This window comes from Canis aureus, chromosome 30 (genome assembly GCF_053574225.1).
Source record: "Canis aureus isolate CA01 chromosome 30, VMU_Caureus_v.1.0, whole genome shotgun sequence".
Classification (NCBI taxonomy): Eukaryota; Metazoa; Chordata; class Mammalia; order Carnivora; family Canidae; genus Canis; species Canis aureus.
The window spans coordinates 40577255-40647062 of record NC_135640.1 but is presented as its reverse complement, the minus strand read 5'-3'; the positions used below and the strand labels follow the sequence as shown (position 1 = coordinate 40647062).

The 69808-nt window shown below is 58.7% G+C and overlaps 1 protein-coding gene and 1 long non-coding RNA gene across 2 annotated transcripts; one reads left to right on the top strand and one right to left on the bottom strand.

Moving 5' to 3' along the window:
- Nucleotides 1-9634: 9634 nt before the first annotated feature.
- On the bottom strand, nucleotides 9635-68639 carry UMODL1 (uromodulin like 1). Its single transcript, XM_077878734.1, has 22 exons — nucleotides 68554-68639; nucleotides 67081-67427; nucleotides 61121-61282; nucleotides 59951-60072; nucleotides 56991-57177; nucleotides 54872-55012; nucleotides 45935-46189; nucleotides 43731-43843; nucleotides 42459-42678; nucleotides 38981-39118; nucleotides 37920-38492; nucleotides 36566-36823; nucleotides 34730-34842; nucleotides 32303-32516; nucleotides 30067-30204; nucleotides 28345-28667; nucleotides 23082-23227; nucleotides 22338-22574; nucleotides 21939-22098; nucleotides 20120-20204; nucleotides 12999-13201; nucleotides 9635-10960 (listed from the first exon to the last, which is right to left on the bottom strand). The coding sequence occupies exons 1-21, from the start codon at nucleotides 68637-68639 to the stop codon at nucleotides 13020-13022; spliced, it is 4200 nt and encodes a 1399-aa protein (XP_077734860.1). The 3' UTR covers nucleotides 9635-10960; nucleotides 12999-13019.
- On the top strand, nucleotides 48081-52681 carry LOC144301677 (uncharacterized). Its single transcript, XR_013368416.1, has 4 exons — nucleotides 48081-49010; nucleotides 49102-49253; nucleotides 50016-50140; nucleotides 50918-52681. It is a non-coding gene; the product is annotated as an uncharacterized LOC144301677 (long non-coding RNA).
- Nucleotides 68640-69808: the final 1169 nt, after the last annotated feature.

Genomic DNA, 69808 nt, shown 5'->3' with positions numbered 1-69808 from the left:
CGCCCTAGGTCCTGGGCACCCTGTCGCCCGCAGAGCCGCATAATGAAACCCCATGTCAGGGACGGCAGGCACTGAAGGAGGTGGCCGGCGTCGTCCCTCCAGACGCCCCCAGCCCCCGCCAGGCCCCCAGAAGACCCGCCTGCTGGGAGCCCAGGCTGTCTTCAGAACTGTGTCTACAGCCTGGTCTTCCCTCCTGTTCCTTCTGTCCCGGGCGAGACAGGACGGCCTCCTGAGCTGGGAACAGGCCCAGCTCCCCACGTGAGGATCTACCGGTTCTGCGCAGTGACTTCTCCTGAGCACCTGCGTGTAGGGCTTGCCCCGGGCTCTGTGCCTAGCAGTGAGGACACGCAACCCCCCGAGGCCAGGACAGCCTCCCGGGGAGCATGGCTCCTGGGCTACGCCCAAGGGACCAGCAGGATCTGCTGGGCGATGCTCTGGCGGGGTGGGGTGGGTCACGCACATGGAACAAACAGCACGTGTTCAAGCAAGGAAGCTTCTGGAAAGCATGAGTGGTTGAGAGGGTGAGCCCACAGCACACAGGTGCTGGGAGGGGAGGCCGAGGGAGGGGAGCAGCAGTGTGCTGGTGAGGGTTTCACAACCAGCCCTCTGCAAAAACAAACAAAAAACCCAACCATCTGTTGGTGTGAAGCGAGGGTAGCACGCGGTTTGCACATAATAATAACATAGACGGTACTTTTTACTGTAAATTCCATGGAGCCAATGAGTTGACATGGAACGCGTTTGATCATTTTGCCAAGTCCTTGCACTGGTAGCCAACCTACGGTTGCGGTTCAATTGCGATTTGGCGATCTTTTGTGCTTTTCGCCCCGCAGCCGCTACACAAGCAAGTCCATCTGCACGATTCATAATTCCTCCGTCGCTTTCTTAAGACTAAAATAGTCAACACAAAACGTCAGGCCGGCCCCGACAGGACGTGTCTCCTCATGTCCGTGGTCCTCATCGTCCAGGTGTGGCCAGCTGCAGGCTGCCGCCGTGACGTCACTAAACACATGATGGGGACAAGACGGGCGGTGAGGCCCGTGTCAGGATTTCTGCCACTGGGGTCCAAGAGTCGCAAATAACCACAGGACGCAGGTGACGGTAACTAGTAATAAAATAATCACAGAGCGATGAGTTCCGAGCATTGGTTATCTTTGCTTTAATATATTTGATGGGCGGCCCCGGTGGCTCCGCGGTTTAGCGCCGCCTTCAGCCCAGGGCGTGACCCTGAGTCCTGGGATCGAGTCCCACGTCCGGCTCCCTGCATGGAGCCTGCTTCTCCCTCGGCCTGTGTCTCTGCTTCTCTCTCTCTCTCTCTGTCTCATGAATAAATAAACAAAATCTTAAAATATATATATATATATTTGATTGTACATTTGACTAATACCGGCTGACCCTGGGCTCCCAAAGCCAGAATGAGCCAGTGCCGGCGCAGCCCGCAGGGGGACGTGGACCTCGCGGGGCAGGGATGGCCAGGCCAAGGTACATGCAAAGGGCATGCAGAGAGGGCATGGACGCGAATGTGCTCCCCCAACCCGCCGAACGCATTCCCAGGCCCCAATCCCAGACCCTGTGAATGAACGTATCATCCTATATGGCAAAGGGATTGAGGCAACAGATGGAACTGAGCTGTTAATCGGCTGGCCTTAAAATAGGGAGATTATTCCAGATTATCCAGGGAGGGCCCATCGGAGTCACCAGGACCCTTCGGGGTGGCAGAGGGAGGGAGCTCGGAGCGATGGGAGCACGGAGACGGCCCCGCCGATCTGCCTTTGGGGTGGAGGAAGGGCCAGGAGCCAGGAAGCGGGGTGGCCTCCGGAAGCTGGAGGTCTCCCCTAGAGCCTCCGGGGGAGCCGGCCCCCCGCACTGCCGCCGACGCCTCCATTCAGCCCCGTGAGCCCTGTGTCAGCCTTCCAGCCTCCAGAAGCCGAGGTGGTCAGTTCGTGTTGTTGCACAAAGTTCACGGGGAAGCGTCACAGCTGCCGCAGGAGCCGAGTGCACACACCTGCTGTGTTTCCACGCCCTCTCCTTGCACCACCGTGAACGGGCCGTGGGGGGCGACCAGCGGGGGCGGGGGGGAGTTTGGGGGGGCCTTGGGCAATCACCGAGCTTCACTCAAGAGGAAGGAGGGCAGCAGTATTGATCTCATCGGGTCTCTATGAGGATTAATTCGGATCCTGAATGCGAAGGGCTTAGGCCGGTGTCCCCCGCGTGACCACCCCTGACCACGGCAGCGACGGGAAGCCGAGGAGGGCCGGGTCCTCATCCGAGCAGCTTCTCTGGGGGGTCCGGGGTTCTCTTTTCCCAGAAGCAGCCACGGGCGGAACGTGAACCCACGTGCTCAGGACAAGGACCGCTGTGCATTGTCCCCCCCAGATGCAGCTGCAGCACATGCTGATTCCCGACGCCGCGTGGCCCTGGGCCAGCACGGCCAGTGGTGCTTTTGTTTGCCTTTGTCCCTTGGTGCCTTGGGAAAGAGCCATCTTCGCGCTGTGTCCTTCAGGCAGATCAGAATATGCCTCTTTTCTCGGGCGCAGCTGGGTTGGGGGAGCGGGCCCCTGGCTCCCCTCTCCAGAGTGCAGGGTGTCTCACCTGAGGACAGGGAGGCAGGGAGGCGGGCAGGTGCCGCCAGAAGCCGGGACATGGACGAGCGGGTGGCTTTTTTCCCAAAGCAGCTGCTGGCAGGAGGGGAACGGGTCAGGCTCCGGGACCGCTCCCTGTCGCAGAGGTTTCCCTGGCGCCCCAGGGCTCAGCAGAACTAGGCCTCCACTGTCTCATCCTGGACGAGCCACAGGTCCCTGAACCCTTCCAGATTTAAGGGTGTTGGTCCCCAAGTCTGGAAAAATCCATAAGATGGACTCGTTGCCTGGGGAGCAGAGCAAGAGCACAGTGAGGAGCAAGGGTGCCATTGGGGTGCCAGCCCCCCCTTTCTGTTGGGGCCCCCAGCCGTCCTCCTCCCTCCGTGGCCTGGGTTCCCCTGCTGCTATCTCTCCCTGTCCCCTCAGCATCCCCGATCGGGGCGAGGGAGGAAAAACCTTGAGACCTGAGGGCCTGAAAAACTTTGAGGGGCTGAGGGCCTGCGCCCAGGGAGGGTTGGGCTGTGTGATGGCTCCCATGGAAGCCAGGCCCTGGTGGCCAAGGACCTGGTGGCGCCACCAGAGGGCCGCACTGTGTGCCACTGAGGTCAGGGTGTGAGGTGCACTCACGGGACCCCACGCAGCGCCCAAGTCCTCCAGGATCACGGCGACACCAGCGGCTGCTCATGTCTCCAGCCCTGCCGAGGGCACAGGAGCTCAGTGCCAGAGAGAAGAGATGGGGTCCCCGTCGCCCCTCCACAGAGAAGGTGGCGTCCACTGCTGCGGGACCGGAGTCACGGGCAGTGGGGGAGGCCTGAAGCTGCTGCCTCTCAGGGGGCCTTGCGTGCGTGGGGGCCGTGGGGGGAGGCAGTCCAGGGGCTCGAGGGCTCCAGGGTCAGGTGGCCGGGGACGGTCTGGCCAAGCAGAGGGGCGGCTGTCAGGGGAGCCCGGCCTACGGCAGGAGGAGGGCGAGCTGAAGCTTTGTGAAAACAGGCACGAGAGATGAGGCTACCTCCGGGTTACTGAGTCAGAGCCCCTGCCGCGGGGCCTGGGAACCCACAGGACGGACCCCCACTCCCAGGTGCTGGCGCTTGCAGGACTGTGGGAAAGCCTTCTGGGGTCAGGGTGTGCTCTGAGAGCTCGGAAGTGTGATGGCACATTGCAGCCGCCTTTCAGGGGACCAAGGCTGGCCCCAAGGGGCCCCTGGACACCCGCCCAGACCCAGACCCAGACCCAGACCCTGCAAAGTCTTCCTGCCCAGGGCCTGCTGGGCACTGAGGAGCCTGTGAGCAGGCTTCACAGTGGCAGGGGACACCACTGCCCTGGGATTTCTCTCCAGGCCTGTAGCCCTCAGGCCCGCCCTCGTCCCAGCCCCCCGTGACCAGCACAGGGCTGGTCCACCACCAGGAGCACCCACCAGTCTGGCCCCAGTGCATTTGCATCCAGCCTCCGGATGCCTTCACCTCCCATCTCGGTCTCATGTGTCCATCAGAGGCCACAGAACCTTCTGGATTCCAGTGAACGAGGAGGGAAGAGCCACAGGAAGGAAGCTACAGGGTCTTTTCTGGATTTTCTAAATATTCTATTATGGTTTTCACCAAACACTTCCAATGCTACCCACCCCAGCGGAGCCCACAGCAGCAACGCGTGCACGCAGGGCCCGGAACCCTGGGACCAGCCCCTGGCCGCCCTGACCACCTCTCCTCCCAGGATGCGGGATACGAGGTCTCTGGACCGCTAGGGGTCAGGAGGCTCCTCCCAGCCCCCGTCGGGGGGCCTGTCCCATGGCTTCTCTGCAGCCCCTTCCCCCCAAGTTGGAAAACTCCAACTTGCCTCTTTTTCCCTCACATCTGATTATAGATACGGCCCCACACTTGGAGTAGCTCCACGGGAGGGTCTCTTGCCCGAACTCTCGTGGATGCCACGAGGCAGGATCTATTCATAACACTCACAGGTGGTTGTAAACACAGCTCCAAACCTGAGATGTGTGTTGTTGGTGGTTTGAGGATCATTTTCTTCTTTTTTAAAAGAATATTTTATTCATTTATTCATGAGAGACACAGAGAGAGAGAGAGGCAGAGACACAGGCAGCGGGAGAAGCAGGCCCCACGCAGGGAGCCCGACGCGGGACTGGATCCCGGGACTCCAGGATCACGCCCTGGGCCGAAGGCAGGTGCTAAACCGCTGAGCCACCCAGGGATCCCGAGGATCATTTTCCACTAAAAACTCCACAAGCTCATTATGTTTTGTCTCACGTTTGGTTCCTCGGGGTTTTGCTTGGGGTTTTGTTTCTCTCTCTCTCTCTCTCTCTGTCCTTTAATCACAAAATCCACAGAGATAAGCCTGGAGTTCACCGGTGAATTTCGCAATACTCGTGCTTCTTGGCACCAGCTTCGTGAGAAACCCAACCCCGGGTGGGTCCAGGCCACGGGGCGGGGAGCCGGGAGCACTATTTGTGGGGCCCCGGCCCCGTGCCCCGGGTGCGGTGAAAGCCCGCAAGCCCAGGGCGCCACATGGGGCATCAGGAGCCAGGCCTGGCCTCCGGCAGCTCCGATGAGCTCCGAAGGCTCCGAAAAGGAGACGGACACCCACAGGAAGGGGGGAAACACTGGGCCCCGGAGACCGAAGGTTTTCAGTGGGGTCGATGCTGCCCTGAATCAAATCACACCGCGCGTGCGGCCGCCCCGCGTCCTTTCTGCCGCTGCGGGAGTCCTCCCATCGCCGTGGTTACCCGCAGGTTTATTTTGCTGAGCTGATGGCAACTTGTGCTACTGCCCAGAGAGGATCCATAGACACTTCCGGGGACGTGTAAAGCACGAGGCAGCCAAAACGCCCGAGGGAAGCTCTTCCCGACTCCTCAGCCGGCGCCGGCTGTCTTCCGCGGCTGGGCAGGGGCCCTGGGGCCGAGCCCCACACTCACCCCCGTGGTCCAGCTCTACCCGGGTTTGGGGCGATCCCCCCCCCCGACTCTGGTCTCTCCGGGACGCCTCCCTGGGCCTCCTCTTTGCCGATTGCCCTCTGCATCCTTGTGTTATGAGATGTTAAACCTCTTTAGTCTTTCTAATAGCTCACTGAGCCTAAAGATGGTCTTGGGGGCCCCTGGCACATCCTCCTCCCCCCAGAAATGTCCCCGACTGGAGCTTCCACTGAAACAGGATTGAGACAATTCCTGCCCTTTATGGGAGAAAGGGATTTGCCTTTCAGCCTTCCCACAACAGGGCCGGGATGGGTGGGAGGGGAATGACCCACAGGGTCCCGTCTCCCTGACCTCCCTGTTGCGGTGCACAGGAGCCCCCCGATGGGGACTGGTCCCTGCAGGCAGGCGCAGACTGGAAAGCCCTGGGAGCTGAGGGCCAAGACGCTGCACAGAGCAGGACAGTGGACATGTCCCGGGACAGTGACCTTCAGCATCACCTCCTTCCAGGCGTGGGGCAGCAAGTGGGGGAGCTCTGTGCAAACCTGAAAAGCTGGGCCACCCCAGCACCCGGGGCTGCCCAGAGAAAGTCCTGGTCCTGCTGCCCCGAGGAGGACACAGAGGGACCAGCTTATGGATCAGCAGCCTCTGTGAAGGGACAGGCTGCTGAGAAGGCTCCTGCGGGGTGTGGGTCCTGCCCTTGAGAGGCTGAGGAATCACACCAGGCTCCCCAGGAAGGACAAAGGGTGCCGGGGGGCTGTCCCCCTGTAAAGAGCAGCCAGGCCCCTGGAGAGGCCAGTTTATGTGGGTCTGAGCGTGGGCAGTGGGCGTGGGCGCGGGGACCTACTGGGGACATCAGGTCACCGTGGCCCTGCTCAAGTGCAGGTGGGAGCGTGAGGGAGGCCGCCTTGGGCAAGGAGCTGACGGCTCCGAGTGAGGCCCTCACGCTCATGGGTGTTGGGTGAGCCAATTCCTCCCCAAGGAGAGGCCGAGCCGGCCAGTCCATGGGGGTGGGAGGCCACACGGGCCACGGGACACAGCTTCCTGCACGGCGTGAGCAGCGAGGTGCCCCCTTCACCTGTCCCCAGGGCTCCACGGCCAGGTTCCTCGCCGGGTGCCCCCTTCCCAGACCAGGGCTCCCCACCGTGGCCAGGTGACGGGGCGAGGGGGCCAGAAGGACGAAGTCTCATGGGCCCCGCTCAGAGGGAGACTGGGGATTGTTGTTTTGTGGGTCCTGCCCCCCAGTCCCAGCCCCTGTGGGTTATGCCAGGTGGTGAGCCTCCCACTCTCCCCAGGTGCCCCTAAGGGAGGAAGGTTCTGGAACAAAGGGAGGTGTGGGGTGGGGCTGATGTTTATACCCAACCCCTCCTGGGGGGACAGGCTCTTGTGCTCACCCCTGCATCATCTTAAATATTCTCCTCTGCTGGACGGAGAGTGAAGGTCAAGGTCAGGGCCTGGCCAGGGCTGATGGAGACCGCGGCCCCCATGCGCTCAGGCAGCTAAGAGATCCTGCCCCAAACCGGCAGCGTGGCCTCGTGCAGCCAGGCTTCCCGATGTTTATTGGAACATAAACCCTCCTCCCTCCTTCCGAGGGTGCTCCTGGGCGCTGACCCTGGGACCCTGGGTCCTGGGTGGGACCCATGTGTGGCGGCCCACGCTCTGGGAGGTCTGGCCCAGCTCCTGCACCTGCTGCTTGATCGGGGGCAAGTCACCGATGCCTTGGGGCCGCCTCTGTTCTCTTCCTACAGCTTCGGGGTGCCAGCGCTGGCCTCCCAAGTTAGCAGCAGCAAGAAACGGGCCGTGTGTGTGTCCAGCGCCAGCCATCGGTGCCTCTCGGTGAGTGTTCTGGAGTCATCATTGCCCAGAGCCCCTCTTGGCCTGAGTGACTGGCTCAGGGTTGGGGACACGATCCAGGATGTTTCAACCAAGACATAACTTCAGCCCCTTCGATCAGTAGTTGGGGGAGACACCGTCTTTCTTTGGCCACCCGTGAACGAAGGCGCACCTAGTCCTGATCACTTCTCATAGTTATCAGGGGCCTAAGAGGGAACCATTGGTTGAGGCTGAAGCCATGGAAGGAGAGCAAAAAAGGTCCGTCCTTGAGGGCTGCAGGAGCGAGCCTCACCTGAAGCCCACCCTGCCCTGGACTTTTAATCTGCAGGAGGCCCTGGATCATCTTTATCATTAAAGCCTGTTGGGTAGAGGTCTCCACTGCCTGTAGCCCAAAGCTCCCTGACCCTTGCTACCACCATCCCCAGTTCTCAGGTGAAGAAGCAGGCTCAGAGAGGTTAGGTGACATGTGGGAGAGTCAGTGCCCGTAGCCCCCACGCCACCCTGACTCCCACAATTCCACGCTACCCTGTGGGGTGCCAACTCTCAGGAACTCCCCCGCTAAATCCTTACCATCAATTTCTTTCCATCAGAATCACTGTGGCTCCCGGGCCTCAACAAGCAAGACTGTCCAGTCCCTGGTGCCGGGAAAGATCCCTCCCCACGCGGCTGAGACGCAGTGTCCTGAGCGCTGGGACCAGCCCGGGATGCCCTGGTTTCCCTCCACGCTGGGCACCCCCCTGCCCTGCCTGACCATAACCCACACCCCCCCCCCCCCAGGGAACTTAAACCCAGAAAGATGCCCACGCAGCGTCCAGGCTGGAAGCACTTCTACCCTGTGGCACACACGCTGTCCTCCTCCAGCCCGCCGGCTCTCAGGCTTTGCTGGAGGCCCCAGGTCCCCGGGGCAAGCGGGCATCGGAGGTCCCCCCTGGGGGGTCCCCCTTCAGGGACGCAGGACGCTGGCTCATCCCCAGCGGCACATAGAGACTGTCTCCCGGTGGGGCTGCCCTTCCCGCCCCAGACACGGGGTGAGAGGAAGGGGTGAGGAGGCATCCCCCTCCCTTGGGCAGTCCTGGCGGGAAGGCAGGGTCCACTCGGGTCACCGCATGGAAATAACTCACTTCTCCAGGCGCCACAGCCACCCTGGAAGACGGGCATCCTTTCCTGAGCGGTTTCCAGGACCCCTAGGGCCGCACCCCAGCAGACTCGTGCCCTAGGACCGCAAAGCCCTGAGGGACGATTCCAGATTCCCCTCGTTTGCAGGCAAATGGCTCAAAGGGAGCAAAAAAAGAACCAACCGGAGAAGCAGGGCTGTGGCTGCGGCGGGAGCGAGGACCTCCAGCCCTGGTCTGCATCGCCATCTACTGGCCGAGCGACCCAGTGCAGTCCGGGGGGAGGGCGCACCCGGAGCGGGGACGACTCTCGCCTCCTCCTTCACCTCCACCGGACCCTCCAGCTCAGAGGGAATCAGCCCGAAAAATCCTGGGCCAGGAAGGACGCTGGGCTCCCGGTGGCGTCTGGACGTGAGAACCGCTAGCGACCCAGAGCCTCAACCAATCGAAGCCCACCACCTGGCAGAGACCTCCTGGGTGGCCTCTCCACAGCTCCGGGGGACTCTGGGTTCTCCTTAGAGCCCTGGAAGGCTCCCATTCCTCACCAGTGAGCCAATCAGGTCTTCTCCGGAATCGCAGGAAGAGCCTGCACTAGGAGGGACAAGATCAGGGTGTCCGTGGTGAGCTGCCGACTGCAGTAACTTAGAGTTTTAGCCTCAAGTTTGCTCATCTGTGAAATGGGACCAGTGACTTCTAACTCATAGGGCTGTTGTAACAGTTAGATGAGCACCGGGAGGACGTTTGCGGTCGTGCTCACGTCCCACCCCAGCCTGCCGCGGGAGCACGGACCTTACAACCAGCCAGGCTTGGGTCTAAGTCCAGCTCTGTCCACTGATTCGTTGTCCCCCTGTGGGAACGTTGCACGGTGTCTCCATTCCTGCGGCGGTAAAGTGAGAATAATCATGTGGGACCCACACGGTCATGGGTCTTGAAACCTGGATTTACTGAACATGTTGCCTTCTTTCAAGAAAGGTGAGTGACAGGTACTGAGCCAATTATCAGAACAGATGGATGCAAAACACACACACACACAAAACAAACAAACAAAAAAACAAAACAAATGGATGCAGCTCATGAAGAGCCAGAAACATGTTACCCGCCCTCCGTGGACGCAGGTAAGCATGGGATGTGCCTGAACCAAACAGAGCAGCCAGCCCAGTCACATTTCAGCATCACATGAGATTTATTCTACTTGCCCAAAACCAGTTTAACCACACGCGTTACATATTGTAATTCCTTACTGACTCTGAGAATATCCGCTAAATCAAAATAGTCACATTCTCCAACTGTCCTGTATTCAAGGCAGTTAGTTACATTCAACAAAATTAATCTCATTAATTAAAAGCTATGACCGCGTTCCAATTCTAAGTTCGTCAAGGAAAAACACTATACTTTCAGGCGTTTGCTATCAGATACAATTCAACTTACTTTAAATAAAGTAAAAAGCACTACTTGTCAGTAGGGTGTCATGGAAAACATTTTAAAATAGAAGTTTAGATTCTATACCCGATCCCTCTTTAATTCATTTTGTGACCTTATGTAAGTGACTCACCTATTTCTTCTCTGGTTTCCCATTGTGTAATGGGTAAACAGTACCTTCCCTGGGGTAAAATTGTATTTTTAAATGGCTTTGAAAATACTTGGAAAAATATTAAAATAATGAGTATATATATATATGTTGTTTCTACTTTTTTCATATTAATAGAGTATCTTTTGAGTCACTGTTGTGTAAAAATGATATCCTGGTAATGCAGGAGAAAAGGTAAAGAGCATATATGCCTGCTAGAAATAATATTAGCAATATATTTATGATGGATCTATTATTAAAAGAACTTCAAGGATATAGTCAAATATATTTATAAATGTGAAATATTAAATATTTAACAGTGTTGGATGAGTGGATAGAAAGATGGATGGATTGGTAGGTAAATGTATGGATGAATAGAAAGGTGAAGGATGGATGGATGGATGAGTGGACAGTTGGATGGAATGGATGAATTATGGATGGATGGATGGATGGATGGATGGACAAGTGAGTGGATGGTTGGTTGGATGGATGGATGGATGGGTAACAGGATGGATGGATGGATGGATGGATGGATGGATGGATGGATGGTTGGATGGACAAGTGAGTGGATGGTTGGTTGGATGGGTGGATGGGTAACAGGTGACAGATGTCAGGTGAGCAAAACCAAAAAGGGCCACTTGGACCAGTTAGGATGGTAAAAAAGAGTCTGGGAACTGGGGGCCTGTGGGAGTGATCTATGTGATGGCAGAGCTGCATTCATGCTTGGTTTGAATATCCCCGTGTCTGGGCATCCCCCTCACCCTGCCTCCCTCTCCGACAGCTCCCCTCAGCCTCCTGGAGGGCACTGCTTATCTGGGACCTATACAGATGACGGGTCTCCTGGGTCAGTCAGAGGCTGTGTTTTCACCTCTGGGACTCATCCAAGCTCTGGACGTGGGACAGAGCAGGCTTCCATCAATGCTCGATGAATTAAGAACTGAGTTGGAATCACAGCTACCTGCATGGAGAAGGAGGAGGTCACCAGGGTCAGTGTGTATGCAGGAAAGGAGAGGTTCGTGCAGGAATACTCCCAGAGCGTGGGTAGTGAAGGGGTCCCATCACCCCAAGGACAGGACTTCTATGCTTCCTGGACAGAGAGAGACTGGGCCCAAACAAAAGGGCTCCCAGGAGGCACAGAGGAATAGGAACCACGGTGGCTGAGGCCCGGTCTCCAGTGAATGAAGCTCTAGCTTCTCACCAGCATACAGGTGTGTCTGGCTCGGACACCTGAGCCAGGTGACCACACCCTGGGGGCCTTGGCCTTTGTACTATCTGTAGAGAACAGACCAAGACACGGGGCTTGCAGGGCAGCAGGGCTGAGCCGAGTGCCACCCTGGTGGGGATGGTGTGGTGTTTGCCAAAGAACAGATTGTTGCAGGAACTTGAGAACCAGTTGCAGATGTTTTTCACTTTGGAAATGGAAGCCACTGGAGAAGATGAAAAAGATGAGAGGCCAATTTTGCCCCCCCCCCCCCGGTGTTTTCATTTTCAGGAGGGAGGACACTCAGGGTGACCTTGGCACCAACATACCAGATTTCCTCAGAAAGTTAGCAGGACATGCATTGACATCATCGTTGGGGTTCATGTTGCAAGTATTAAGTAAAATTCACTAAATTCCTCCTTGTAACTCTGTCCAGGGCGGTGACTGGCCTTCAGTGCTGGCCCTCTCCTAGTCTTTTCCATCTGAACTGTGACAGTTCTAAGAACCCAGGGAATGGGTACCTAAGCTATCAGGTGTCCCCGGAGCCAAGGGGGCTGAGACAAAGCAAAGGCATGGCCCCCCGGTGTCTGCAGAACCAGCTCCTGGAGCTTCTCTAATGACGAGAAGTCACGGGGAAAAGGACATCGCCTTGAGGACAAGTGTGCTGATCTGGCCTCTGCTGTGTGACTCGGAGGATTCACTTGAGCTCTCTGGGCCCCATTTCCTCATTTAAGGATGGGACTTATATCGACCACACTTTGCTGGGTTGTTTCGAAGCTCTGTTATCTCAAGAAAATAAAGAGCTGAATGTGGGGAAGGCAGCCTTGACTAGGGGAAGACCCTGAGACGGAGGCCTGTCTACAGGACAGTGTCCCCTCCTGGGCAATAGGATGCAACAGGTCGGTAAATAGGAAGGCCTCCATGACTCAGACCTCATGGGCCCCAAACCAGAGACCAGAAGGCACCACGCTCAGGAGTCTTATTTATAGTTAGTGTTAAGGTGAAGGGGAACTTACTGCCAGTCCCCCACCTGTCTGGGGCCCTCAGGCTGGCAGAGAACCCTGAGCAGTGGGAACAGCACCTGCCTCCCCAGGGGCTTCAGGGTCCCAGGAGGGGCCTCACTTCTGACCCAGGAGCTGCTGCCCGCACTGCTGGGTGCCTGTGCCCCACCGAGAGAATTGTGGGTTTCTTAGATCATTGCTAACATGCAACTTCTCCGGGTCTCCAGTGAAAGGAAGAGCCCGGGAGCCTCGTTCTAAATGCCTGCCAGTCAGGCGCACGCTGGTCTAGGGAGGGCCAGCCGGTCGCGTCCAGTCTAAGGCACTGTGGCTCAGCAGCTAGGACAACGGACGCCAGACCTGAATCCCAGCTCTGGCCCTTCCTAGCTGCGTTCCAGGGCACCCCTTCACCTCCCCGCCCCAGGTCCTCATCTGAAGAAGTGGTAGTAACACAACCCCACACGGTTGTGGGGAACCTGGATGAGTTAACCCGTGCACAGTGGATGAGTTAACTCATATGCAGCAGATGAGTTAACTCATGCTCAGTGGGTGAGTTAACCCGTGCACAGTGGATGAGTTAAGCTGTGCACAGTGGATGAGTCACCTCATCGTCCCTAACGACTGATGGTCCATTTCCCCTCCTGCGACTGCTCCTGTGGCTTCCCACTGACGGACGTCAAACCTGACAGCCCCCACCTACCCTCTCCCAAAGCCACCAGGACACACTGTCAGGTCTCCACCAGTGGCGAGGGTAGGACGCGCGCGCGCGCGCCGGAGGCATCTTATTCCTCACCCACCTTCGTGCCAGCTGCGACCTCCTACTCAGAGAACACCTGGTAGCTGAAGTCATCCGGGCGGGCTCTGAAGTCGTATTTGCCCGTCATTCTCTGGTACTGCACGATGACAAGTGCAGCTGCCCCTGCCACCGAGGCAAAGACGGCCACCGCGATGAGGACGAGGTAGCCGGCCGCCAGGCCTGCCTGGGCACCTGGATGCTCACCTGCAGGGAATGAGACGGGCACAGGTGGGAGGCCCGCCCGAACCAGGAGGGACGCGTCTCCTGTGACCCCAGCACTCCGACCTTGCCGGTGCGGGTGGAGCAAAGGGCTTAGGACGGAAGGGGACCAAGCTGTCCACCGGTGTCCACTGCCTTGTGACATTATTATCTGTATCTGATGGGCCTGGAGTACATGTGGGTTCCCAAAGGTGACCGAGCGGGTGTCCCAACCCCGAGAGAGCAGCGCATCAGCCTGCCCCACGTTCTAGATTATCACTAGCCAGGGGGTCAGGCCGTGTGGGAGCAGCAGGGGCCGCCGGGGCCTCGGCTGGGCTCTGCACGTGGCCACGAGGCCTTCCCCAGACCCAGAGGCCCAGTGACCATCCAGGAAAGCACAGACCCAAACAAGCTGGAAATTGGGACTCGAACACCCAGACGCCCACGTTCATAGTATCCCAACAGCCCAAGTGTTCACCAAAGGATGCTCAGATGGGCAAGTTGTGTTCCGTCCACACAGTGGAATGTCGTCGGGCCGCGAAAAGGAGCAGAGTCCTGATGCGTGCTACAGCACGGAGGAACCTCCAGAACATCCGGCCCAATGAGAGGGCCTGGTCTCAAAGGACCACACGCAGTATGACCCTGCTTGTAGAACTATCCAAAACGGGCAAAACCAGAGGCAGAAAGCACACTGGTGTCAGGTTCTGAGGGAAGGGGGCCGGGAGGGACCCCCAACTGGTTCAGAGCCACCTTTGGGGGCGATGAAAACATTTCGTAACCGGGGAGAGGTGGTGGTTGTACGTCGTGGTGAGTGTGTGAAGGGCCCCTTGGGTTGTTGATTGGTTCCCTGTTTGGTGTGTGAATTTCCCCTGGTTTCACGGCAGGAGAAAACCGAAGGGCCAGAGAAGGAAGCAGACCCTCCCCGCCCCAGGAGAGAGACCCACCCCCCTGTGAGGAAGTCGGGGTGCCCTGAAGCACAGTGCAAGTGGCTGTGAGCCCTGATGGGGCGTCTGCAGCAGGTGCCAGAGCCACCCCAGCATCACGCTCACCTCCATCCATCCTCCTACATCGTGGGGTGTCCACCCGGGTGACGGGGAGCATACCTGCTCCAAGTAGACCCTGCGCCAGGTCTCCCAGGGCATGGCACAGGTGTGCACAGTCGGCAAAGTGGTCCGACAACAGCACTAGGAACACCACCACCACCATCCCTCCCCTCGGCTGCCTGGAACACTGGTCATCCCCTCCTCCAGAGGGAGGAAAGCCCTGGGGACAGTTGCTCGAGCAGCTAACCCTCCCAAGTCATCCAGACTCTGGGCAGCCTGCTTCCCGCCAACATTGGCATTGCTGGTCCCTAGACCCAGCCTCTGGGGGGTGGGGGTGCAATAATGGGCCGCTGCCCTCCTCCCGGGGCTCAGGTGCAGGCCATCTTGCTAGGACAAGCAGGGTGGACCACCCCGGGGACATAGGGTCCACAGTGGAGCCCAGTGCCAGCCCCATACTGCCAGCTCCGGGGACAAATGAGCTGGTTTCGTTGCTGCCTTCCCCGCTGTGTTTCTGTTACCTGCTGCCAAATGCTCCTAACTGAACCCCTGACCCAGAGCGGCTCCAGGTGGGGTCCACAAGCCCTCACTGTCCACTGGTTTCTGTGGCCCAGGATGGTTACCAGTCCACGTGAGATAGCTAGGAATGGGGAGAATGGGGAGTGAGTGCGTCCTGCAGCATGACCTTCACCATCGGGGAGCGGGGAGGTGACCACCCGTCCAGGTGAGACCAGTCATGTGGCGTGAGCTCCATGAGGGTCACACAGTTGGACCACCTGCCTGTCTTTTAATTAAAAAAACAAAAACTGGTCCTCCACCCGGATAGCTCAAGCAGCCCACACCCGTGTGCAGGACAGTCACCATGGTCACTGGGCGTAGCTCACACAATCAGTCATTTTGCAAAGACACTGAGTTGTCAGAGCTTTGGTAAAGGAGACACACGCCCTGTGATGGATGTGACGGAGAATCTTCTAGCACAGGTACGACCCCCGGGAAACAGCCCCTTCCAAAGGTCTGCGTTCCAGCTCAGCCAATTGGGGACCCCCGTCTCCTCACTTCGGAGTAGCCTCAATGACGGCTCCAGATCCTTCCTGCTGGGACATGTGAGCCTCTGGCAGACATCACCTAAACATTCCCTTCCTCTTGGTACGAAGAAACTCTAGTGAGTGAGAAGTCACGAGTCATCTAGCGAAGCAAATGGCCATGGAAGAGTTCCAAAAATTAAATCAGAAAATTGTGAAGCTGATATAAGATATGTTGGCGGCACACATTCAGGGACGATGCCCAAATGGATTCTCCCTTAATATTGCACGACGTGCGGGACGCCCGGGGGGCTCAGCGGTTAAGCATCTGCCTTCAGCTCAGATCGTGATCCTGGAGTCCTGGAATCGAGTCCCACATCAGACTCCCTGCATGGGGCCTGCTTCTCCCTCTGCCTGTGTCTCTGCCCCTCTCTGTGTCTCTCATGAAGAGATAAACGAAATCTTTAAAAAAAAATTATATATATATATATATATATTCCACGACGTGCAACATGTGGTGCTCTGTGTGTCCTCCATAGAGATGTGTTGGGGTCCCAGCCCCTAGTACCACAGCATGTGATGTTATTTGGAGCCAGGGTCACTGCAGATGTAATAGAGTCGGTGCAGGTTCAGATGCGGTCATGCTCAGGAGAAGCCCCTGATCCAGTATGGCCCACGCCCTTAGAAGAAGACGGCCGGGGATCCCTGGGTGGCGCAGCGGTTTGGCGCCTGCCTTTGGCCCAGGGCGCGATCCTGGAGACCCGGGATCGAATCCCACATCGGGCTCCCGGTGCTTGGAGCCTGCTTCTCCCTCTGCCTGTGTCTCTGCCTCTCTCTCTCTCTCTCTCTCCGTGTGACTATCATGAATAAATAAATTTAAAAAGAAAAAAAAAAAAAGAAGACGGCCGTTTGAAGACACAGAGGACAGGGACAACGCCATGTGAGGACAGAGGCAGAGATCTGGTGATGAGATCCCACAAGGCAAGGGGAGCCAGAGCAGCAAATGCCAGAAGCTGGGAGAGCCTGGAATGATTCTCCTTCACTGCCCTGGTGGGAATCAGCCCGGCTGACACGTTGCTCTTGAATTTCTGGCCTCCTGAATGGTGAGAGAATATTTTCTCCTGTTTTAAGCACCTCCTCAGTCTGTGCAGTTAGTTTCCTGGAGCAACAGCCCCAGAAAACTAACACAGGTGGTGTGAGGGCTGGAGCGCGGGAGGGGAATGTGGAGAAGGAAGCCCCAGGAAAGGAAGGCAAGGGGTCTAGAGAAGCCAGGAACTGCTCTGAGAGGCCTCACCTGTGCAGCTACCAGCCTGTGAGCTTGGCCACATTCCCTGAAATCTCCAAATACTCTCATTCTTCCCAACAGTGGAAGTGATGGTGATTGCAGAGCCAGAGCATGGGCGCGCATTGAGGGGACAGACTATGGGTGCACGTTGCGGGGGCAGAGCATAGACACACATGGGAGGCAGGGTGTGGGTGAACATGGGAACAGAGTGTGGGTGCAGGGTGGGAGGGGGGCAATCCTGAAGGGATGTGTCTGACAGTCTATCTCACCCCTGCACTCTCCAGCAATATTTCTGTTCACGTACACAATCAAAACTTCAAGTTTCCCCCAACTGGGAGATGCCATGTTTCTAAATGCTTTTTCTGCATATCCGTGTGGCACAGTCATGGAGCAAAGAAAAGCTAAGAAAACCCTGAGAAAGAATGATGAACAAAATGAATAATTATAATCCTTGGTTTTGAACCCGACAATTTATACCCTTATTACACTTGGTGTTGTCTGGAATGGTTGTTAGTGTGTGTTCTAGTGATTTCAAATGATGACAACTAACTCTTATTCAGTAATTTCTATGGACAAGGCACTGTATGAACTAGAAGTTATTATTGTTCCCATTTTGTAGATGAAGGAAATGAGACACAGTGTAGTCACCCATGTTGCAGAGATAAAGGAGAGTGCTGGACACTTAGTAGAGATGTAAGTCTACCATGTAGACAGATGAAATAATGAATGAGTGGGTGGGTGAATGGAGAGATGGATGGAAGCTGAGTGGATGGATGGATGGATGGATGGATGGATAGATGGATGGATGAAGGAATGCTGCATCAGTGGATGGATGGATGAAGGTATGATGGATGAGTGATGGATGGATAGATAGATGAATGGATGGGTGGATGGATGGGTGGATGGATAGAGGAATAATGGATGGGTTGGTGGAAAGGTAAGTGGATAGATGGATGGATAGATGAATGGATGGATGGATAGATGGATGGATGGATAAAGGAATGCTGGATGGGTGAATGGATGGGTGGATAGATAGATAAATGATTGGATGGGTGGATGGAGGAATGATGGATGAGTGAATGGATGGATGGATAGATGAATGGATGGGTGGATAGAGGAATGATGCATGGGTGGGTGGAAGGGTAGGTGGATAGATGAATGGATGGATGGATAGAGGAATGATGGATGAGTTGGTGGAAGGGTAACTGGATAGATGGATGGATAAATGAATGGATGGATGGATAGATGGATGGATGGATAAAGGAATGCTGGATGGGTGAATGGATGGGTGGATAGATAGATAAATGATTGGATGGGTGGATGGAGGAATGATGGATGGGTGAATGGAAGGGTAGGTGGATATATAGATGGATAGATGAATGGATGGATGGATGGATGGATGGATGGATGGATAGATGGATAAAGGAATGATGGATGGGTTGGTGGAAGGGTAAGTGGGTGGATGGATGGATAGATGGATGGGTGAATAGATGGATGGATAGACAGATGAATGGATGGGTGGATGGAGGAATGATGCATGGGTGGATGGAAGTGTGTGGATGAATAGATAAATAAGTGAATGGATGGGTGCATGGGTGGATGGATAGAGGAATGATGGAAGGACAGATTGAATCCAGAAGACTCAGCATTTTCCCAAGACCATGCAACTAGAAGCATGAGAGTCTATATTCAAATTCAGGCCCCCACTTAAAGCCTAGTGCTTTTTCCACTCTAGTAGTTTTGACATTACCTGGAATATCCATAAATAAATATAAGTTCTATTTCTATAAATGAAAATGCGTATTAGGGCCCCTGGTCAGCCAGTTCTCCTAAGCAGTCTGAGAAAGTGAAAAAAAGTAGGAGAAGTGGGTGGGTCCTGCAACTGCCTGATGACCAGTGCAGACACCGGAGCCTGGAGCCCAGCTGGGGTGCACCCCCCAAACCTGGAACTTTTTAAACTTCACAAGCACATTGGATGAGAACCAGCAGTTGAGAATCACAGGGCAGGAGGCCCTCCCTCCTCCTCCTGCTCCCTCAGCTTCCTTCCCAAGCCCTGATCAGCACTCGGACCCTGGCTCACACCCCACAACCAAAACCCCAAAGTTCTTGTGCAGGAAGATACAGAGAGGCCAAGAGGGCCCTCAAAGTTGGGGGAAAAAAAACAACAAAAAAGGAAAACTAACTAGGATTACGTTTAGCTACAGAAGGAGAAAAAGCCAAAATAGCAGTGACCAAGAAACGTGGAAGTTTCTTTCTTTCTGGCACAAAACTCAGAGGTCAGAGGCCAAGCCTGGCCTGGCACACTCGCTCCGCGGTGTCCTTGGGAATGGGACTCCCTCCAGCTCCTGTCCTCAAGGCCCGCAGGGTCCACCAGGGAGCTGGCCGCACCCCCCAACCCCACCTGCCAGGCAACCGGAAGAGACATGATCAAGAAGAGAGGGACGCATGATGGGCACCCCTTCGGGAGCTGTCACTCGACCTCCCATTTGCATCTCATTGGCCAGAACTTACTCCTATGGCCACACGTAGCTGCCAGGTCGGCTGGAAATCACAGTTTTTATTCCCAAGAGCCACGTGCCAGCAAAACACTGGGGATTCTACAACTATAAAGGGTAAGAGAACAGCTATTGGGGGACAGCTAGCGATTTCTGTCTTTTTTCAAATTTATTTATTTTAGAGAGAGAGGGAGAGAGAGCGTGAGTGCACGCGAGGGTGGGGAGGGGCAGAGGGAACCTCCAGCAGACTCTCCGCACAGTGTGGAGCCCGACGTGGGGCTCGATCTCCTGACCCCGAGATCATGACCCGAGCCGAGACCACGAGTCAGGTGCTCAACCCATGAGCCACCCAGGCGCCCCGAGGTTTCTGTCTTAATACCCAAATCACACAATTTCCCCCAACCAATTTAAAAACAACAACAACAATAATAAAATCGATCTCAAAAGGAATAAAATGTTTTTCTGGAGAAGTGACTGCGGCCTTTGAAATCACATGGAATGTAATCAGCTGGTGGAATATTATACCATGGAGGAAGCCATGCCTTTTTTCTTTTTTTTTTTTTTTTTTTTTGTATCTTCTAGTTTAGCCAAGCCCAGAATAAACAGCATTCTCGTGTGTGCACACACGAACACACGCATGCACACATGTGTGCCTACACGGACTCCGACCTGGCGTAGCCTGAGTTCCTCCCTCCCAGCAACCAACCCATGTGGTATATTTATTCCAGGTCAGGAAACTTGACTGGTTTCGGTGACACAGCCCAACATCCTGCTTTATCTAACAAGAGTGTGCTGACTTCCCGAAGCCCCAGGCTTCTCTTCTGCAGCGTGGGGACGGCAGGGCTCCTACCCCCAGGCCTGCCGGGTGGGGTGGGGGGCAGCCCCACTCTGCACCAGAAGGATTTAACTGCAGGCTGGAATCAGGGGTCTCCACGCTCGCCAGCTGCTGCGTCCCCTGTGGCGAGGCTGCAGGATCGTCCCGGGTCCCCCAGTTCCCGGTAGCAGCACCCTGGTTCACGCACTGGGGAGACGGAACCAGCGGCATCTGTTCCTTAGCTGACTAATCCAAGTCACCAACTCACCTTCAGACCGAATGAGGGGTCCCCAGGACGTCTGGTGTGTCGCAGATGCTTCACCGCTCCTCGGGGACCGGATGCCATCGCAATTCTGTTGTTTTCGGAATGAAAGAAACATTCAGATGAGTTGGACGGAAACTAATCAGAGCCGGGAAGTGGGGTCACTGTCGCCGTGAGACTCTGATCCGTACGTTGCAAACCGGCTGGAGGCAGCCAGTCGCAGGTGGATGAGCTGAGACGGGAGCGGGACGAGGGAATGACCACCTGGGCCTCGGGGCTTTGCCAGGGTGACAGGAGGGATGGGGAGAAGGGGTTCGAGAGAGGACCTGCTGAGCCGTCTCCAAGCCCTGGCCCCTCGGCCCCTGGGCCCCTCTGTTGGCTCTGAGTCGCCTTGGCGGTTCTCTACGGCCGGCGGCAGCGGCCACTCATTCCTTTCCATGCCTCCGCCTTGCGGAAAGGCTTGGGGACGAGGTGGGAACTGCTCGCTATGTACCTGCCACCAGCTGCATTATTCCCCACTAAGAGATGTTGACGCCCTAGCCCCCCAGGGCCTGTGGATGGGACCTTATCTACAGACAGGGTCTTTGCGGATGAAGGTAAGGGGAGGTCACTCAGGTGCATCCTACATGACTGTGTCCTTATGAAAAGGGGACATTGGGCACAGACAGGTGAAGACACCGAGAGAAGCCGTGTCTACAGGCCAAGGACAGAGCCTGGATGCGTCTCTCGCACAGCCCCAGGGGGAGCTCAGGGGAGCCCTGAGCGTGGACATCCAGCCTTCAGCCCCTCAGAGGATGTGTGCCTGCTCTCTCGGGTGCCCTGTGGTCCTTACAGCCACAGGACACCAAAACAACACCGGCCCTAAGAGAACCTGGAGAGGAATCTGTAAAGCCATATTATAAAGAATCCGGGAATTGGCAGCTCCTTGCCGAGGTGGTTGGGGCTACAAATACTCTGTATTTCTGAGGGGCTTTTGGAACAGGTGCAGGCGCATGTGCACCTTTAGCTTCCAGTCATCGGGCAGGGGGGTGGAGGGGAGGCTGTGCTCCTCTCAATCCTTTTTTTTTCCCCTGGAAGATCTACTGTGTGAGAAAAAGTGCCATCAACAAAATCAGTTCATCTCCTATGCACGTTCTTGGGGGTGCCGGGGGCGGGTCACCCAGGGAGCCCACAGGTCTGTGAGCAGCGCAGAGGAACGACAAACACGCAGGAGCTGGGCCCGAGGCCAGCAGAGCTCTGTACACCGTCCTCGGTGCAGACAGCGCGTGACAGCTCCCGCACCTGTCTGGTATGAAGAACAGCTTTCAAACCTAGGACTGCAAAGCATATCTCACATTCAAAGGTCTCAGGAAATGAGAATGTAAAATTATTCAAGATCCCAACACGAAGGATGAACATGGGGGGGGGAACCCCGTCTTATTAAATATCACAGTGGTGGGATTCAGGAGCGTTCCATCAATGTTGCTAAAAATAACACGAAATTCAAGTAATGTTTTTACACCTGAATATGCATTAAAGCACCTGGAGGAGCACCGCAGTGTCGCGGCCAGGGATGGGATGCGATGAGACGGCCAGCAGACGGCGCGGCCTCCAGAAGGACGCAGCTTAGCCATCCGACCACAAGGATCGCCCACCCCGTGGGCTGCCACCGTCCACACCTCACGTTGCCCCTTTTTGGGGGCTCAGTGTGTGGGGCCCCGTGTCTCCTCCAGGAGTCGGGCCCCCAGAGCCGCCCAAGCCCTGGGCTTCAGACAACGGAGCAACCCTCCTCAGAGCGATAAGGTGCGCGAGTCCAGACACACGTTCAGAAAAGCGAAACACCTACTATTTTGCATGTGGTTCCGGGGGAGTCCATGCAAATGCGAAGTCTGCAGTGCAGATAGACGATGGAGTTGTTGATGAAAGAGAAGATTTTCAGCTTGAACTGGGCCTTGCTGGAATCCCCATTCTCGATCACGTTCGTGTGTGTGTTGGGGATGGGGCAGCTGGGAAGGAAGGGACGGTGACTCATTAGTCGGGAGCCGGCCTCCTGTCCCCTGGCCAGGTGGGCTTCGCGGCAGCGCCTCTGTCTGCAAACACCACGTCCACCTGCTGCCGTGGGACGCTAGGCCCGCCAGCTCTCCCATTCCTCAGAGACTCGGGCGTTTCTGCAAACCCAAGCCCGTAGATCCGTAGCGTTTGGGAACCCAGAGGCCCCTCCGAGCGGGCTACCCGCGAGCCCTACCTGTTGTTGATGAAGCCGAACGTGACCGGGTCCCTGGCGTTGCTGGACGGCGTCGCCCAGCACTCGGTCAGCACCACCTTGAGGTTGCTCTTCTGTTTATAGAGCCCCACTTCAATCTTGACGTCGTCACTGGCAGACACGCTATAATTTCGAGGTATTGGGGAGTCCCCGATAAATAACTGCATTTCGGTGACAAAATTGCCAGCGCCGTGGAGGTCCTCGATGATGGTGTAGACCCTGCAAGAGTGAGTGGTTTCGGGGGCTGCGCTTCTGTGACCCACCCCCTGCCCGTTCCTCCCCGAGAAGCAACTCCAAAGAAGTATAGAAGTAAAGGAAGACCACTCGAAGGAGAAGAGGCAAAGAAAGTCCACCTATTCTGAGCTGGCTGGAGTGGTGTGTTAGCGCCACCACTGGGGTTTGGAGGGGACTCAGGGACAGGCGGGGGCGGGGGTCAGCTTCACAGTGGGACTGGGCGGCCCCAGGCAGCCCCGATGGAGGCCTCGTCATGGGGAAGCCAAGGCATCCTCTGTGGTTGGCTAGGGGTGCATATCTGGCTTTCTTTGGTTGCTCCTATTTTGGAAGGGAAGACAAAAATTAGGGGAGCCGGCAGTTACCAACCAAGCCCTGGCCACTGTGCACCTCACAAAAGGGTCCTCGAGTGGTCGAACTCTCAAGAAATCCAATGTGAAGGCACGAGAGAGGAGAGTGAGCTGGGGAGGGATGGGCAGAGACGGCTCCACTCACCCCCACTCTGGGGTGTAGCCCGACGACGTCAAGAGGTCGTTCTGGAAGGCACAGTGGATGGGGCTCAGGATCTTCAGGTGGTGGATGATGCCCTCGGGGGACAGGTCATTCCTCAGCGTGGTCCTCACCACGGTATTTGTCACATTCTGGACACAAACAGGGCGTCAGCGTGCTCCCGGGCCCCTGGACACACGTGCGGACCGTGCTTCTGGGTGCCCGGGGCGGGGAGGGATGGCTCTTCTCTAAAGCTTGTCCCCCAAATACCAAAACCCTGATGAGCTTTTCCTAACATGAAATGCCAAAGAGAGCGTGAAGTCCTGACCCCTGGTTTATGTAGCCTGTGTTGTCTGCCCATTTTCCTCATTGGAAGAGATCATCGGCTGACACCCCCCAGATAATAGATCGATTCCTCCCCAAATCATCCCCCAGAACGTTTTTGAAAACGAGAGATGACTGGGAAATGAACTAGGGGTGGTGGAAGGGGAGGAGGGCAGGAGTGGGGTGACTGGTGACGGGCACTGAGGGGGGCACTTGACAGGATGAGCACTGGGGGTTATTCTGTATGTTGGCAAATTGAACCCCAATAAAAAATAAATTTATTATTAAAAAAAAAAGAAACGAGAGCACAAGACCCTCCCACAAAGAAATCGAGCTAAAATCAATTGATTGAAGTCTACACTAGACCACCAGCATTCTCTCCAGGCGCCATCGTCTTGGGGGGCAAAGCAGGAGCCCAGGGACCCAGAGGACAACCTCCAGAGAGCGGAGGTCATCGTGACCTTCACCTGAGCCCCCAGGGAACAATGCTGAGCCTGCCCCTGTCATGGAGTGAAGCCCCCTAGACCCAGGGGCAGAGCAGGCTGGTTTGGACCTACAGAAACCATGTTAGAGTCAACCGGGATTGAGGACTGGTTGCTTGCGGTGTGAACGTTTAGCAGAAGGAGAGGCTCTCCAGACAGCTGTGCAGGATGATGCTCCTTCCGAAGCGCACGAAGGTTCTGGAATTTCTCCAGAGCCCACCACGGGGACGGAGAGCCCGAGGTGGGCAGTTGCACGATGTGCTTCAGTGGCGAGCATATAGGAGGAGACGGATATTTCTGTGAAAATCTCCATCGTCATACTGGAGCCGAACCAAGTCTTCTGTTTGACAAGATGCCTGAAGTTTCATTCGTTTGCGGTGCTCGTGGCTTGGAGTCTGATCATCATGGGGGTGGGCTTCCCAAGACCAGCGCCCCTTTACGGACACCTGCTACGCTGTGACCAGAACAGGGCACAGCGCCAGCCAAGGACGCCTGCGGATTGTTGGTGGACGCCTAGTGGCGAGCGTGGCACCTCTTCGGCCGAAGTCACGGCCTAACCGGCTTAGGAGTCGACTCGAGGCAGGGGAAACTGTGAGAGGCGGACGACCCAGACCACCGACGAGGAGGAAGCCGGGGCCTGGCTGAAAAGTAAGCCGATGGGGACCCATCGGGAGCGTCCACGGAAACTCAACCACCGAAGCAGGACGTGATGGGCAGCAGGGTGGCGCCCACGACGGCGGCACAGCGGAGGGCCTGGTCGCGGTGAGCCTGCCAGGCAGCGATGGCTGAAACTAGACATCTGGAGACCAGCAGCCCTGATGGCACCCCGAGTCTGATAGAGACGCGGAAGCCAACCAGGTTCTGGCACGAATGGGTCACAGGTGGTGCAACGCTTGCAGGAGCGTGAGGGGGAGCGGCTGCTTTTGGACGGTTCTGGACTGAAGAGTCGCCGCGGGGAAGACGTTTTGAATGCTCCTCTGCCTCTCCAGCTCCCACACCTACTCCTTACTGGCCACTCGCTTATGAGAAATTACGGCAAGTGTATTTTCTCCTGGTGCGCCCGTGAAACAGACCCAGTAAGCACGGGTGAGTTGACTACATCAGGGAGTCATTAGCTTATATCGGAAGCTACTGGATTTGACCGGGGCGGGGTGGGGGGGGGGTCTCTAGGTTTTTATATACACAGTGAAATTCGGATTTTGGAAAACCCGGTTAATTCTTGGAATTCGTTTGCCTTACTAGAGACTGGTGATGCTTTAGCTTCTGGGAACACACCTGCCCAGGTTCCTCACCGAATTATCCGAAAATGGAAGCCCTGAAACACTTCTGAACGTGCACCTGTCTCTGCGTCTGCTTGTATCGGCATCTCCCTACATTGCAATACTTATCTACGTGATGTTTGGGGGTCCGGTGGCTTCTTCCAGCTGAGGAGCAGAGGTTCCCGTACACGTAGGGTCATAACAGACGGGGCGTCAAGTCTCTGATGCCCCCCCCTCCGTCCAGAGCACATGCTCACCATGGTGCACATTCGGTGCCTTTGGAAATCGCTTTGAAAAGTGTCTCAGACAAACTGGACGGACCCCTGCCCCCCCCACAAGAATTTTGGAAGTGTTTGTGAAGATGATTCCGTACGCTGGCGAATCTCCCGGGGTGTGTGCATCACTTTGAGTCTCTTAGAGCATCCTCTGCACAATCTGTATGCGGCCTATCCGACTTATGGGGGAGCCTTAAAGCCTTAGATTTAACATCTAAAACATTAAGGGGTCAGTAACATTGAAAGTGCTGAACCAAAAAAGGAAAAAAGAAAGAAAAGAAAAGGAGGAAGCAGATCCTGCTAACTCTATCTATTCCGTTGTATTTGTATAAATAGTCTTTGGGAAATCTTAGGTTTTGGCAAATGTCAAAAAAGATCAAGAACTTCCGGGACGCCTGGGTGGCTCAGGGGCTGAGCATCTGCCTGTGGCTCAGGGCGTGGTCCCAGGGTCCTGGGATCGAGTCCCGCATCGATCTCCCTGCAGGGAGCCTGCTTCTCCCTCTGCCTGCGTTTCTGCCTCTCTCTCTGTCTCTCATGAATAAATAAATAAAATCCTTAAAAAAAGAAACTAAAAAAAAAAAAAAAAAAAGATGGAGAACTTCTGTGGATTCCAGGGCTGGGATGGCTCGTTAGAGACACATTTCCCTCTGCTCTGAACGGGCTCTGAACCCTACTGTACGTGACAGCTGTACCAGGTGTGTGTGTGGCTCAGGGAAACAAAGGCAGCGAGCCAGTGCGCCGGCTGGCCCCTGGGGCCTCCCCACCCGTACGAGGCTCCCCCCCGAACAGCTGCCCACATCATCTCCTGCATCGTTCAGTTCGCTTCTGCAAGCCTGCAGGCTGCTACCTTGGACCTGAGACCCTTGGGGGCAGCTCTGCCCGGGCCCACCCTCCAGCCCTGGCCCGCGGGCCCTGGGGCTCAGAACCTCGGCTGCTGAGAAGCTGCTACCACCCCCCACCCCCAGTCAGTGCGGCCCGCCTCCAGGGAGCCCGAGGAATCCTTAAGAAAGAGAAGCAAGCCCCCAGGGTCATGTTTAAGCTCTGCTGGTTGGATGGTGGGAGGGGGGCTGATGAAGGCTCTGGGTCCCTGGGGACATCCTGGTGGCCCCTCCCACCCACAGCCCCAGAGGAGGCTGGAGTCACACTGGAGAGAGGCAAGCAGGCCGACTGTGCAAGTGCACTGCTCGGCCATGGTCCCCCGCACGCCCACGTGCACGCGCAGACCCCGCAGCGGCCTGCCCCGCCACGTCCTCTTGCACCTGACCCTGCAGCGCAGCGCCTGGCCCCCAGCACGCCTGCACCTGAGGGCCATCTTTGCCCCCACGTCCCATCTCTCCTCTTCCCCAGAAGCCTCCCACCAAGTCCTTCGCCAGCCTTTGGAGCCCCTGCCTCCTCTCGGCGGGGCTGCTCCCCGCGTGGGCTCACTGTCCACGACCAGGCCTCCTGCTCGGGGCGCCCACCCAGCTCTGCTCCTCTCAACCCCTGATCTTGCCTCCCTGTGCCTGTGGCCCCCGCATCACCCGTTGGCTGAGCCCAGGCTGTGCCCGGGGCCCACGCATCCCCACTGGGGAGCACAGACTGGCCCCAATCAGAAGCCTCTGAGTACGAGGCCTTTGCCCCCCTTGTACCTCTGAGGCCCCTGGAAAGGCAGAGTCACAGGGGCCTTAGGGCTGGTCCTTGCAGGCAGGGCAACCTTGCCCCATTGACCGCCAGGTCGCACTGAAACCTAGACACGGGGACCTAACCATCACCATGCAGGTGGGGCACCCAGCCCGCGGCCCCATGGGCCACCCTTCCCCACCCTGTTCTGGGAAACAAGGCCTCGGATTGCCCTCAGGAGGTTCTTAGCGGCAGAAGTCCAGGCCCCTGGGCCCCTGCCATGTGGACCAACCTCCCGACTGAGGACAACCTCCCCGTCTCCACTGCCACGCGGCCCCCGGCTGAGACCATCTCCTGGGCCACGGCCACCACCAGACCTTCCATGCACACCCTCAACCCAGGGCCCAGCTGCCCTGCCTCCCAGACGCGCTCCTTCCAGCACCTTCCACCTGGTCACTCCCGCCCACCACCCCCTGCTCTCCACCCCCCTCACCCAGCCTCTGCCACATGTCCCCTGGCTGCACACACAGGCCTCCCCGCACGCATCTGGGGACCGTGTCAGTGTCCACAGGTCCTGTCCCAGGGTAGCACATTTCCCTGTCCCCCTGTGGCCAGTGAGGGGGGCCTCACGGAGGACGCTGGTGGCCTCGAGACTGCTCAGTGTGGGGAGGAGGGAGGCAAGAGGAACACGGGAGCCTTAACTGTGACCCAGAGCCAACCCGGGAAGAACCAGGGCCGGAGTCAGTCAGCCCGGCACCCGGGGTGCAGGGGTGCTGCCCCCAGAGGAGCTCCCGTGGGCCGAGCTCCCGTCTGTGCCACCCGTCACCCTGTCAGTGACTCTGCAGTGATGCAGACCTCAGTCCCTCTGGCCGGGTCCTTGTGATCACACCAGCCCCTTGCCCAGCGTGCACAAACGTGTGCACACTCACGCAGTCACACACATCTACAATCACACACACTCACCTACACGCACGCATGTTCTCACACGTGTGCACGTCTGGACGCTCACGGTAACACACCGAGCTCTCCTGCCTGTTTCCTCGCTAGCCGCCGCCCATCCTGCCTATGCTTCAGAATCCCTGGAAGTATCTTTAAACCCCGAGGCCGACCCCAGGCCCTTTGCACAGGATCCCACAGGGCAGAGCCTGAAACTCCCTCCTGAATCTAGGACGCAATCTGGTCCCTGGTGAGAACCTGCCCTAACGTGTCCCCCTTTCTTGGGTCCCCCACTTCAAGTCGGAGACCTTGGGGTGCAGTCTTCCCCAGTCCCCCTCCGCACCCCACCCCTCCCTCCCTGTGTGCCTCCCGCGTCTGGCCCCCCAGCCCTTACACTTTGCACGACGGTTCCGCACTCGCTCCACCCGGCCACCAGGAGAACGTGGGTGCTGTTGTGGTAGCTCACGTTGCAGGAGGGCTGTCCCAGGTACAGGGAAGACTCGGGGATGGACTCCTGCCGCAGGAAGCGCCTCTGGATGGCGATGGCCACCTTCTCGATCTCGCAGAGCACCCTGACCGCCTCGGTCAGGCTCAGCCGCGGGGGCGGGTCCTGGGGCCCCTGGCTGGCCGCTGGCACCGAGGCAGCCCTGGTTCCTGCAGGGGTGGGGAGGCCCCCAGGGGCCCCGGGAGCCTGGGCCGCGTGGCCAGAAGGGTCACCTGCAAGGCACAAGGAGATGAAACCAAGACTGGGTCTGTGTTTCGGGAGGGTCCCCTGAGCCTGGCCTGCGAGCCTGCGTGGAGGGGGCAGGGGCTGAGTTCCGGCACACACCCGGGCTGCACATTCTGGCCACGACCACACACACGCACCTGTTGCATGTTCCTGCCCAACGGCGGGGCCTGGCCTGGTGGGCCGGGGGCTCCCGTGGGCCAGGGGACCATGGTGCCCTCTGCCCCCCACCCCCCAGACTCTCCCGGGCTGACGCTGGGTGCGGGCTGAGCCCAAGGGCTGGCTGTGACACCCCCCTAATCTCTAAGGTGGGCTGCGCTAAGGTGGGTGTTTAGTCTCAGCATCCTGAGTCCCCAGCTCCTCCCCTGCTTCCCGCTTCCCCCAAAGCACGGCCTCAACCTCCACGGGGACACGGAGGCTCTGCAGAGACGTCCAGGTCCCCCCAGGGCTCCAGGCCTCGTCTGCGCCAACCCGACCCAGGACACGTGTCAGCCCGCTCCCTGGGCCCGGCTCCATCACCCGCCACCCCAGCACCCGTCTTCTCTTCTGTCAGGGTGGGGCTCGCCTGCCGCTCCGACCCCTCACCTAGCTCCCAAGATGCAGCCCGACCCCCGCTCATGGCGCTCACCGCCTTCTCCACTGGCCTCCCCCGCTCGCTCCCGCCCCCCTTCACATTTCAGCCCGGCCCAACTGCGCCGGCACCGTGCGCCCATCAGGAGCTCTGTGCTCACTGCTGCACCGACCCAGGGCACCTGCTCCACTGGAGCCCCTCTGCCCAGTGCTGTCCTAGCGGGCCTTTAAGACCTCCTCTTCCAGGAAGCCCTCCCCGACCCCGCTCCTGGGGCTGCCACAGCCTAGCCTCTCTGAGCCTCCTGCTTCTACTGCAAGAACACACTCCATACTCCCGGTGACAAGTGTTTATTGCATAAGTGTCCGTCTCGCTCCACCTGACCACAGATCCCTGCATGGCAGGGGTCACCTCAGGGCCAACGCTGAATCCCCTGAGGCCCCATTTAATGGTTAAAGTATGGGGTGGAAGGAGGGGCCGAGCAGAAACATCTCCCGCGTGCTGCTTGTCACACGGGCTGTAGGCTCCGGAGGTCACTTCTAGAATCCGAGAGGACGCCGCAGACCTTACGTGCGTAGTCTCTCATCGGGGGCACTTGGAGAGGCGAAGTGCCGCCAGGAGGCTGGAGATGCATGGCACAGTGTGAAGGGGCACGTACGTGTGCACAGACACGCACACACGCGCACACACACGTAGGAAAACGCGTCCAGGACATAAAAATATGCTGACCCCGTTTGGAAAAGAAGGACTTTGTGAACGGACGTCCTTAAAAGAACAGATGACCTGACGGTATCTCAGAGAAGGGATTAGGGAAATCTCACCTTCACAGGGTCTTCCAGAATATTCCAGAGGGACTTGGGGGGCGCCGCCTACGCAGCTGCAGGTGAAGGAGCCCAGGGTGTTGCGGCAGGACGCGCCCGGCTCGCAGTCGTGCTCCTGGCTCTCACACTCGTCGTAATCTGCGCGACATCGGAAACAAGACGGGACACGGTCACGGTCACCGGGCCCCCGAGGGCTGCGGGTGAGAGGCGCTCCCACGCCGGCTGTTCACACGGCCTTGTGGGGCGGGACGGGGGTGGGCAGGCGTGCGTCTCAGGCCGCGGAGTTGAATACGGAGGGACGACAAAGCTGGCCAGTTCTGGGGAGTTGAGGGGACAGGGAGGCACCTGCTTCTCGGACGGGATGGGGGCAAGAGCCGGTGTCCGGACGTCTGCGGGGGCTGCTAGGGGGGAGGGCTCCTGGTCCCGGGGGCGCTGGTGGGGAGCAGCTCATCGGGGCGCCAACAGGACCCCGGCCCCGGCCCTTGGCCTCAGGCCCATGCACCCCACAAGCCTGTCCCCGTAGAAGGTCCTCGGCGCACTTGCCTGCCTTGGTCTCTGCGCCCAGTCACTAACTCACAGGAAGGGGGTTTACTGCAGGAAATGGGTAAAAATCAGGCCAACTGAGCAGAGAGCATGTCCACACCTAAGGCCGCCTCCCGCATAGCACAGTTTGCTCAGTGACATGTCCCCCTGGTCCTTTCAAACACGGATGGCGGGACGCCTGGGGGTGGCTCCATCCGTTGGGCGTCTGCCTTTGGCTCAGGTCATGATCCCGGGGTCCTGGGATCGAGTCCCGCATCGGGCTCCCCGCTCAGTGAGAAGCCTGCTTCTCCCTCTGCCTCTGCCTGCCGCTCCCCCCGCTTGTACTCACTCTCTCTCTCTCACTCTCTCCCTCTCAAATAAATAAATAAAACCTTTTTTTAAAAGATGATTGAAACTATGTTTTGGGGTGTTGCCTTCTTCAGCAGGGTGCCTTTATTTTGTTTAATATAAAAAAGCTTACACTTTTATAGAGTCAAATACTTCAGCCTTTGCCTCTGGGGGCTCCTTTGACTTCAATTTTAAAGTTAGAAAAGCCTCCTCTTTCCAAAAACCGGAAAAATGCTTGTATGGCCTCTGAGTGACGTCATACATGAAATTTTTGCATCATTTATTTTCAAGTACGACATACGCTGTGAACCGAAATGTGCCCCCAAAATACATACGTTGAAGCCCCAACCCCTTGTGGGACTGTGTTTGCAGAGGGGGCATTTAGGAGGTAATTAAGGCTAATGGAGCCCATAAAGGTGGGACTGTCACCCAAGAGGGTTGGCGTCCTTATAAGAATTGGCGCCAGAGCTCGGCACACACACGGGGAAAGAAAGGCCTTGGAAGCTCTGTCCACACGGCGGGGAGAGGGTCCGCCCCAGAAAACGAACCAGCGGGCCCCCGGATCTGGGCCGTCCAGCCTCCAGAACTGTGAGAACGTGCAGTTGTGTTGTGAAGCCGCCCCGTCCGTGGTATTTGGTTACGACAGCTCGCGAAGACAAATGGGACTTGAAAGAGGAATCTAAATGGCTTTGTCTCCCTGCTTTTCTTTTCAATTATTTTTACCAGGATCTCCTTGGAAACCATGCTTGGGAGGAAGCGTGGGCTGCAGAGAGGGGCAGGGGCACCCCCGGCCCGGTTACGTGGGTGGCAGAGGAGGCCCAGGGCGGGACGTGGACCCAGGAAGGGAGCAGCATCTCTGGGCATCTGCGCAGCTTCACACCAGGATGGTTCTGGCCCCTAAACCTTCAGAAACCAACACAGTAGCAATAAGAGAGATGGGGCGCCGGCGGGCGGAGGGGGGGCTCAGTCGGTGAAGCGTCTGCCTTCGGCTCAGGTCATGATCCCAGGGTCCTGGGATCGAGTCCCGCATCGGGCTCCCCGCTCAGCGAGGAGTCTGCTTCTCCCTCTCCCTCTGCCCCTGCTTGTGTTCTCTCTCATGTTCTCTCTCTCTCTCTTTCAAATAAATAAATAAAATCTTTTTTAAAAAAGAAAAAGAAATAAATTAAATTAAAAAAATAATGATAAAATAAAAAATAAAAAAAGATGAGGGTCCTATCTGTTCCCCATGTTGACCTCCTGCCTGGGAGCCCCTAGGAGGAGACACATGGGGTGACGTCTTCCAAACAAGGGCAGAAGCTGGGGTCTCCCCACCTCTCTTGCAGACACAGTGAGCCTCTGGGGGGCGGGGGGGCCGGCCTCCACCTACCCTGGATGACGGTGTCCTCTCCGACCACCTCCAGCAGAGACGCATTCTGAAAGGCCACGAGGAACGCAGCGGACACCTCGTGGACACCCACGTCTGCGGTGATCAGCAGGTTAAACTCCACCACGACGCTGCCGTTGGCGATGCGGGTCACCTCCACCTGGACCCCACCGGAGTCCACGAGCCGAAGCATGGAGGCTGGCAAGGAACCCCGCACCTTTGGAGAGATGGCACGTGAAAAGAACGAGAGGAAGCAGGGTATCCGACCAAGGGGGCACCTCCTGGGATTCGGGCCAGCAGCAAAAAGGACAAGGTCCCGTGTGCCGTGTCCCAACCCCAAGTCCCAGGAAGAGCCCTGTTCCCCCAGAGCACGTCCGCGGGCCGGTGTGGGTGACATTGAAGGGCCCTGCCTGGGTGGGGGGGGACACGTCACCCAAAGGGGCACACGTGACGGCATTTAGAACCTACTGCTCTCGGCACAGAGCTGTGGAGGGTGGGGGCTGGATGGGTGGACATGGGGGGGTCATCTCTCTCTCATTGTGCATTTTCTAGAACACTCCCTCTACTGCTGCTGCAGACCAGCTCCCCTGCCATTCTTCCCGCCTTCCCCAAAACCGCTTCCCTCCAAGCCTTCCCACCAGGACACGCAGCTCCTGCCTCGCTTTTCCCTCTACCACCTTGGAGGGAATCCTTCCCCGCAGGCCATCCTCGCGCCTCACAGCCAAAACGCCACTGGGTAGTGGCTCTAAGCGGTCCATACAGCACTAGACTTCTATGGGAACGTGTGCTTCTGGGGTCTGGCCTCCCAGAAAACCTCGTCTTCATCTGGACCCCGTGAAGGGTGGTGGCTCAAGGCACAGGCTCATGGATTCACTTCTCAGCGTTGGGACATCCAAGGTGACAAATCTGCTGTCACCTCCGGTCACCGGGCCACCATCACTACCACTGGAAGAGCTAGCTCTTGTCTCTTTCTCTCTCTCTCTCATCTGGGACTTCCAGAGATGCGGTTGGATTAAAGGCCCTCGGGGCTGCCTTTCAAATCCGTCTCAAAGCAAAGTTCCAGCCTCCACGCTAGGGAGTGACGGGAACAAGGTGCCACGTTAACCCACAACCTCCCAAAAGCTGTCCCACATGAGTGACAAGCTGCACAATCATCTGCTATCCTGAAACTCTAGACAAATCAACAACGGTGCCCAGAAAGAGGCGAGCGAAGACATGGTTGGGGGAGGAAGGATGCGTGCAGACATGTGTGCGGATCTGGGGCTGCCGCACGTGGCCGCCGGGGCCCTGTGGCCCGATGGTCAGCGCTGCTGCTTAGTATTACGTGCAAACATCACGGAACCTACAGGAGACCATTGACAACTCTTGAATCCACGCACAGGGGCACTGGGCCGGGTGCTGGGGACCCAGGACAAATAAGGCAGGATCCCAGATCCCCTAGGAGCCCCAGCGGGACCCATTTCCTCCACCCTGGAGGGGAGAACAGAACCAAGTCATCGGGCTACGGGGCGAGCACCCTCAGCCTCGAGGTGGCGCTTCCAAACCCTCTCTCCTGGGTCTTAAACCCGGCGGGGAGGGAAAGCTAACGGGGACCCGGACGTGCACTGCGTCCAGGAGACCGCGGGATCGGGACCAGCGCATCCTCTCTTCGTCAAAGGGGAATCAAGCCGCAGCAAATCCCGGCCACCACCGTCCCTGGGAGTGTGAATGGGGCGGCGGGGGAGGCGCCGGCGAGATTAGGAAAAAGGAGCAGCAGCTTCATTCACGCTCTCCAGAAAGTGCAAGCACCGCCACGCGCATCAGCAGATGAAGGGGTGCACGGACCGTGGTCTCTCCGTGTGGCCGCCCGGGCTCCGGGGAGCAAGCCAGACGCCGCAGGCCACGCGTGTAATGATTCTGTGCACGCGTGACACCCGGGGCAGGCAGACGGCAGGTTAGTGGGTGGCAGGGGTGGCAGGGCCGGGGCGCGGGGGGAGTCACTGCAAATGGGCACAGGTGTGGCCTCTTTCGGGGTGATGACAGGAATGTTCTGGAACTGGCGGTGACTGTTGCGCAGTTTCACAGAAAAAGCCCAGAGCGCTGCACGGAGCCCTTGTAAAGTATGGATTTTAGGGACTGTGAAATTAGATCTCAATTTCTTATAAAAGGTTTTCTTCGCCGGGCTTCCTGCTCCACGGGGTCCCACCGCCGTAAAGGAGCTGGCCCAACAGCGAACAGCGCCGAGCAAGGATGCAGCAGGGGCCCAGGTGTGTCTCCCACCTGCCGATGGGTCTAGCGGCGGGGACGCCGGGCACCACGCCGGACGGAGCTTCCCTCGGAGGTGGGGGGTCCCGGCACCTACACGTCCGCGTCCCGCGTGGCTGTGCCTGGGCTTCTGTCCGCACCCCCGTGCACGTCCCGAAAAGGAAGGGACGGTCCCCCCCAACTCACCATCGTAAGGAACCGCTCCCGGAGGTCCTGATACTCCTCGCTGCTCGCATTGCCGAAGGACTCTACGTACCTGACGTTGGCTATTCTGACTTTGCCTCTGAGTTTCTGGGCCGCTGTGGACAGAGAACAAACCTGTCTGGAGCATTGGGAACGGTGACAGCGGCAGCTCGGTGGCTTCACGTCGGCCAGAAAGAACGGCACCGGAGGCTGGTGGTGCCCCGCACGCGCACGCACAGCCCAGCCACCCCAGAGGACGCCGGCATGCAGCCGGGGCACAGACGGAGAAGCTTCTGGGCCCCCTGCCCCCCTCTTCCCCGCCCCCATGTGGCTCTCCACGCACACGCTGCCCAGGTGGTTTACCAGCAGGGACAACTTCGAGAAGGAAAGGAGGCTCTCTCATGCCCAGGCCGCAGGGGCCCACCTGGATGTCCTGGGCAAATCAAGTCGTGGGGCGGCCTTGCCCCGCCCCTGCCAGAGCCCGCAGCCCACGGCACAGCGCCCAGGGGTCTTGACCCTCTTCTCCCTCCCCCTAGAGCACCGTCTCTCCGTGGCTTAAGGGTGGTCCCTGCTTTTGCATCAGGTCTGTTCCATGGGAATCTGTTCCCTCCACGTGGGGCTTCCAGGAGGCCTTGGTACAAAAACGCGGTCCAGCAACATCACCTGGCCACACCATGGTGTCTGGCAGGTGGCATCCAGCACGGCAGCCACCTCGTTTGGTCCTTCACCAGACATCTGTGATGCACCTGCCAGGTGCCTGCTGTTCCGGGCGCTGGAGGCAAGGGCAAGTTTCTCCCGGCGGGGCTGAGAGTGCTGCCCCCACAGCTTACTGCCCAGGCCTAGCACAAACCACAAAGCCATCCCAGGACGCATGGCCTGATGACCCCACACCCATGTCCTTGGGGTCATGGCTATCGCTGCACCAGAGGACCACGGGTCCAGACGCCACAAGTGGGGTGTGCAGCTTGATCTAAAAGCCTCAGGAGCAGGACAGGTGCACAGGTGAGAAGGGACAGGGACCCGCCCCGGCACAGGTCACATGCCCGTGGTGGGGGCTCCTCCTTCCAGCAGGTGAGGCCTTCCGGCAGTGACCGCCCCTCCTCCAGCCCACCATGAACCTGCCGGAGGACGCCCTCACACACCGACTTCCCTCTGATTTCCCGGTCCACAGCTCATCGGTACCCTAAATGACGCACACAGAAGCTGAAAGCTCCTCTTACTGGCACCCCCAAGGGCTGTGCACCCCACCTTGGAGCACTCTGCGTCAGCCCTTACACAGCTGCCCAAGACCTGAGGACCCATCTGCAACGTCAGCCAGCCCTTGGCTGTTTGAGCAACTTAGGCATTCAGGGAAGTATCTGGACGACGGGTGCAAAGGGGGAGAAACAAGATTTGTCCGAACACATAACTATCACCAGCACCAACGCCACCTCACCAAGCCCCGGCCGGGAGGGGACAGACAAGCTGTCCAACTGTCTCATGTCCCCTGTCTATCCGTCCTTCCTAGAAGCCAAGTCCAGGTCCGCTGAGACAGGGGGATCAGAGGGAGGGCGTGACGCTCGGCACACCAGCACCACGCGTGTTTTCCTGCCACGTACCCTCGAGGACACGGGGCAGCCAGCGGCCACCACCTCCGCGGGCAGAGTCCTGAGCACTTTGCGCCTCCGCGTGGCCCGCGGTCTGCCCCCTGCTGCATTCCTGGGCCCCGGAGAGGCAGAAACCCAGCCGCTCGCAAATGACTGGCTCTTTTGAACCTGAACGCGCTGAAAATCTCTCACGTACTTGTTCCCTCCCTTTGAGAACAAGTGGCCACGAGCGTCCCTGAAGCCTATTCATTACCTGTCCTCACTCTGAGGCGGGCCCCGGCACCTCCTTCCCCGCACGCTCCGGCCACTATCTCCACCAGGTGCAGGACGCCGGGCTCCAGGCCCGACAGCGTCAGGCTCGCGTTCCGGGTCTCCAGGTGCACCGCGGGGCTCCGCGTGGAGGTGACGGTGAGCTGGAAGGTGGGGTGCCGGGCGAGGTCCGCCGCCCACGCCACATGGAAGCTGGTGCTGGTCACATTGGAGATGGTGACCCTCTCGATGGGGACGGGATCTGGCAAGTGGACATAAACATCGAGCAAATGAAAAGCAATCCAATGATTGAAGGAGAGAGGACCGGAGAAGCCTCACCAAACCCTAAAATCGAATACACGGCTTGGGGACAGGAGAGGGCATCGGCAGACACCAGCCCAAGGAAGTCATATGAACCCGCCGCTAGCCCTGCATGTGGTACAGTGTCCCTGGATGGCCCCCTGAGCCCCAGGCTCCCTCGGACAGCCCTCCCGCCCCTTCCGGTTTGGTTTTCTCTCTGCCACTGAGGTCCCTGGTCTTCCCCAAAGCAAACCTCTTGAGCAGATGCTGGGTGGCTCTTCCAGAGGGGGTACCCCACCACCCCTGAGCAGACTCATAGAGGGGCCAGCACAGGTGGCCATGGCTGGCTTCGGAGCCATTCCCGCAGGGTGATCCCGGGGGGCGCTCGACGGTACTGACTTACGGGGCCTGCCGTGTAGTCTTGGAACGTGCAACACTCAGCAGAGGAGATGCACCGATGGAGCTACGTTTAGGTTCTATTTGGCGGCAAGCCGGGGTCGGGCTAGCACCGTGAGCTCACAGGGATGCCGCGTGGGAGCTTCACGGCCGGGGCTGCCGCCCATCTACGGTGCTGCCCCAGGACCTTGGCAATGGCCAAGCCCTCTGTGTGCTGTCAGTAGAACTGCCAGGGGGTCTGCACGGTGCAGGGGACTGCGCTAGGGCTCAGGGCTTCTGCACTGCTGGGGAGGCGTGGAAATGCTCCTGGGTGGGGGGGGCTCTGCAGTGCTTAAGGGGACACATGCACCCCACAGGCTCCTCCTGGGCCCGACCTCCTGCTCCTGATGGGCGACCAGAAGGCTTGGGGACAGGCAGGGGAGGACTGGAGAAAGCACAGGGACCAGGTTTCAGTCCTAACAAGACAGAGGCCACCCCCAGGGACAGGGCTGTGCTGTGCCCCACTTGGCGCAGCCATACGATGAGCAAGACACCTGACTTTTCTCAAAGGTCTTTGATTCAATGACCGTGTGAGCCTTTACCAACTGGAACGCAAGGGTTCCCCGGTGTGCCCGGGGTCTCGGGGCACAGGCCCCCTAGCACACGCCATCCGAGGCACTCACCACAGGACGGAAGCTTCAGAGACTCAGGGGTGAGGGCTGAAGGCAGGTCCGGGGAGCTGGAGGGCCCAGGGTGCATGTTCTGTGGCCCTGTGGGGTCCAGGGACGCTGGTGGTGTTCTCCAAGTGGGGAGACCGGCGTGCCACTCGATGTGGTCTGTGGGGCCCTCAGTAGGTGTGGGCCAGACGGGTGGCTCCGTGCTGGAGTTTCTTGACAACCATCCAGGGGTGTCCAGCAAGACATTCATGGCCCCAGGAGGGGAGCCATGGGAGTTCCCGGGAGCCCCGCTGGCTGTCGGTGGGCCTGTCACCAAGCCTGGGGCCATGCTGGGCACCTCCTCCTCCATGCCCTGGCCTGTGCCATTCCCGTCCTGCTTCACCACGTCGCTGCCCCCTCTCCTGGGTGGCAGGCCTGGGGTCTGGGCCTGGCCTGCTGTGGGTGTGCCCCCTGGGTACCCAGGGCTGGGCCACAAGGCGGGAGTCTCCCGGTCAAGGGCTGTTGTTTCTGTGCCGAGAACTGGGGCTGTTACTCCTGTTGCCGGAGCCAGGACACCTCCCGTGGGGCTCACCGCGTCACCTACCGAGACACACATCCACTCTCAGAGGGGACACCTGGTCCAAAGACGCTGAGCAAAACCTACCAGATGCCACCCATGAGCGAGAGCCTCCCGGGGGGGCCCCAAAAGTGGGGACAAAGGCTGTCTCATTGGGGGTGATGGGATCACGAATGTCTAGTGGGGCTCGTGTCTGCAGCTCTCCGAGGGGGCGGCAGGGCCTCTCCACTGGATAAATGGGAGCTCTCAGGTGCCACGAGCGGGACTCCAGCTGGGGGGCTGCAGAGCCAGGACATAAGCACGGGGCCCCGTTCTTGCAGCTGAATCCACCCGGCCCTTGAGGAAATGGGGCAACTTCTCTAGATCTGGGCTCAGCGCAGGGCTCGGTGCAGATGACCGGCATCGGTGTGCCCTACGTTACACGAATAAGGGAAGGATGGGGGACAGTGGCCCGTGGGTGCTAGAGAGGCTATGGGATAGGAGGTCCCGGGGGTGGGGGTGGGGGGCGCACCCTCACAGGCCCGGCCCGCTCGGGTGGGGTTGGTGTCCCTGGCCGTCCGGCACTGACAGGTGTAGGAGCCCTCGAGGTTGATGCACTGGGCAGCGGGGGAGCAGTCGTGCCCCAGACTGTCTGCACACTCGTCCCAGTCTGCGGGGCGGGAGAGAAACGGGACGAGCTGCTGAGTAACGGCCGGAGGCTGCTCACAAGGCAAAACAGCAACGGAGCTGAGTTCTCCGCAAGCACCTCCGCAGCCAGCAGTCGAGGGGCAAAGGCCGGGGTCGGTGGTGGGCCCCCCGCCCCCCGATAGCCTGTCCCTGGCCCAGACCGCAGGCCCCGCATCTCCCTGCGACAACCTTCACCGCCGGCTGGCTGCTTTGGGGGCAAAGATTAGCGACTGTCCATTCCCTTTGGAGCCCTTGGCACCCACTGGTGTGAATATATTCTTCTCCTGTGTATTCTGTTTCCAGACCCCAAAACCAGGATGCTTCCCCTCTTCACCAATGGGCCAACATCCCCCTAATATTTAGCCCTTCAGCAAAGAAAACTAGCCAAGCCTGGAGGCATCTGGGTAAATCTAACCGGAACTCTTAGAGACGCACGGAGGAACGGTCCTGAACACTAAGAAGCCCAAAGAGCGCATGTCACTGGGAAGCGCTGACCCTTGTGGGCCGAAGGAAGAGCGTCAGGTAAGGGGCCCCCAGCACCTGCTCACCCACCACACCCGACACAGCCGGCACTTTCCAGCCAGCGGCAGCCTGGACCCGCACTAGCCAACCCGTGAAGCAAGGCTCCTGGGGCCCCCTCTGCTCTCCAACCCCCTCTTCCCGCCCCCCCGGGGGAACTGCCACCCCCACTCTCGCAGGGAAACATCTGATGGTCTCGTGCACTTTGACATGTGACTGATAAAGTGCTACATGTGACACGCATGATAAACCTGAAGGAGTAAATATCTCAAGCTGCATCCCAGGCGAGGAGGAGCCGGGCTAGGGGAGCGGGGACAGCTTTCCCCACACCCCGAATCCATCCTTCAGATCACTGCCTGCCTGTCCCTCCCGCCCCAGGGGAGAAGGTGGCTCAGAACGGAGTGGCCTCTGCTGGGGGACCGAGCCGGGGGCCCACCTGGGGGTGCTGGGCTGGGCTGGGCTTGGCGACACTCTGTGTCCCGGCCCGTCACAGGCTCCCCTGGCTCCACCATGCTCGCTGGGCCAGAGGAGCCCAGACTCGCCCATATTTAAGTCATGACACAGGACGCACACTCGGTTTTATGCGGAGAAAACTCTGCAGCCAAGGGCTGTTCTCGTCCTGTGGTTTTCAATTTTGCTTCATGTGATCTTCACGGAAGCTCATGGAACAGCTCCCTGAGACCCGAGGGCTCATCAGCTGATGCAACAGTCACCTCCCACCGCCCCCTCTCCTCCCCGCCCCCCCAGACAGGGCCCTGTGTCCCCGCCCCCGGGCCTTCCTGGAGCCCTGCCCCACTTCCTCCACAGCCTGCAGGCAGCTCCAGGGGTTTTGGGGGGTGGAGGGGGCTGGGGACCTGGGATGAGCGAGCAGAGCCCCGCAGTCCAGAACGGGCTCCCACCCCTGAACACCTGGCGGCTATTTTTAGCCACAGTGATTCACCGGCCTCCCCGCCGGAGCAGCTGGCCAGCAAGCCCGAGTGAGGCAGGACGCTTTGTCTCGTCTTGCATTAGAGCCCCAGGCCAGGTGGTTCTCCAGTCCAGAGGGAGGAGGCAGGTCTGGAGTGAGAGTGCCCAGGGGGCCTCGGCACCTTCTGGATCCACCAGACGCCTCGGGGGTGCGGGGGGAGGGCTCGCTCCTGGGGGCCCTGCAGCTGCGGGAGGGCGAGCCGAGCGGCCCCGGAGGGCGCGGCTCGGAGCAACAGGGTGCTGCTCAGCGGGGGGCACGCCCTCCTGGAGGCAGACCAAGGACACGTGGCCAGCCACTGACCCCCCCACGACAGATGGGCCTCAGGGGGAAGCTGAGGTCATGACAACGTGACCCCCCGCGCTGCTGGGACATGTTGACTCACGGAGGCGAGAGCCCCCGAGCCACCCAGGAATGCTCCGAGGGCGCCAACAATAGCATTTCTGTGCAGCCGCGAGCAGAGCAGCCCTCCGTGCTGCGGTTTGTTGGCGTTCCGCAGGACGGCCACGCGTGCGCTTCTCGGTGCCCCGCCCGGGGCCTGGGCTGCCTGCCCGAGGGGGGCTGGGCCCGGGGCTCTGGTGACACAAGCAGCGGTCGCTGGGTCACAAGACCCTGCACGGGGCCGGGCGCCCCCATCCCAGTCACCAGGCAGGAAGGGGGTGCCAGCACCGGGAGGCCTCCAGGAGCCTGCAGGGCGACCTCATGGGACCTCATGGGGACGCTTGACGGGACCTGCTGACACCCTGAGAACATGAGCGACGAAGGCGCCTCTTCTTCCTCTGCCTCTTCTTCCCCTCCCAGATCCTCACGAGCCCCCAAGCTGGCTCGAAACAACAGGGTTCATTCTCACACTTGCACAGGCCGAAGTCCAGGATCCAGGGGCGGCAGGGCCCCATCTGGGGCTCGGGGCGGAGGGGGGAGCATCCTCCCTGCCTCCTCTGGCCTCTGGGGCTCCCGGTGTTCCTGGGCTCGTGGCCCCCAGCCTCGGCCTCGGTCTCCCTGCGGCCGTCCTCCCTGTGTCTGGGTCTCTCCTCCTCTGCATCTTCTCCTGTAGGGCGCTCCCCCGATCCGGGGCAATCTCCGATCCTGACCTTAATTTTGTCTACAAAGATGCTTCCTCCAAACTAAATCTGCAGTTCTAGGTGGACATTTCTTGGGGGGGGGGGGAGGGCCGGGCCGGGAGGCAGCACTCGGGGCGCTGGCTCCCCTGAGGGATGCTCGAGTCTGGCCTTGGGTGGAACTGAGGGAGCAACTGAGGACCCCCCGCTGGGGAATGTCATCCCTGCCTCACACATCAGCCTGTTCTCTGCTCTCTCCCTATCTCTGTCTCTGTCTATCTCTGTCTCTCCCTACGTCTGTATCCCAGTTTCTGTATCTCTGTGTCTCTGTCTCTCTCTTCTCTACCCCTACATCTGACTGTCTCTCTCCTCTCCGTCTCCCCACCACCCTCCTCTGTCTGTCCCAAGGTGTCTCCCCCTCCCCTGATCTACGACTTCCTGCCTCAAGGCAACATGAAGTGAAATTACATAACATTCAGGCCAAGGAACTAGAGGCCGGTTGGCAGGTGGCGCAGGGGACGGCGGCCCCCAGGGCCCTTCCCCTCCCGGGTCCTCCAGCCCCGTCCCACCTCGTGTTCTGGGCCCCAGGCTCTGGGGTCCCTCTCCCACCGGAGCAAGAAGCGTGGGATGCAGGTGGGCCCCCACGCAGGAACACAGAATAAGGATTCGAATTTCATGCACTTGATCGATCTTTCACGATAAATACGCGTGGACCTGAAATCGCGTGGCCGGGCCTCTGAGGGGCCTGGCGGCAGTGGGCTCGGGTATAGAGGAGAACCGACCTTGCACGCGTGTGCCCCGCGGGTCGATCTGGAACACCCGGCTCGCCCACAGAGGCGGGAGCATGGGCGCCAGCGTGGAGAGTCCCACTGGGAACTCAGGGTCCTGAAGCAGCAGCCTGAGCGTCACCACCACGCTTCCGGCCTGGAGAGACACGATGCGCACCTTCAGCTTGCCTCTCCTGTACAGGTCGGACAGCGCTGGCGGGAAGGCGTTTGCAACCTAGTGGAGAAGAGGCAACGGCCACTCAGAGCAGATGCTTCCACCAGCGTCTCCAAAACCATTGGGCAGGGCCCGTGTGACCCCCCAAAATGGTGCACAGAATGTGTCCCCTTGGTGACCAAGAGGAGGTGTCCGGTGACCAGCCTCTAGGGGCCAAGAAGAGACAGGAGCACCTGGCCCCCCGCACCTCCCCCAGGGCCTCCCCAGGGACAGCCGCGGTCCCCACTACGATTGTGAGAATCCCGGTCACCACGACAGTTGGGCTTCCCGTCACGGATCACAAGACGCACAAACCACTGTGCGCCCTGGAAATCGGTGTGCAGGCGACGTGTGTGTGAGACAGATGGAGAGATGTAGTGGCTACTTGCAGCTGCGCCCCTCATGGGCTGTATCCCCCCCAGAAACACCGGGGCCACCAGTGTGCGGGGCCAGCATGCCGAGCGAGGGAGGCCAGCCTTGCCCCCCACACACACCATGCCCCGCACACACGCGAGACACTCCCACTGACAGGAACAGGCTAACATATCAGTTTGAGGACAGGATAAAATCTTAGGCCATTCATGGTTCTCGGTGGTTTAGCAAGTCACTTGGGTCCCAGGTTCATCTGTCACCCAAGGGGAGACAGCCCTGGCCGCTGGCCTGGTTCCCCTGGGCTGCATACTGCTGCCCCCTCATTAGCCACGGGGAGGGTGGATGCCGTGACCCCTGGTAAACGCCCCCCCCCCAGTGAAGCCCCAGCACTAAAGCAGGGAGACAGATGCCCCGGGCTACCTGGATGGAAGGTTCCGCAGAAAACCCAGCTGCACCATCGGGGGCGCACTTGAACCAGAGCTTTTCACAGACCGTTTGGCCCCGTATCCAGATTTAAGGGGAGCCCCCCTAAGGGGCAGCACTTGGGTAATCAGTGCCCAGGATCTGGTCTGGGGTGACGCGTGCTCGTGCGCAGTCACAGAGAAGGGGCTGGCACAGCACGCACGGTTGTCTGGCTCAGTCGCCCCTCCACCCCCCACCCCCACCCCCCCCCCAGCACCGTGTCTGCACTTTGGCTTTACCTCGTGGAGCAGCAGTCGGGAAAAGTCCCGGTACTCGGGGCTGCCGGGGTTGAGCAGCTCCTCCGTCACGTTGTGGTCCAGGACCCTGACGGTGACTCGGAACACGCGGGCGTCTGCAACAGCGACAACGCAAATTGGCCAAAATCGGTGATGAACCGTCACACACGCCTTGCTGTCACTGTTCCCCAGAAAGTCTCCTCTTCTGAGGGGACATTTGTTTGCTGATAGATGGAGGGAGGAGTCCTGGATCAGCTGGCACACGTACGGTCCGCAGGCCCCTCTTGCCATCCTCACCCCGCGTGGCTGCGGCTTTCCCGCGTCGTCCACGCACACAGCCGGCCGGGTCCTCACGCCGGATGCCACCAGGCCCCGGTACCCAATGCATCCTGTCCACCCAGGACTTTCCAAGCGTGTGCACCCAGAGTCCCATCCCAGGAACCGACTGTCCCCGGCAAACCGGGGTGGGGGGGTCGCCCGGCAAGGGAGGCACCCCTTCTCTTTGGCCATAAGCAAAGCCGGGAGAAGTAGGATGGGACGGGGAGCGCGTGTCTCTTTCATCGCCGAGAGTAAAACCAACATCCAAGCAGGTCCTGCTGCGTCTCCGTGTGCTTCTCTGACGACCTAACGGCCGTGGGCCGGATGCGCCCTTTATCCCTGCTGGGTGCACGTGCCACGAGGGCCGCGGAACTGTCACCGGGTTGTACCCCGTGCGTTTCTAGATCAGGGCCTCTCTGGCCCTTCTCCCGTCCTCGGGGCACCAAGTGTCCCTGTGATGTCAGCCTCGACCCTGCCCACAACGAGAGCCTCCTGGGAAGGGGGGGGTCAGTGTCCACCTGAGCCCCCGAAATCCAGACTCTCTGTGAGGCTCTGCAGCCACTGTGACCGGAACGCCCACCGCCTCCTAACGCCGAATTACCTCGACAGAGCCTTTAACGTGAACCAAGCTCCTTAAGAGAGCAGCGTGCACGCAACAGACATTTTTACAACACGGAGAAGGAGAGAAGAGGCTGGCGGTTCAGGAGTCTTCTGGAACTTTCCTGAGGGCACGGGTTGCTGAGCCCCCCCCCCCCCTGCACATCTAGACATGCTCAGAATGTCCCATGGGAGAGGAGTTGGGGAGGGAGCAGAGGGAGGGTCAGCAGAAGCAGGGGATGGGGAGAGCTGGGGTCTGCCCTCACTCCCGACGACCTAGGGAACCGAGTGCTCCCTCACTTACTCCCGGCAGTACTTGGACCCTAGACTGAGAAGATGACGTGGGTCCTGCTCTGAAGTCGGAAGCCTCGTGTGCCAAGGTGTGCCCATTTCGTGGCTGGGGCTCTGGGGGTGGGGGGGCCGCTGCGTGCCCATTCTATGTGTTGTGACAATTCAGCAAGGGCCGGCCCCAAATCGGCTCCCAAAGGCTGCAGGACGGTGTCCTCAAAGGCCTGCTCATTCCATCCCTCGTTCGTCCCTGCACAAGGCCTCCCGCGCAGAGATTTCTGTGCTCTGTCCCCAGACCGGCCTGGGAGCTCCTCTGTCCCTGCCCAGGTACGCCCAGGCCAGGCAGGGAGGAGATGCAGTCATGGGGAGGGGCGGTGAGGTCAGCCACCTGCGGAGCCCCATCCCCGTCCCCCCCACCGCCCGGGCCACACCAGCCACCCTCTCCAGAGCTGAATCCCTGGTTCACACCTACAACCTGTTTGGGTGAAAGAAAGTATCTTCACGGGCCGATCTAGGGGGCACCGCGTTAGCTTTTTAAGGGCCTCATGCGGGAAATGAAGCAGGTCCGGGAGGATGCCCCGTGATGCTCGGCTCCGGTTCCGGGAACGCATAGACGCAGCCCTGTGAAGTCGGTGCTGCAAAAAGGCCTTTCAGGGCGCGCCCATCGCTGCCGTTTTTGCTTAATCACACTGTTTGCTCCGCCCTCTCGGACTGCGAAGGCCTTCAAACCGGGAAGGTGGGCTCCTCACCTCGTCACCTCAGGTGTGAGCATGGGCCCCCGCACCCCCCGCGGAACAGGACGAGATGTACGGCGTGAGAGGAGCCGTGGAGACCACAGACGGCCACCGTGGCACCGCTCAAAGGACACGGAGCCCCCACAGCCCCTCCGGGAAGGACTGCCCCTGCCCTGAGAAGATGACGAAAGAGGATGGGAATCTTGGGGCCAACAGAGGTGGAGCCGCAGACCCTCAGGTAAGACGCAGGGCGCGTGTGGGTGCCCTTACCTGTTCTGACGGTCAACGTGGCGGTGACATTGCCCCCGCACGCCTGGTAGCTGGTCTTCACCCCATACAGCTCTCCGGCCTCCAGCCCCGCCACCTCCAGGGTCCTCCCCGCGGTGCTGGCGCTCTGCAGGAGCTCCTCCCCCTTGTAGACCTGCACGTGGAAAGTGCGGTGCAGGGAAGAATTCAAACGCCAGGACACCTGAAAGCTGCTGCTGGTGACGTTGAGGGTCACGTAGTCCCGGATGGGAGGGCAGTCTGTGGAGGCAGAGGGTGAATGAGGTCGGAGACACCAGAGACAACCAAAGCAACATCCCTCTGTGGGCCCACAGCAAACTCAAACAAAAACACTTCGGCGTCGAGGGAAACCATCCGCGAAAGGAAAGGACAAGCTGCAGAACGGGAGAAAATAGTCACAAATCAAATACCTGGTAAGGGGCTAATATCCAAGATGTGTAAAGAGCTCATCCGACTCCATAGCGATCACACGCGTGCACACACACACTCGATCCAATTAGAATATGGGCAAAGGATCTGAACAGACATTTCTCTGAAGAAGACATCCAGGTGGCCAGCAGACACACGAAAAGGCGCTCGCCGTCACTGGTCATCAGGGAGGTGCCCCGCACACCTGTCGGAACGGCTGACATCAACACCACGGGAGATAACGCGCTGGTGGGAATGTGGAGCAGCCGCTCTCGAAACAGCGTGGAGGCTCCTCCAAATGTTAAAACTAGGGTGACCGTCGCATCCAGCAATCCCACCACTGGATGTGTATCCACGGGAATCGAGACCACACTGTCAAGGATGCGCCTGCGCGACACGGATTCCCCCGGGACCTCCGGAGGGACACCTGCCGCCGCCTCCGTGGGCCCGGGACCCCTCACTCCGGATGTGTGCCCTGCAGAGCTGTGACAGGGTCAGGTGCTGTGCTTCTCGGCACCTGGTCTGCGCTCCGGGAACTGGGCCCTTCTCCAACTAGTTTTCGGGGCAGCTACTTGCGGGACGGTGCCGCCTGTCTCGAGGTCTTTCCGATGCTGCCCGTCAGCCGCCCTCTAACGTTCGAAGGCGGATCCACCTCTGCGGGACAGGCCTGGAGATGTTTTCAATGCAAATCGTCCTTCTACTCCTTCCCTCTGTCCTCCTGTGACACGGATTTGCGTCCTCCAGGTGCAGGATGCCTTCTCGTTGCCCGCTAGGACACTCCTCTTAAAATGTGGTCCCGGAAAAGAATGTTCAGGATGCAGGATGCCTGCATGATCTGAGGGCACCTGAGGCCTTCCCCCATCCTGCAGCCGTGAACCAGATCCAGGACCTGACATTGGTCTGGGTGACACACATCACATTCCCTGTGTCCCCGGGTCTGGGCCCTCGTTTGCTCCGGGCAACCCTGACCCGTTGCTGGCGAAGCAGTTCGGGTGCTCCTGGGGGTCCTGCCTCTCCCATGATCTCTCAGCTCAGCCTCTGCTCCGGACCTGTCAGCGTGGCACCTGAACCTTATAAAGGTAGAGATGCCGGGGACTCCCACCATCGATCCGGAGCACCCCGTGTTCAGAAGCCTGACGGCGGGTGAGGAGCACCAGCACGGGCGAAGCTGCACGGCCGCGTCTCACCCGCCCCGACCACCCCGACAGCCCACGGCCCTGCCCTCGCCCACCCCCAGGTTCGGGAGACGAGGCCAGTGGCTATTAGGTCCCAGCTGGGAGGGAGACCGCGTCGGAGGGAGAGAGGGCGACCTCGAATACAGTTCCACCTGATGCTAAAAGCAGACCGTGTTCCTGGAAGAGCAAGCGGGAACCGTGAGGTATTTCTGACGGTTTTGTTTTGTGCAAGAATCCAGCTGCCCTGCATGTCGCTAAGCGGATGACTAATTTCACAAGAAAAGCATCTGAAACTTGCGCTGTATTTTCCACGGGGTCTGTACCTCTCAACCATTCCAGCAGATTGCTCATGTACATTAGCCTCTAAATGTAAAACATATGCTGCTCCCCTTAGCGCTGCGCGGCTGGGATTCACTCTGACATTCTGATCTGGAAAATTCCCTGGTCTTTTCTGCCTAAGAGAAGTGAGGGCGGCGGGGGGGAGGGGAGGGGACAGGGTGCAGCTTTTCCTAGTGATGTTTCGCCCTCGAGAGACCCTTTATCTTGAAGGAAACTTGCAACTCGTGACTTCGAGTGCGCAGTGTGGCTGGCAACGTCCCTAACTGTAAATAGAGCCTGATCGCCTATCAGATTGCTCGCCAGAGTATTCTCAAGTACTGTATTCCCACCTTCCACGCTCGCTGATGGGACAGGACTCTCCCCCGGAGGCCACGGGACAGGAGAGGTAGGATGGTTGGCGGGGGGTTCTCTGCGAAGCCCTGTGGGCACATTTGTGCGTGGAGGGTGGTGCTGGCGTCTGGTCCGACTCCAGTGTCATGAAGCACAGCAGAGGAGTGTTTTGTTGCCAGAAGTGGGGCTGGCAGGTGCATTTCTTCAACATCCAGGGACCCTCAAACATGCCTTTTCATGCATTGACAATAAATACCGTTTTGAGTGCCTGCTGTTTGCCAAGTACAGAGACTCATTGGCAGAGACCAGGAGACAAGACTCCTCCCTCCAAGGAGCTTCATCTGCTGTGAGATGGAAGATTCCAGTGGGAGAGGACGGACCCTGGACACCTCCCATTCCTCGAGGGACGCTGGGGACCAGCCCGCACGTCCCAGCATCAGCTCACAGCCTCCACCCCATCAGCGGGAAGAGGCAGCGAATAAGAACCTGATATCGTCACCCCCATCACGCTCTGCACCAGCAAAGAAAAGGCCCCACTGCTCCAGAGCGCTGGTCAACCCCCAGCCCGGCACTCGGATGTGGGAAAGAAGGGGCATGGCCACGGGGGAGTCCCCGCAGGAGGCCTCGCGCCGGCTCTGGATCAGGAACAGATAATCCAGAATCGGAGGCGCCCTCCAGCCAGAGGAGGCTGGGAAAGGTCGCCTCCGGTGATGGACAGGGACTGGGCTGTCTCATAGAATCAGCTTGGGAACCTCGTACCGACCGGTGACCTTCCTTTACCTGGACTTCCTCTTTTGAAAATGAGCACAGTAAGGGCAGATGCCTCCTGGGGGCGTTTGTTTTTTGTTTTTTTGTTTTTTTCTTTTTTTGAGATTTTGATATTTTATTTATTATTCACAGGCAGAGACACAGGCCGAGGGAGAAGCAAGCTCCCTGCAGGGAGCCCGATGCGGGTGGGACCCTGGGATCACGACCTGAGCCGAAGGCAGACGCTCAGCCACTGAGCCCCCCAGGGGCTCCCCGTTCTGGGGGTGTTCTAAGGGTTAAATAAGGTAAGACTGTAAACTGCTCATTCAAAGCCCAGGAGAGTTAAGTGCTGAGCGGCTCTTGGCTGTGTTATTGTTATGAACAAAGGGAGGGTCCTCGCCCTTCTGTCCCCTTATAAACATCTAGTTCACACTCAGTGATAACTATAAGCTCTATAGGGATCCCTGGGTGGCTCAGCGGTTTAGCGCCTGCCTTATGGCCCAGGGCGTGATCCTGGAGACCCAGGATCACATCCCACGTTGGGCTCCCTGCATGGAGCCTGCTTCTCCCTCCTCCTGTGTCTCTGCCTCTCTCTCTCTCTGTCTATCATGAATAAATTTTTTAAAAAATTAAAAAAAAACAATAAGCTCTATAACCACTTCACAATGTTAAAGTTCTAGTTTTCATGGCAAAATGTTGGGAGCAAGCTAACTGCCCCCATCCCTTGAGAAATGTACCTAAGAGCATCGTATCATTGCCGTAGCCGGTCATGACAGAGGTCACCCTTACCCGTGGGGGGATACATCGCAAGGCCCCCAGCAGATGCCCGAGCCACGGAGAGCACCGCACCCTCATACATCATGTGTTTCCCCACATAGATTCCTAAGATAAAAATTTAACTTCTAAACCAGGCACAGTAAGAGATTAGCAACGGCCACTGATAATAAAAGAACAATTCTAACAATATACTGTAATGCAAGTTACGTGAATGTGGTCTCTCTCTCTCTCCCTCTCTCTCTCTCTCAAAATATCTTATTGCGCTGTCCTCACCCTTCTTATGATGACAGGAGATAACAAAAATACCGATGTGACAAGGTGAGGCGCCGCTGTGACACAGCGTTAGGCTACTGTCGACATCCGGACCGCACATCAGAAGCAGGATCATCTGCTTCCAGGACGCGGTTGACCGCAGGTGAGTGACCCCACGGAAAGCAAGCCTGCCTCTGAGGGGGACCACTCTATGACTTAACCATCGGAAATCCTTATCATGAAGCCCAATTCGCTCCCACGGAAAACTTTATGTGACATAATGGCGAGTAAAGAAAGCAGGATGCAAAGTTGTATCGGTAGCAGGATTTAAATAACATTTAAAAACCTAGCATAAATAAATAAATAAATAAATAAATAAATAGATAGATAGATAGATAGATAGATAAATAAATAATATAAAAAATAAATAGCAAAAATAAAAATAATAAAAATAAAATAATAAATATAAATAAAATAATAAATATAAATAATAAAAATAAAAACAGTCTTCTGGGGGCACCAGGACGGGCATTCACCTTCCTCTGTTGGTAGAAGTTGTTAGAGTAATAAACCAGGTTCCAGAATGACGAGACCAAGTTTTCGTGGCCACAAGGAGTGGGCTGTCTCTGATCTCGGCCGGGCCATTGGAGAGCAGGTGCCGAGGCCACCCACGCCTCCTCTCCTGCCCAACCTGTTCATGCCCTGCTGTCCTGCCGGTGCCTGTCCCCACCACGCCCACTGTCCCATCACCAGCCACTGCTCCGGGCACCCTGCCTGAACTGTTGCATCCCTGCTTTGTGCCCTGCCCCAACTCAGAGTGGGATCGGCTGCTGCACATGGAGCAGGCCGGACCCCACAGGTGAACCCCTCACGTGGAGAACGTCTATGGCACCCGGGGCCCAGCTCCTTCTCTGCTCTGTCTTTGCTCCTCCATCCCTAGGGTCTAACCTCAAGGCCACCATGGGGCTCAGATGGTGATCGGGACCTTGGCCATCGTAGCGCTGTGCCCACCCTGATCTCAGCAGGGCCAGCACCCTCACGCAGTCTTCTCACCTCCCATGGAAGCGTCCACTATATCTCACCAGCTAAGGTGAGTCCTACCTGCAAAGAGGGAGAGAAACATAACCTTTGCAGCTGGGCTCATCTTCACAGAAACCTCCACATTCCATCACCAAGGAAGGAGAGATGGGATTTGGTCCTCTGGTCCCTTCTCCACCCAGCAGCAGAGCGCACCTGAGCACAGGTGCGTCAGGTCATCCCGTGTGCCCTCCAGAGCCCTGTCTTACTCAGAGGGCAGTCCCAGCAAAGCCCTGCTTGCTCATCTCCTGCCACGAAGGCCGCAGGAGCAGAGAGACAACACCGTATTGTGGAAAAATAGGACGTGCAACCTATGGCGTATGAAGGAGCCTTGCCAAAAAAAAGGCCAAATCTGAATCTGAATCTGAATCTGAATCTGAATCTGAATCTGAAGGTGCCTCTACGTTAGGGGTTATTAACCTGGATGGAGACCAGAGGCAGACGTCAGGGGTCCACGCATATAGATGAGAAGAAGAATCTTTATTTTCATGCGCATCTAATATAATGTAACCTTTGCTTCATTCGTGACCCGGGTACCGGCGGAAACCACAGAAGTCCCGTATCACAGGACGATGTGGCACCCCTCTGAGCATCATCTGTGCTCACCACTGCTGAACTGCATGATTTAATCAATGCGTGAAGATGTGCATGGTGTACAAACTCAGGTTGGGCTCTCCAGAAACAGGCCCTGAGACGAGGACTTGCAAGCAGGTACTCTGGGAAATTGGGGCCATTAAGGGGAGGCGCACAGGGAAAGGAAGGTGACAGGGAAAGGCCTTCTATGAAGATGATGCTGGAGTAGGCAACTGGACCCGGTTGCAGCAGGAGTCTCTGGGACATGATGCCACCTGCATGCCCTTCTCTGAAGGCTTCTGACAGGCAGACAGAGCAGCCACGTCAGCAATGGACAGTTGACCGAAGGGATGGAAGGGGACAGTGTGGCTTTGGACAGTTGTGTCACCATTTGGGGCCGTGAGATTTTGATAACTGTGTCTTGATATGGTCAAATTGCTCTGTCGTCCCATATGCTTGATGCACTTGGGAACATTTTGTGAAGGGATCCATTGGCTTCATCAGATGCGTAGGATCCAGCACCATTAAAGGAAGAGCTAACTGTGGGTTAGAAAATCCAGAGAATGGGGACAGGTATTAGGGCCCCTGGATGCAGGTATTAGGGCCCCTGGATGCCCATCGGCAGATCCCAGCTTATGGGAAACCCCACTGGGTGAAGGGGCACCGACTCCTCCAGCCATTACAAGAAGAACCAGAGAGGTGTAGGGAAACCCCAGATTTCAACTCAAACAAACTGTCAAAAACTTAGGATGATGATGGGAAATGAGAGATTTCAACAGACTGGATGTTTGATGAGTTTAAGGAACTGTGGTTTGGGGTTTTTAAGGGATGATATGATCTGATACTTGGGTTTTTTAAAATCTCTCTCTCTCATCTCCTAGAGTCACATCCTGGAGTGTGACAGACGGGGTGATACATTGAAGGGGGTTCAGAAGGATGGGGCAGGGGGCGGGCAGCAGATGGGGACAGAGATGGAGCAAAAGGGGTCCCCAGGGGGTCAGCGGACCTTCATCACACTCCTCTCTAGGCTTCGATCTGTCTACAAGTTTCCAGAATAAAGACTTAAGAATCCCCGTGGCCTTATCACCTCTGCGCGGGTGGGTTGTGCCTGGCCCTGCCCCCTGTCCCCAACCCCCAACCCCCTCCTCGCCACGCTGTCCCCACCGCCTCCTGGCTTCTGGACTCCATCACGCACGCACCTCTGCTGGGGCCTGACCTCATTCTGTGTGGGAGTTTTCCGAAGTTTCTGTAACCAATGACCCCAAAATAAGAGAAATTCACTCTTAGGGCTCTGGACGTGAGAGGTTGAAGACGCAGGTGTGGGAAGGCCTGTGCTCCTTCTGGAGACTTCTGGGGAGAATTCAGGCCCTGCCCTGCACAGTCTCCGTGGCCGGTGGTCCCTTCACCATCAAAGCCCCGCCCAGAGCCTGTGCCCCCTCTGCTCCCCTCAAATAAGCCACCACTGTCCCCCCAGCTCAAGCCCCTTGGCTAATCCCATCCGCAAAGTGCCTTCTGCCTCGTGAGGGACAACCACAGGCCCTGGGTTAGCAGGTGGGCCGCTGCGGGGCGTGTTATTCAGACCAGACTGTACTCTGGTCTCCACCCAAAGGTCACCATGTCCCGGGGCCTCCCCTAGTCACCACCTCTGAGGCCACACCCCCAGCCCCCAGACCCAGCCCATCACTCTCCTTTGTCTTGCACCTGAACCGCTGCCCCACATTTGGTGTTCGCCCACATGTGCGTCCTCTTCCTCACTGAAATGGGAACCAAGGGAGCAAGGGCTCCTGGACGCCGAGGAACATAGCAGATACTCATTAAAGTGTGTTGTATATGGGAATGGATGCACGAATGAATGAATGAATGAATGAAGGCTAACCTGACCCTCACTGCTCCCTCCATCAACTGCTCGTCTTCCACTCAGCATCCCAGCTGCACCCGCGGCCCGGCTGCCTACAGACAGGTAGCCCTGCAGGCTGAGCTGTTCACCCCAACAACTGCAGGCGACCGTCATCCCCAGCTGGGGTGGGGGGACGTGGGGAGGCGGAGAGGACTTTCCAAGGGCAGCCTCTCGGAGGACCGCCAGCACACAAATGTGCTTTGGCAACTCCCGTCTTTGCAAAAGGCCCTCCCGGGGGTCCAGGCCTCCTGGGGCTCAGCCTCATTCCCCTGAGCCTCCTTGGGGTTCGCGTCTGAGAAGGATGGTTCCTCCTTGACCACTGGATGCTCTTTCCTGCCATGCTTCCTGCCTCCCCCGGCAATTTGTCAGCACCCCAACCTGCACGGAGTCCCAGCCAAGGCCCCCTCCCTTCTCCCAGTCATGCCCGTAGTCCAAGTGCGACCCCGGGATGCAGACACCCCCCGAGTTAGGCGTGTAGCGCAGCCCTCTCGGGGCTCCAGCACCAAATGTCCAACTTGGTCTGCACCTGGCACGGACCCTCGATTCCACCTCCATCTCAGTTTAAACTATCATCCAAGACGAGGCTAACAACCCTCGCCAGCCCCGACTCACCCGCGAATCACCACGTATTCGCGGTTCAACCAGGACGGGGGCGAGCTGCCCCTTCCCCCTCTTCCTCTCCTGCATCGAATTGATCAGTAAGTCCCCAGGGCTCTCATCTCCAACGGATGCCTTGATTCCACCCCTCCACACCGCCCTCCGGCCCCCAGACTCCAGCCCCCCGCGGACCCATGCTGCAGCACTTTCACAACGCAGCCACTGCTCAGTAGAAGCCCATCACACGCACACCCCACACCTGGTATACACCTGTCACCTCCCCTGACCCACCTGGGCCAGAGCCAGGCACTTGCTCGTCGGTGTCGTCTAGGTTGACTGCGGGATCACAGGGACAGACCAGGTCACTACTGTGGTCCCGGTGTAAGTATTGATCACATCCCCTTCACTCTCGGAAGGGTCCAGACACAAGCAGTGAGCTATACAGGCATCTTCCTTGCACGTCACGCCTGGCAAGCGTCTGTTGTGTTCTCTACTGAGTTTCCCAAGAGCAAAAGTTGCAACCTATTTGCACGTGTTTCTATTACCAGCATCCAGCACGGTGGACGGCACATAAACATTCACTAACCCCAAGGACGAACCCACTAGGGGATCCAGGATGCTGGAAGTGACTCTCCTCTGAACATGAGCCAGTCACACCCTCTTTGCAAGACACGATGGCCTGTGGACCATTTAGGCTGAGAAGGTTCCCTCAGCCATGCCTCCCCCACCAGGGGGGCCCCGATCACTCACCTCCACACATGCGGTTCAGCCTCTGGGGAGCTGAGGCCAGGGGATCAGGGTGGCAGGTGCACTGGGATGAGCCCTCCATGTGCAAACACTGCTCCCCTCCGGAGCAGGCACTGAGATCATCGAGGAAGCATTCACCAACATCTATTGACAAGAGGAGTGGGTGAGACACTCGTCACAGCCCTAAGCACCTGGTCATTCCCATTAACCTCCAGGCTGGTGTCCCAAGGGCTGAAGAAGTGGCTTGGGCAGTGATCCCAGGGTAACTTCTGTCTCAGAGAGCCCCTGGGCCGGCCGGGCGCCTTCATCCACGCGGATGGCCCACGTCCCAGACACGCGGCGCGCTCACCTTGCAGCGCCATGGGCACCCGGCGGCAGTGGCAGGGGTTGGCTGCTGCCACCAGCAAGAACTGCTTAGGGGCTGTGTCGAGTCTGAAGGGTCATGAAATGAGGAGGTCCGAAGCTCCTGCCTAAGAATAGAGCCTGTGGACGGGCAGTCTTCTGGACCAGAAAGAGAATGGAGCTGCCCCTTGGCGTTCAGAAGAGACCTGTCCCTCTCCCGCCAGCCGGACGGCCTAGCAGAACCCCAGCCCAGACAAGGCTGCTCCGCAACCGGGATGAAGGGGGACAAAGCAAGGCCACGTCACAAACCTATCCAGGCCAGGCAGGAAACACAGACACCGGGTCACCTGCAAAGCAGCACCCCCCGTCCTGGCTGAAATGAGAGACTTAGCTCTTCACCAGCTATGGCTTCTCGTCGTGCTAGCCTCCCCCTCCTTCTAGACGAGATTACCGAGACACCCAGTCTCAGCATTGCACATGCTCACTGGGGTGTCTAACCTGGAATAGAGATAGAGGCAACCTGGAATAGAGATAGAGGCCCCCTTCCTTAGACTCTCCCCATACGGTCCTGCAGTGAGACTCTCCAACACCCCCCACCAGATGGCCCGGGCTCCCCTGCTGGTCCATTCTCTCTCTCTCTCTCTCTCTCACGACCTTGAGTCATAAACTGGACTTGCTCACTACTGGTGCATTCTCATGGTCTCTGACCGGGGTGGCGGGGGGGGGGGAGCCTCATCAGAACAGACAGGACAGCCCCTTCGGCACGGCTCAGTCTGGTCTTCAGGAACAGCTGCGGATTTGAAGGCAGTGGCATGCAATCCCCGGAGCTTTCGCTGGTCTCCAGACCCTGGCACATCCTTTTTTATGCATGACCTTTGGGGTCACAGACTCTCCAGCAGCAAGAGAGACCGACTGTCCCTCAGCCCAGGAGGCAACAGGTGCCTCCCGCCATGAGCAAGAACGTTCCACGGATGGAGCCCAGCCTTCCGCTCCCACGCCATCCACGGCTGCTCTCAGGCCACAAGGGCACAGCCGAGCTGTTGAGACAGAGGCCGTGCAGCCCGCAGCCAAAAATATTTACTGTGTGGCCCATTTCAGAAAACGTTTGCTGACCCCTGGCAAAGACCCCCCCACTCCCACCCCAAAGAAGAAGACCAGGTGATTTCTTCCAGAAACAAGACTACTTCTGTGTGTTTAGCACAATTTTGTGGCTGTGCTACTAACCGGGCCTCCTAGGGCCAAGGGTGTCCTTGGCAAAGGTGGGAAATGGCAAGAGGGAAGGTTAGGGAGCCAAGAACTGAAGAAACAGGCTGCGGTTCAGTTGTTCTGGGACCTGCTCACCAGCACTTGGGTGGAAGGGGAATCCGGGGTGGAAGGGTGTGGAGGAGACACGAGGGGGCCAGCGAAGGGAAGGGCGATGTCGGTGCAAACCCTTCTGGGGGCGCCTGGGGTCACGTAAGCATCCGACTCTTGGTTTCAGCTCAGGTCATGATCTTGGGGTCGTGAGATCGAGCCCCAGGTCAGGCTGCACGCTCAGCGGGGAGTCGGCCTAAAGAATCTCTCCTCTGCCCTTCCCCCCACTTGTGCACCTGCTTGCTTTAAGATAAATAGATAAATCTCTTTAAAAAAAAATCCTTCACCTTGGAGCTCAGAGTTTAAACTTGGTTTGGGCCAGAAAGAGCTAAAGACAGGTCAGGCCTCCCCTCACCCGCTGGACCGTCCGTCCTGCAGCCCCCCCCATGCCCCCCACCCAGGGGAGGACGGAGGGAAGGAGCAGTACCTTGCACCTGGATGTTGATCACTTCATAGACGCGCTTCACGACCTCGTCCAGCATGACGGAGACGGTGGCCACGGGCACCGGCCGCGGCAGGCCCAGCAGCAGCCATGACACGGTGGTGGCGGCGTCCCCGCTGGCTGACTGCACGGGGTGGACGGCGGGGCGCAGTGGCTGCAAGGCGCTGGTGACCTGCGAAGCCAGAGTCAGAGCGTCCCTCGGTGGACGGGCACCCGTCACACGGACGGGGAGACTGCAGTCCAGAGGAGTAAAGACTGTGCGCACACGCGCGTGCACACACACACCGCCCCGCCCCGCTCCGCAGAAAAGACCTTCTGCAATGGTTCTCTATCTGTCATCATCCCAGTAAGAGCCCTGCCAACCAGATCCTAAATACTTTTGCAGACAGGTGTCGGGTGTTAAACGAGGGTCCCTCCAAAAAAAAAACCCGTGTCGAAGTCCTAATCCCCAGAACGCCGAATGTGACCTTTTTTGGACATAGGGTCGTTGTAGACGTCGTTAGTTATGATACGGTCATTGGGGTGGGCCCGGGACCGGGACGACCGGTGTCCTTCCACAAAGAACTCTGGACACACAGACACGACAGGCCCGAGACAGGGGCCTGGGACGGACCCTTCCCTTGCGGCCGTCGGCTGGGGTGGCCCTGCCCGCACCTCGCGTCCAGACTCGCGGCCTCCAGAAGGGGCGGTGCGAGCCTCCCGCCTGCGGGGCTGCGTCAGGGCCGCCCCAGGACCCCGGGTCCCCCTCCCCCGGAGGTAGACGTAGATGGGGTCAGGCACCGTCTCCTATTGGGTATGCCCGGGTTTGCTTCCCATTGTGCTTTTGAGGCTTAAAGATCCCTTTTCTCATTTCCTGCACATTTGCTTTCCCGGTCCTCTGGCCTCCAGACCCCGGGACCACGTTGGTCGCACGATCGCCGGGAAGATGGGTGGCACGGGGGCAGGCCCTGCCAGCCAAGCCTCCCTGGGGGCGCCCCAGCAGCCCCGACACGCCCTCACGGGGGACACAGGGCTCATCAGGTGGGAGCCAGAACAGGGCACCGCATGGGGATCCCTGAGTCACCCATGGGAGACAGGACCCCTGTGGGTGGTAACAGTCTGCCTGGAGCACCCGACGGGGAAAGGGGTGACCCGGGACAGTAATATTTAAAACACCAACGACCGCCTCTGGGAACCTGCATTGTCAGCACGGCCGTAAGCTCGCGACGTGAACTGCCGAGCCCTCAAAGCCCTGTCCCAGGTGGGAGGTAACTGAGGCACAGAGAGGTAACTCGCCCAAGGTCACACGGGGATGAGTGGCAGTGTCGGGATTTGCCAGGCAACCTGGCTTCCCCTGGCCAACTGGGCCGCTCCAGCCCCCCAAGAAGCCACAAAGAGACAAAAATCACTTGCAGTTGGGACAGTTAAGGAGGCTTCCTGGTGGAGGTGACGCCTTGGAATAGCTGTCTAGGTGGGCAGCCCAGAGCAAGGTGAGTGGGAGTGCCATCCGTCCTGGGGCTGCCCCTGCCGGCTGGTCCAAACGCCAGCAAGGGACCCCATTCGGTGACCGACACCGTGAGCCCCAGCTACAGATGGGGCATGTCGATGGGCCCTAAAGGTCAGGTGGGACCGGCCATGTCATGGGCCTGGCTCCATGCGGAAGGGAGACGTGGGGCCCCTTGTTCAAAAATTATTGCAGGTTTCAAGAGGCAGCAGCTGAGCATTAAGCCGAGGGTGAGGCCCTTGTATCCATGGGGCGGCTGCACGGGTCGCTCGCCCAGGAAGTGACCCTGACCTGGGACTGTCACCCTGGGAAAGCCGCCCTGCGGTGACCAGGAGCCATGCCCGGGCCATCCCAAGGCTCCCAGGACGGTGGTGCCAGCAGCTGCGGGCAAGGACTCCCGGTGAGGAGGCTCCGCAGGTGGCAGCAAGGACGAGCTGTGCCCCCCACGGGGGCCTCTTCACCAGGACCCGAGTCGCCCCTCAGGGGACGCGCGGCCACATCTAGACACATTTTTGGTTATCACAGCGGGGAGTGTTCCTGGCTTCGTGTGCGTGGAAGGCAGGACCCTGGGGGAACCCTGTGATGACACGTGAATCGTGCGGAGGCCGAGGACCCTCATCGACGCGTCCCCGCCCAGCGCTTACCAGGATGCCTGCAGAGCGAGGACCTCAGCCACCTTGAGTGAGGTTAGTGAGGGCACAGCTCTGGAGCTGAGGCGTCTACACTGGGGCACGCTTTGATTTAAGCTAAAAGATCGAGGGTTCCGTGCTCTAAGCGGTGAGGGGGTAGCTGACATCGCTTCTGCCTCAGAACAGCTGCATACTGCCGGGTGTGCGTTTTATTGCACATAAATCACACCTCTTTAGAGCTGTCTTTTCTTTTTTTTAATTAAGAATTCACATTTGGGGGACACCAGTGGCTTGGTGGTTGAGTGTCTGACTTTGGCTCAGGCTGTGAACCCGGGATCCTGGGATCGAGTCCCACATCGGGCTCCCTGCATGGAGCCTGCTTCTCCCTCTGCCTGTGTCTCTGCCTCTCTCTGTGTCTCTCATGAATAAATAAAAATCATTAAAAAAAAAAAAAAGGGGATCCCTGGGTGGCGTAGCGGTTTAGTGCCTGCCTTTGGCCCAGGGCACGATCCTGAGGACCTGGGATCGAATCCCACGTCAGGCTCCTGGTGCATGGAGCCTGCTTCTCCCTCTGCCTGTGTCTCTGCCTCTCTCTCTCTGTGACTATCATAAAAAAAAAAAAAAAAAAAAAGTAAAGAAAAAGAAAAAGAAAAAAAATAAAAAAAAAAAGAATTCACATTTGGTTCAGAGTCAGGCATTTTGGGGTCACTCGTGGAACTTCCCCCACCCTGGATCCCCACCCAGGGTCTGCACCTGTACCAGCCCTGGGGGACCTGCCCTGGAAAGGAGGCCGGACCAGGCTCCCCACATCCTCCACCCCCCGCCTCACCTACCATGGAGTGCAGAAGCCGCATGTGATCCAGGAGTCGGGGGTCCACTTCCTTGAGCAACTTGAAGTCCATTTTCACCAGGACAGTCACATTGTACCAGAAGGTCACCGGGTTCCTCTCTGGAGCTGCACGAGGGCACATCCTGATGAGCTACAGGCCCGGGACAGGCTGGGGCCCACGGAAGCCCACATAAATCTGCCACCAGGGACAGCGTGGGACACCCCTCACTTCTCTTACACCCCGAAGTATATAACCCTACACACACTGTAGAGCATATTACCGTGTATAATGTCCCTAGATAATACTGGATACGTCATAAATAACTTAGACGATAATGTATATAGTGTAGGAGTATAATTGATTCACGTTATACATAATGTGATATTTTGCACCGTGTATCCTGTTACTTCATCCTGTATTAATACCATATATACTATACGGATGCTGTAACATTGTGACATAGATCCCATATGATATATATACATTATTTATCATAATTTCCCTACTTCTGAACCTTGACCGACCCGTTCTCCTGGGGGCAGCCCACGGTCAAGACAGAACTTTTCAGGGGCACCCGGTGGTTCAGTGGTTGAGCATCTGCCTTTGGCCCAGGGTGTGACCCTGGGGTCCCGGGACGGAGTCCCACATCGGCTCCCTGCATGGAGCCTGCTTCTCCCTCTGCCTGGGTCTCTGCCTCTCTCTCTGTCTCTCATGAATAAATAAATAAAATCTTTAAAAAAAAAAAAAAAAAAGAGCAGAACTTTTCAGACCTATCAGGTATGTCGTGAGGGCCAGGCCACAGACCTGCCAAACCTGTGCCCTGAGAATGGCCTTGGTCCCTGTGGTCCTGCAGGGCCACCAGTCACCAATTTCACATCTCCCTGCTGTGACGCAGCTCAGCTTCCAACCAGCACCAGCCGGAGCCCCCGGGCTTCCCCGGGCACACTTGGGAGGTTGGCGTCCCTGCTCTTCCAAGACTCTCTTCCTTCCTCGGGGCACCTGGGAACTCTCCGCCCCCCTGAGATTTCAGGGGCCAGATTTGGACAAAGACATTGCCCAGGAGTGGAACGCGCCCATGCACACGGCTGCAGGCTCTCTGTGAGACGGAGCTGCTGCTGCTTCTGGAAACCCACTCCGCCCCAACCTTCACTCAGACCGAGGCTTCAACCCTACCTCGGGGAGCAGGAGCCACGCAGTGGTGGCCCCGGGATGAGGGGCAGCACTTCCGAAGCCCGGGGCAGTCGGTGTCCAGCATGCATGGTGACACAGGTGCTTCTGACCCCACCTCCGGGCAGACCCCAGGTCTCGAGGCAAACTCCCTGGACCGATTCAGGGCTGGGGGGAAAGGGATCAGCGGTCAGTGATGCCAGCCACAAGCACTGCTTCGGGCACTCCCGACGCTGGATGCCATCTGTGGTTCCTGGAGACACGCAGCATGACCTGCCCAAGGGCCGTGTCCGGGCTGGGCATCGCCTCACCACGTCCTGCAGAGCAACCATCCAGAGCCATTTGCTCTGACTTTAATATAATATAGTCTGACCATCTTTCCTGGGAGGAGACAGTGTGAGCTGGGGGGCTGGGTGTCCCCTCTTTCTAGGCCAGGTGCAGGGGCTTCACCCCCCAGAGACCCCCTTGCTGCTCCGTGTCCCACTCATTCACTCACTCACTCATTCAATATTTACAGAGAACCTACTATGCATCAGGCATGTGCCAGGCGCCCAGGATTCAGCGGCAGGCCAGAGGCAAAGTCCCTGCCTTCAGGACACTTAGATTCCAGGGGCAGAGCCAGTATGCACATAGACCTAAGAACTAGCCCCAGGAGTGGGAGAGACATGGGGGGCTTTTGAAGAAAAGGGCTTTTGGAGACTGAGATGCAGCAAAGCTACCAGAAGAATCCATGCCCTCAAGGGGACCTGGCCAGGAGTCTCGGTGCTGGCGCTTAGGGTGATGGAAAGCTCGAAAGCAGGGAGAACTTGACCCTGGGGAGGCCAGGATGCCGCCCTCAAGGCGGGGGCGCTCTGCTGGGGGTGCTTCTGTGGCAGGACCTGCGGCAGCCTGAGCGGTTGCACGCCCAGAGGTGCAGCTGGGCTCAGGGCAGCCGGGGACGAAGGGACCCTGGCAGCTGAGAGCTCGAGGCAGCTGGGGGGCAGCAGGGAGGGGCCCAAGGAAGGTGAGGCCCCAGCGCAGGCGTCCGAGGAAGGGCCTGTGCCATCCCCAGCCTTCCTGTCACCCACCCTGGAGACGAGCACTCCAGCTACCTTGGGTGTCAGGCAAGCCCGGGCGCAGCTCCGTCTAGATTCATCTAAAGCCCCACACCCCCCGGGACCTCTGGAAGTGCAGTTCCGGGCCCTCCAGACTCCAGGGAACGCAGAAGAGGCCAGCAGGTGACCACCCTCTGCAAACGTCCCTCGAGGGTGGGGAGGGAGATGTGTGGCGTCCCATGTGGAAGGTAAGTGGAGGGGCTGCAGTCCTGGGGACAGTCTGGGTCCCCCCACGGTCTCCACAGAATGCTCCACAGACAGAAAGAAGCGGGGGAGGTCCTTGTGCAGGAGCACATCACCCAGGGTAGCTGTGCCAGCCAAGGAGGGGAAGAGAAAGCCGGAAGTGCCCCGAGGGGGAGAGTCTGCATCGATCTTCTGGGGGAGCCAGGACACCAATGGCTCGCTGCCTGACCCATGCTGCTGAGCGAGGGCCTGAAAGTCCCCCTGGGTACTGCTGTCCTTTCCACGCTGTCTGTGGCTCCCCCGCCACGTCCCAGACATGCAGGTGCCCATTCTGGAGTCTGAGGTCCCAGGGACGTTGCCATGCTGGGCCTGGCTCTGGGGACATGGAGCATGGGCCTGTGGTGCAGCCTGAGACTGTCGCTGGGGTGCAGACACCAGCATCCCTGCAGGGCCACCGCTCAACGACCTCCGGCTCGCTGCCTTCCCTCCCATCCTAAAAACCAACGGTCCCGAGGCTAAGGAGACATGAGACCAGATGTCACCTGGGCTCCCAGGACGGAACAAAATGACACTTGGGGGGAAAAAATAGTGAACTCTAAATGAAGCGTGAAGTCGGTTCCTCCGTGGGGACCAAGGCGCCAGGGTAACCGAAGGCGCTCCCCTCGGGGGAGCCGGGGAGGGAGAATGGGAACCACCTCTCTACAAATCTACAGCCAGGCCAAACCCAGAGGTTCACTTAGATGCGAAGCAAAACCAGGCCACGGAGAAAAAGCGGCTCCTCGAGAAACGATTGCTCGATTGCTCGATCGCAACGGGTCACGTTTCAAGGTCACGTTCACCTGAGTGCGGCTGCTGCCCGCGCTCCTCCTCCATCCTCACCCCGCTACCTACTCTCTGAGGGCCCAGGGGAGCAGTCAACAGTTCCAACCGGGTGGAAAGTCAAAAAGCCACTTCTCCTTCCACGAACTCGGCACCGACAGTGCAACAGGCCTGCCCAGTGCCTGGCAACCCACGATTGGTCACAGGCCAACCAGACAGCAGGGAGGTTTCCATCGCGACAGTGGCACCGAAGTGTCCCCGGGGCTGGGAATCTGACGGGGGCCCTGGAATAATCGTTTCCACCCTGCATCCTTCCCCCCATAGGGGTCCTGGTCATCCGTAGGGGAGGAGGGGGGAGGGGGGAGCCTCCCGGCCCCGTGGGGTCTCGTGCTCGCCCAGAATGATGAGCCCGCAGAAACCAGGGGTGTCACCCCTGCGGGTGGGCATCGGCCAAGACTCTCCCCACCCAGAGAATCCATCGCCAGTGAATCATCCAACCATGCACAGCCGTGTTTGTGCCACCCGAGACGTCGGGAGCAACTAGATGCACGGGGCGGGGGGGGGTGGGGGTGGGGGGGGGCTTGCTTCATGAATGCCGCTACCTCCATGCCCATGACACGGCGCCACGTGGCCGCTAAGTCACATCTATTGACGGGAAGGATGTTCCAGGGGAATTGCTAAGTGGTAAGAGAATTGCTAAGTGGTAAGAGGGTACAAAGAATCCCAGCCGGGGCGACCGGGCTTTTCTAGAATGCCTGCCCTGAGCAGGGGCCACGGGAAAATATGGACCACGGGTATACGCGGGCAGCGGGCGACCGGCTAATTTCTCTTCGTTCTCTTCTAGGTTTCCAGCTGTTCGGCAAGGCTCGCGCGTTCACTTCTGTGATTGTGTTGACGACACATTTAAATAAAGTCGTGGGTGATTTATCATTGTTTCCCCAACGCTGGACTTGAAAAAAAATAAATGGAAAAAGTCATCTAGAGCGCAGAGGACATCACATGGGTACCCATAACTGCCTTCCCTTTTTCAGAAGGCCCGTTGCTGCGTGGGCGGGGACAGAAGCCAGCCCGTCTGAGGGGTTCGCGGTGGCCCCGGCCCAGAAAACCCGTCGCCGAGATGCAGGTCACCCCACACTCGGAGGGAAGGGAATCTGCTGCCCTCCTGCCGCCCCCCCCACATTCCTAGGCTTGTCCCCGCCGCTACTGCAGGGTCCCAGCCCTGCCTCGTTCTGCGCAAATCGACCCGCGGGTGTCGCGGGGCACCCCAGAGACTTCCCACTTCCCTTCCAGCCTGTCACCAGGCACCTCTGAACGGGTCTGATCATTCGCTCGAGCTTTGATCAAAGGAGGCGAGCAAGCGTGAAGAGGGCGGTGCTGCCATCCGCTCGGCCCGGTGGCAGCTGCATGTCACCCCTGCCCTGGCATCGGGCAGGGGCCCTCCTGGGGAAGAGGCCCAGGCTCTGTGCCCCTGTCGCTACACCGCTGCTCCTCCCCCCCGCCCCCATCCCCTTCCTCAGATGCCACAAACTGAATCCGGCCGGGGGCGGCAGAGACGCGGCCCAAGTCGGTGCCACGTTGGTCGAGGCACCTGACACCCCTGCCCCCCACTCCGCGCCGCCGTCTGTGACCCCATCTGCATTAGGGCGATGCTCCGGGCCGGCCGGCGGCGACCAGGCACCTACCCAGCTGGCCTGTCATAAAGGACACGGGCAATGAAGACCCACTGCCTCCTCTTCTCCTTCCTGCCGGGCTCCCACACAGCTGCCAGAACGACCCCCCAAGACCCAGGGGGAACCCCTGCCCTGCTCAGCCGCCTCGGAGGGGCCTCTGATGAGAGCTCCAGGGGACTCCTCCCTTTCTCGCTCCCAGTGTGTCCCCCTTCCACAGCCTCACCATTCCCTGTGGGTCCCCCAGAGAGCCCTGCCCATGGGACTCTCGGATCTAGAACATTCTGGGCCTCCCCACACCTGCTGAGTCCCTAATTAAAGGTGCCAACGCTTCAGAAGTGGGGCTGAGGTCCCACAGGAGGCACTTCCTGGGAGCTGGCTTGTGGAGGGCAAGAAAGATGAGGAGCGGGTGACAAGGAGGGGACGCCACGCCAGCCCTCCGTCTCCCGGGAGAATTAGCTTGTTGAGCCCCGCAGGGCAGCCGCCCGACAGAAAAGCACCAGTCAGCGCCGGTGGGGCTGGCGGGGCTCAGACCCTGTGGGGGGGCTCCTCGGACGCTCTGGACAGATGGCCTCCCTGGTCAAGTGATGTCACAGCAGCAGCGAGCAGGTGGGAAGAGAGGATGGATGGGACAGGGTGGCGCCCACCTCTGCCACCAAATCCTGAACCCCCAGACCGAGGTGCTACGGCCTGAGGCCTCCCTGACACGGGGACCCCCACACTCCCCAGGAAGAGACGTGCTGCTGCTGCCAGGCAGGACTTCCTGTGCACATGTGGCCCTTAGAGACGGGGGGACCAGTGTCAGCACAGGAAGGGGCTCCCCAGACCTAGCCCCTGGCATGGCCCCACCCTGAAAGAGCCCCCAAGGGCACCAGTGGGGACCCCCCCACCCCGAGCTGAGACCAGGCCCTGAGGTCAGCCAGAGCCACCTGGTTTTTGGCGGCGATGGCCTTGGCGATAGTGGTGTCATTTCACCCGTCATCTCCATGTGTGGCCGTCCCAACAGGGTCAATGGGAAGGGTCAGCCATCCCTGTCCACTGTGAGGTGGCTTCGGGGCCCTGAGAAGGGCACGCTCAGGATGACTCTGTGTGCCAAGCCCACATGGCCCTTCTGCAGAGTCTGCACCAAACTCTGGGAGGGGTGGGCGCCGACCCCCCAGGTGTGCAGCATCCTGGCCTTGGGCCCCGGGGATGCCTCCCCCCCAGACCCCCAGAGTGCTGCTCTGTGCACTCTGGAGATAGCACCCTCCTGTCTAGGGGCGGCCCCTGGAAACTCAGGGGAGCCACACCCTCCCCACTTCCCCTGCACGGCAGGGTGGGGTCAGGGACACCTTCTGACAGCTCCGAAACTCATTTTAGATCTGGTGTTGACTCAACTTTAACCACCACCGCCCCACCCACACGCACACACATGCATCCTTTCCCCTGGAAGAGGTCTTCTGGAAAGTTCTCTCTAGGTCAAGAGGCTGAGCCCTGAATGTTCCAAAGCCCAGCCCCCCTGGCCTCTCACGCTTCCCCGGGCACAGCCACCCTGGCCGCCCGGGGAACTGCCTCAAGCATCCTCCAAACAGCCCCGAGGAAGGAAGGGGACCTGGGGGCCCCTGGGCAGTTAGGGGGTGCCGAGAGGAGGGTTTCCCTTCCTTTCACACAGTGGAGGCTCAGATTAGGATTTCGGGTGAAGGAAACACTCATTCCACTACAGCTTTAAAAGGAAACGGTCGGCTGCCAGTATAGAAGAGGTTGCAATGCTGGTTCTCAACCTCAGCTACACGTTCAAATCACTCAAGAGCTTAAAAAAAAAAAAAAAAAGTCCCAATGCCCCAGCTGTGCCCCAGACCAATTCTATCGCCTTCTCTGAGGATAGGATCCAGGCATTAGCATTTTTAAAGCTGCCCAGGGGCCTTGAGGGTGCAGGCAGGCCTGAGAGCGGCTGCTTGAGAGTGGAGGTTCTCAAAGGGGGGCCCCCAGAGCATCAGCAGCAGCGGGGAACTTGTACTCCTCCCGGACCCGCTGGTTCCGAGACCTGGGGGTGGGCCGGTGGCCTGTGCTTGGACAGGCCCTCCTGACCTTCCTCGCGCACGCTCTAGCCTCTTGCAGGAGGGCTAAGGGGTGCGAACAGGGCCTGTGCTGAGTCCCTTCAGGGGTCACAGGGAGAGGGCAGGGGAGGGGCCCCCCACCTACCCGCCGGCCGCCCCGGACTCACGCAGGACACAGTAGAGGCCCAGCTGCTCGTAACCCGCACAGCAGTCGGTCACGTTCCTGGACACGGGGACCTCCACGGCCAGGTACTGGGTTCTGTACACGGTCTTGGGGCATCGCCTCCACGGGATCCACCCGCCGCAGGGAGCGTGGGTCACATGCGATGTCTGGACAGCCTCCACCTTCTGGATGGTTCGGGTCACGCTGTAGTTGCACAGTTGGAAGCTCAGCAAGGAAAGGCCTTTTTCTATGGGGTGGTTGGGGGTGCGGGGAGGAGAGATGGAGGAAACAACCAAGGAGAAAAAGCCGAAATCAAATGGATAGAAGGGGTTCTGGACCAGGCCTCCACTTCTGCAAGAGCAGGGGAGACAAGACCTCCTGCCCTTGCACCCCCTGCACCCCCTGCACCCCCTGCACCCCGGGAGTCTTCCACCAGCCCACAGAGAAGTCAGGCGATTGCGTGAACTCAGGCAAGTCAGGTGTAAACGGGGACCCTGCACGCTCAAAAGTGCTCTCCGCAGACACAGACGGTAGGGACCAGACATCTGGGGCTCAGGTCCCCGCTCCCTGACCCGTGTCCCCCAGTTCTGCAGGCTGGAAAATCCTGTGCTCGCCTCTGAATCTCCACGAGCCTCGAGGGCCTCACATGTGAAACGAGTTCGCCACCGTTCCCTCCATAAGGACTGCTGTGTGCCAGGCTCAGGTCCCAAGGGCGGCCTTTTTCGGAATAAGCAGCGGCCCAAGCACACAGGAGACGTTCCCAGGTGGTGAAGCTCAGCGTGTGACACCCACCTGCCCGCTCCGTCTCTGCGTCTCTCACCTGGAGCCCGGTTGCTGTGCACAGACGCCCACGGCCCCCATCCCTGGGTTCTCAGGACCCCCGGGCACCCCCTCCCTCTCCAGCCTGGGTCCTGGGGCGTCCCATCTGCCCGTGGAGCCTCTGTTGCCTCGTGTAGCAGGGACTGCTATGGGCCGAATCGTGTCCCCACCCACCCCTCCAAAATCCACGTGCTCAAGTCCTGGGAAGGGGTGTCTGCAGACCTAATCGGTTAAGATGGGGCTACGCCGCACTGGGTGGCTCCAATCCATCATGACACATGTCCTTACAAAAGGGGGAATCTGGACACAGAGACAGACACGCACACACGCGGAGGAGGTCACGGGAAGACGCAGGCGGACGTCGGAGAGATACGTCTACTAGCCAAGGAGCGCCGAGCCCGTCCGCAGACCCCCAGAAGCGGGGGCAGAGGATGGAGCAGATGCCCCGTCCCAGCGCGGGGGGAGCCAGCCCTGCTCACACCCTGACCTCCGGCTCCTGGCCCCAGAGCTGGGAGGAGGAAAATCTCCAGGGCTTGGAGCTTCGTCAAGGCAGCCCCAGGGAGCCAAGGCTCCACACCGGCCTGGGGCCCCGCGCTGTGGGCTCTCGGGGCAGGATGAAGGGACGGCCTGATGCCCTTTACGCTCTCAGATGCCTGACCTGTGAGCCGAGGCTTTAGGAAACTGTCCCGAGTGCGTACCCCTCGGGGACAGGAGCTTTGTGTCGGCAGCAGAAATCGTCAGCATCGCCAGCACCAGGGCGGCGCCCCCAGACTCCCTCCCTGGGCTTCACGGCATCCCACGAGGGTGCAGAAAGCGAGACTCTGGGGGCTGGCGACCCCCAGGGAGAAGCAGAGCTGAGCCAGCCCTCCAGCCCAGGTTGAGGAGGGGGCCCGCAGCCTTGCTCTGGGCAGAACCCGGGGCCGAACCCCAGCACCCAGAGCGAGCCCAGTCCAGAGCTACACCCACGGTGCTGACTGGGAGGCAGCCACGCAGCAGCCTGCTGCCCCCCCTCCCCAAAGGGGAGCCGGGGCGAGGAGTGGGGAGGCCCTCGTGCTTGGGGTGGGGCAGCAGAAACCAGCTTCCCAGCCCAGGGAAACGGCCTGGAGCTTGGATATCCCTTGGGTGAGGGACCGGAGATGTGACGGTGTGACAGCGTCCAACAGCCTTGTCCAAGCCGAGGCTTCCCGCACTGAGAATTTGGCAAGGTGGCTCCAGAGTTTGTTTTGTGTAGTATCCTAAGAGGAGATGCTAACCACTAGCGAAGGTACGTTTCCCAGGCTCTAGAGAGCCGCTGTCTCCAACCGATCATGACAAGGTCCCAGCGGAGCATCAGCAGAGCCCTCTTGCATCAAAAGTGCATGCACGCTACACACACACACACACACACACACACCCTCTGAAACTCTGGGATGTTTGCCTCATTTTGATTTTTGCGTTCCTCCAGAAGCCACCCCGGTCCTCTCCACACCTGGCTTCTTAGCAGAGCCCAGAGGAGAAACCTTACAGCAGAACCTCCCATCCTGCAAATCCTTCCAAGAGCCATCAGCGCGGGAGCCGGGGCTCCTGGGTTCTGGTCTCAGACTCGGGAGAGAAAGCCCTGCAGTGAGCGTGGTCCTGGGTCCTGGTCCTGGTCAGAAGATCCTCATTCACACCAGCTTCCCCCAATCCCAGCTCTGTGACTCTGAGCATGTTTCATGCCCTCCCGGTGACCCCATTTTATCATCTGTCTTTTTTTTTTTCTAAGATTTTATTTATTTATTCATGAGGGACACAGAGAGAGAGAGGAGAGACACAGGCAGAGGGAGAAGCAGGCTCCATGTAGGGAGCCCAACGTGGGACTCGATCCCAGGACTCTAGGATCACGCTCTGGGCCGAAGATTGTGCTAAACCACTGAGCCACCCAGGGATCCCCT

Excerpts from the sequence above, each read along its gene's own strand:
- UMODL1 (XM_077878734.1), bottom strand. The coding sequence starts at position 68,639 with ATGCTGACGATTTCTGCTGCCGACACAAAGCTCCTGTCCCCGAGGGGT. Across the intron at positions 30,205-32,302 it reads AGAGGACACCGTCATCCAGG|ATTACGACGAGTGTGAGAGC; the intron begins GTAGGTGGAGGC and ends GATGTCGCGCAG. Across the intron at positions 22,099-22,337 it reads TTCGGCTTCATCAACAACAG|CTGCCCCATCCCCAACACAC; the intron begins GTAGGGCTCGCG and ends CTTCCTTCCCAG.